The sequence below is a fragment of the Rhinopithecus roxellana genome, chromosome 18, assembly GCF_007565055.1.
Source record: "Rhinopithecus roxellana isolate Shanxi Qingling chromosome 18, ASM756505v1, whole genome shotgun sequence".
Lineage (NCBI taxonomy): Eukaryota > Metazoa > Chordata > Mammalia > Primates > Cercopithecidae > Rhinopithecus > Rhinopithecus roxellana.
Window position 1 is genome coordinate 9,930,199 of NC_044566.1, and position 72,089 is coordinate 10,002,287.

At 39.0% G+C, this 72,089-nt stretch overlaps 1 protein-coding gene across 1 annotated transcript; it reads left to right on the top strand.

The window, feature by feature from the left end:
* Window positions 1-6,558: 6,558 nt before the first annotated feature.
* SLC10A2 (solute carrier family 10 member 2) lies at window positions 6,559-30,125 on the top strand. Its single transcript, XM_010353074.2, has 6 exons — window positions 6,559-7,532; window positions 15,362-15,480; window positions 21,057-21,145; window positions 22,353-22,528; window positions 24,324-24,481; window positions 27,865-30,125. Exons 1-6 carry the CDS (start codon window positions 7,156-7,158, stop codon window positions 27,990-27,992), a joined length of 1,047 nt encoding a protein of 348 aa, XP_010351376.1. The 5' UTR covers window positions 6,559-7,155; the 3' UTR covers window positions 27,993-30,125.
* The last annotated feature ends 41,964 nt before the right edge of the window (window positions 30,126-72,089 follow it).

Here is a 72,089-nt window from a genome sequence, read left to right on the forward strand (position 1 = left end):
GTATAAAATGCTGAAAAACAAAGACAAAGAGAAAATATTAAAATCAGCCAGAAGGGAGAAAAAGGATAAGTTACTTTCAAAGGAACAACAATAAGCCTTATAGATAATCACTCAATAGACACAATGGAATTCAGAATAAAATGTAGTTATAACTTCAAAGTGCTGAAGGTAAATCACTCCTAAAATATAATTTCATACTTAGTTAAAATATCCTGCAAGAATGGAGATAGCAAATCATAACTGAAAAAACAATTGCTGCTAGAAGCCCCTCCCTAAAGAAAATGCTAAGTGTTGTCTTCAGGAAGAAAAAATCAGACAGTTGTTCAGAAATGAAAAAAAAAAAAATGAGGAGCAACAAAATAAGAAGTATTTGGATAAATGTAATGAATATTAACTTGTAAATGAAAATAATGGGTCTTTTTCTTAATTTAAGCTAGAGAGACATAAAATTCACAGCTTCAATGACATGTGTCCATAAGGGTTCTTACATTAGCTGAGAATGAGACAAAAATACAAAAACAATGGCTTGAAAACGAAAGGAGGCATGGTGTAATGTCTAATGCCACCACTAAAATAATAATAGCAACACTGTTTAAAACTCCCAATCTAACACATAAGACAAACGCAATAATAGAAAATAATAAATTAAAAACAAGGCAAGAAAGAAAAAGGGAATATAAAATATATATTCAAATAGAAAGTATTTGGTAAAACTAAAGATTTAAACCCAGATATAGAATACATCATATTAAATGTAAGTGAAAGGAATTTTCAGAATAAACAAACTCTGCATTGCTATTTAAAAAAAAACATCTTAATTTAAAGAAAAAGAAAGATTACAAACGAAAGGATACAAAAAGACATGCCACACAAGCATGACAAGGAGAAATCTGCTGTAGTCATTGATATGGTTTGGCCCTGTGTCCCCACCCAAATCTCACTTTGAATTATAATAATCACCATGTGTCAAGGGCGGTGCCAGGTGGAGATTATTGAATCATGCAGGCAGTTTCACCCATAATATTCTCGTAATAGTGAATAAGTCTCATGAGATCTGATGGTTTTATAAATGAGAGTTCCTCTGTACATGCTTTCTTGTCTGCCGCCATGTAAGACATCCCTTGCTCTTATGCCATGATTGTGAGACACCCCAGCCATGGGGAACTGTGAGTCCATTAAACCTCTTTCCTTTATAAATTATCCAGTCTCAGATATATCTTTATTAGCAGCAGGAGAACAGACTAGTACAGTCATATTTTTTAAAACTGATAAAATTTACTTTAAGACAAAAAGCATCACCAGAGGTAGATAGATTGGCAGGCATTCCCGGTGTCACTCAACATGTCCAAATTCCCTCTTTTTCTGAGGACACCACCCTAATGGCCACATTATAACTTAACCACCACTTTAAAGACCCTATCTCCAAACATTATTACATTCTGAGGTACCAGGGATTAAGGCTTCCGATTCATGAATTTTGTGGGGACACAATCAACCTCTAATGTGTAATTATAGTAACTCACAAAAAATGCTGATCTGATTAGCTTGAAAATCACAGCAGATAAGTAACAGTCAGTTTTTACTATTTTATATGATATGACAAAAGGCCCCACGCTCCCTGTTGTTTATAGCACAACCTCGTGTTTCTGTGGCTTCCATGGCTCTGCTTCACGTGTCTTCTCATTCTAGGAATAGATGAATGAAGAGCTTTTAGCAGGGATTTGCAATTCCCATGCAAAGGCAAAAGAGTGGGGAAAATGTGGTGCAAACACACAGTGATTTTAGGAGTTTCTGCTTGGAGGTAGCATACTTATCACTATCACTATTGCTTACTTGGCCGAAGCAATCCCATGGCTCAACACTAACGCTTAACAATTGGCTATTCTGGGCAGGTGTGGTGGCTCATGCCTGTAATCCCAGAACATTAGGAAGCCGAGATGGAAGGATTGCTTGAGCCCAGGGGTTTGAGACCACTCTGGGCAACATAGTGAGACTCCCTCCAGCCCAACCCCTGACCCCATCCCACCCACTCCCATCTTTACAAAAAATTTAAAAGTTAGCCAGGCATAGTAATGCATGCCTGTGGTGCCAACTAGTAGAGCGGGTGAGGTGGGAGAACAGCTTGATCCTGGGCAAGGGAGGCTACAGTGAACTGTGATCACACCACTGCACTCCGATCTGGGACGACAGGGCGACTCTGTCCCCCTACCCTGCACAAAAAGACAAAAAAAAAATTGGCTATTCCTTCAACAGGGAAGCGCTGCAAGCCAATTTCAACAGCTGTGGCTATAGAATCCCGTTACAGAGAAGCAGGAAGCAATTAACTGAGAGCAGCAATACAATCAGCCACCGCAAGGTCGCAAGGTCGTGGATTTACAAGAATTTGCTATTCATTCACGTTATAAAAGCAAAGACAAAAACGTGAGTAACAAAATGTTTGTCACGCTTGCAAGGGACAACAGGCGCTGTTAGCAAAATACATCGATTACTTTTCTACTTTAAGATTACGTGTTTCTAGTGAACCAGAGAGCATGCAGAAGCTGCTGTCTACGAAGAGGATTTGCTTGGAGGTTTATCTAGGACTGATTAACCAAAAAGTATTTAATTATAGGTTCAGAGAACTAATGTTTTCAGATACTTAGAAAATGATTGACTGATAACAACAACAAAATGAGTGAGACATAGCATAATGAATAGAGCCAACCCTTGCCAAAATGATGAAGGTGAACTAGCCATCCACCTACACACCTCCTAGCCCTATCCCCCAACTTCTCCTCCCATCTCTGCTCCCAGTCTTATTCTCTCCTGACTTCTGCTCAAGTTTAGTGTCATTTTCTGCCTTCTCTAGACCTGGGCACAGACTGCTCCCCGATCTCTTCTCATCAAATGTGTCAGGTTGACTTTTGTTTTTGTTGTTTACATTGAAGTATTGGTGCTTGCGACCCTTCCTAGTCTCTGATCTTCCATACTTCCAAGGTAACAACTAGCCTAACTTCTAACACCATAGATTCACTTTTCTGTTTTTGTATGTGTTCAGTAGTTTCTGGTTTCTTTCACTCCACATTAGATTTGTGGTAGTAGATTACTCATCCAGCTGATATATAGAAGTCCATCGTGTGAATATACCATAATATATTTACCTATTCTACCTATCCTGGACATTTGGATAGTTTCCAGTTTGGCACTATTATGAATGGAGTTACTGTGAACATTCTAGTTCATGTCTCTTGGGGAACTTCATTTATAGATTTCTTTAGATTGAAACCTAGGACTGGAATGACTGGGTTGGAGGGCATATGGACATTTAGCTATAATCATTTTCCAAAGTGGTGGGACCATGCTACAGACATTTAATAAGGATTTGCATTCATTCCTAAAAACCTGAATAGTCTGCACAGTATTTTCAAAAGAAGCAGATCAAGAACTCAGTTCTGATTCCAAGCCTAGTACCTTTTCCATCCAGTAGATTCCAGGTTCTTCTATCCTACTTTCTTCTCCTCAATACTGTGCTGCCTTTTTCCTCTAAAGACTCAAGAACGAATAGCTAGTCATTCACGGGGCATTCTCCCCAGGGTACTTTTTGTCTTAAAGAGGGTCAGTGGTAACTCCAAAGAGCTCTAATTGTGGGACTTCCAGGTTCTATAAAAGATCAATCTGTAGGAAGGAACTAGAGAGGAGAGAGAGGGAGATAACTTCAGTCACAGGAAAGTACTTAACACAATCACTCAGATCCCAGAGGATCACTGATCTGAATAGAGCCATTTCTGATGAAACACAATAGAAGATAGGAAGCTCATCTTTTATCACGTGAACTTCAGGGCAAACATGCTAGAAAGCTATTAAACCCTGGCCTCCTCAAATTGACACACAGGAACCAAAGGGAAGTCTCAGATGTCAAATTAAACCACAATTCCCATGTCTGCACCCAGGTGACCAGAAGCAGGAATCGGCTCCTGGTTTCCTGAGGGTGGCCTGCATGTGAGCCCATGATGTGACAAAATATAGCAGACAAGACTGAGAAGGATGACACTGAAAATGAAGCTCCAACCTCCTGACTTGCCCCTCTCAGGTGGCATCTGTTCCCAATTCCGTATTGCAATTACAGAGAATTCTTTTTATACATTTAGATACTTTCAGTGTCTGGATTTGAATATAGCTGAAGTTAAGGGTACTAATTAATTGTGAATCATTGCAATACTTGAATATAAAACCTCTCGAGCCTAATGTGCAAATGTATGTAAAAACATTGTGAAAATTAGAAATGCATTGGCACTTTTTTTTAAGCAGAACTGTAGCACCCTGTCTAGTCGAACAGACTGCTCATTTGCAAGTTGTCTATATGCAAAGCATTCTGCCCCTGGGAGCCTAAAATCTCCTTAGCAAGTCATCTGAAATTTGAGAAGAGCTTTGTTCTGAACCTGCTTTCTGCTCTCTTCACTTTTCTTCCCTGCTTCCAGCACTGTGGGCAAAAAGCCTAAGGTTGGATTACACCTGGCCAACCCAGCAACAGCCATGGCCCAAAACAGGAGGCCTGCCCTGGGAAACCCTTTTGAGTTCAAAGGAGGGTGTCTAAATATGCCTGTCTTGAGCCCTGTGCATTGGGCCTTGCACTGCAGCCTTCCAACTTTAAAAGAAATTTCAGAATCCAAATCCTTCCCATCTGCAGGGCTCAAATTTTCTTTTGCAGATCAGACCTGGTGAAGAGGCTATTTGCTGTTCAATCCTAGGCTAGCTTTCTGCCTTTCACCTAATGTTTGAGGTTAAGAGAAAGCAGAAAAGAGAGACTGTAAACTGATCAACACTGCATGGGCATCTGCCTCACCCAGCTTTGGGAGTCGGGGGAAGAGCCAGCCACAGGTGCTCAGGTGCAGGTGCCCAGGTGTGAGCGGCCAGGTGCAGATGCTCAGGTGTGGCAGCAGGGAGTGCACTTGGCCCATCTGCCCTGCGGAGGGCCAGCTCCCGACAGAAGCAGGCCAGAGGTCAGTCTCAGGAAATGCTTGGAGCGGCCAGCAGGGTAGGGCCAAGTCATGATACACCTAGGAGTGGGAGGGGAGGCCTCTTTGGGAATTACCTGGTTTATCATTTAGCTGTTGGGGTGGGGAAGAGGTGGGAAAGACAGAAGGCTCTCCCAGGAATTGGCAGGCAGCCAGGACAGAAGTAATGGCAGCCCACTTGTGCTAGAAAGGCAGGCAGGACTTGATAGCTCAGAGATTCTCTCCTGGGCCGGGAACCACATCAACAAGTACAAATCGCTGTTGCCCTGGAAGGAAATGGCTCAGGTTTTTCCCAGTAGCTCAATGCCTAGGCACCCCCACCAGTGGTTTGGACATTTCACTCTATTAGCTCTTCTGCTCAGTGGCCCATTCTGCTAGCCACAGCTCACATTTACTCAAGTTATGAAAAAGGTTAATTTTCCCATACTGAGTTTCTCTGCAAAAGCTGCTTTCAATTGTGACCAGTAAGTTCTGTTGTTACCAATATGGGTACAACTGTTGTCACCCTGATATCCTGAGGCCATGATACTAGAAGTGTGACCGCAGATCAGTGTCATTGCCATCAACTACAAGTTTGCTAGAAAGAAAACTCGCCCTAGACTTCCAGAATCAGAATCTGCATTTTAACAAGACCCCCCAGGGAATCCTGTTCACACTGAGTTTTGAGAAGCTCTGTTCTAAGATATTACTCCAATCCCCAGCAAGCCAAACCGATCATTTTCTTTGCATAATCAGAACGCTCGGTTCCAATATTCCAGATACCAGCCATAGGAAAGCACGTCGTTCTCTTATTTCCCTTTAACCTTATCTAAAGCACTCAATTTCCTCAACCCTTAAGTCCTCATCTGTAAAATGGGAGAGATAATCCCGCTTAATTTAAGATGATTAAGTTGAATATTAAATTAGAATTTGTCCTACAAATTGTGAATCATGATTGGAATATTCAATTTTATTATTACTCTGTGTCCTGACTCAATAACTGGGTTATACACTCCTGAAAACAGGACAATCTCTTCTCTACCTCTTTATCTTCCCTATGTACTGAAATACAACATTCTGCCCATAATGAGGTCGACTATTTGACATTTACAAAAATCTCCCTTGGAATCCCCCTGCCAAAAAAAAAAAAAAAAGAAAAGATAGAATTTCAATTTATGACTCCAAGCACAAAGAGATCCTGTCACTTTGACCTAATTCTCTGAGGTTCATCCCTCTAAATAACTGTATTGTCTCCGTCTATAAAGCACTCTGTTACTATGACAACGCACACATAATTGCATGTGTAAGTGGTTGAGGGTGGCTGTACAAGTCAGACTCCTTTCCACCAGAACACATTCTCTCTTCCCAAATGTTACTCTCTCAGATTTGCACCAAGACCCTAGAAGTTTCTTAAACTTCCATATGCTTTATGGACACTATAGAGCAATTCCAGGAAACACTGATACAGTAGCAAAACTATTGGGAGAGGAAATTGGATGGAGATCTGGGTCCCAGTTCAGAGTCTGACGCCTAATTTGCAACATAATTTGGCACAGGGCACTCAACTATTTGGGACCTTAAACCCTTCTATTGAAAGGGAAATTAGAGAACAATATGTGTTCCTATGGCTCAGTCCTTCTAAGATTCTGTACTATTCAGAGTTGATTTTAAGTGTCACTTAACTGAAATTATCCAACAAACCTTCATGTCATTAAACATTAGCACGGCTCTTTTTATATGGCATGGTTCCTATGGCTCAATCCCTATAAGATTCTGTACTATTTGGAGTTGATTTTAAGTGTCACTTAACTGAAATTATCCAACAAACCTTCGTGGCATTAAACATTAACGCAGCTCTTTTCATATGGCATGGTTCATTATCATGCCAATAAATGATTAATCGTAACTCTCTGTCTTGACCAATAATTTTGCTGGGCTTTCATGATTCACAACGTGCTCTGTGTTGTAATGTTACCTCTTGAAACTGACATCCTAGCATTTATTGTTTTTTATTACTTCCCTAAGGTGGCTTTCAAAAGAGACACCAAGTGACATATTTTTAGAAGGCGTTTAAAAGTTTGATGGGGTAGAAGTAAACGTTGCTTATCTCAACTGGCAGCAGAGCCAGGGCCCAGGGACCAGCACTTCTGTGGACTTGGCCTTTTGAGCAGCAGACCCAGCAATGAATGATCCGAACAGCTGTGTGGACAATGCAACAGTTTGCTCTGGTGCATCCTGTGTGGTACCTGACAGCAATTTCAATAACACCCTAAGTGTGGTCCTAAGTGTGGTGCTGACCATCCTGTTGGCCTTGGTGATGTTCTCCATGGGATGCAACGTGGAAATCAAGAAATTTCTAGGGCACATAAAGCGGCCGTGGGGCATTTGTGTTGGCTTCCTCTGTCAGTTTGGAATCATGCCCCTCGCAGGATTCATCCTGTCTGTGGCCTTTGACATCCTCCCCATCCAGGCCGTGGTGGTGCTCATTATGGGATGCTGCCCTGGAGGAACTTCCTCCAATATCTTGGCCTATTGGGTCGATGGCGATATGGACCTGAGGTAAGATTATCTACACCTCTAACTACTCAATCACCTTGGAGTAATCCTTCCAGAAGCCTATGGCATACTGAATGTTCAACTGATTTGCTACCCATCTAAAGTATGACTAAGGAATTAAACAGGACAGAATAAATGCATTCACATGCCTTCTAGCACAGCTGTTTAGCTATTAGAATTGGGGGATTTATATTTTGTGTTTGTGTTTTTACATCTAACTCAGTTAACAGGGAGTTGCATAATTGCTGTTGATCTCTAGGAAAAGATTAAAAGCTTTTTTTAAAAAAGTAATCTTTTCCAAACCACAAGCTGCAGCTGAGGAGGTTTATTCTGTTGGTAACAGAAAAAAAAAAAAAAAAGCAAAATGCACTTTCTTTGTAATGATGAGGAGCTCTGGGTGCAATCAGAAAATAAAACTGTTTGTCAAACATTAGAACCTCTAGTGAGACAGTGATCAACTCCATCAAATATAGCCAGTTCTTTGGGCAAACATTTTCCTGGTATAAAACCTAAGGAAGAGTTCATATATTTGTTTCACCTCTACTGGCATTAAAAGTGGGGGAAAAGCCTACAGCAGCTTTTTTTTTTAAATTATGCTTACCTTACTATGAAATAAACAGAAAATGGTTTCTCCACTTCCCACAAAGTAATCTAAATTGCAATGTTTGCCCAATTCATCCTGTGCCAGTCTGAACTAGCACTGGAAAAGAAAAAAAAAAACTAATAGAAATAAGATGAAGCATTAATGTGACGAGACTGAGAAATTTAATGCTGAAAGTTGAAGAGACAAATGTCTTTTTTCTTAGCTCACGGTTCCTCATTTCCCTTAAAAGGTATGCATTTCCTTCTGCAAACCATCCAGGTGCTAACACAACGTGTGCTTATTAAATACTGTACAGTAGGCGATTAGCTCTGTTCATCCCCAGCTACTACAGGCAGAGGAGAGAAGCACAAAGTGTAGAAATGTAACCACTGAATTGGATAGAGTACCCAGTGAGCAATTAGGAACCTGCTGTCTCATTTCAACTGGTGCTGGTTTCTCCAGAAGCTTTAAAAAAGTCATACAAACCCTATACCTTCACATGGCTTAGTCTTTTAATATGATATCCACAGTGCAATTGCTTTTTTTTTTTTTTTTTTTTTTTTAAGGAAAGCCTTATAAAACAACAAAGGATGGCAAGTGCTATTCAGATTTAGTTGATCTGTGAACCACAATATAGCAATAAGGTCTTTTTAGACTTCGATGTAGTTTGACCTGGACACAGGTACACAGAAGTGAGAATTGTAAATGCCAGCAACTATTACACTGAGAAAACTGAGCTACATGGAACATTGGGCCTTGACCTCCAATAAACAGCTTTCTCATACTATTTGTAACTTTTAATGCAGAGGAGTTTTGTACCTCAATATAATGCCACACATGGAACCCTTTTATAAGACAGAAAAAAATGTGTGTGATGCTGGACTATTAGGTCATTGAAATGAATTCTCTTCTGTGAGCTAAAAACAGTAAGATCTAACCTAAAAGCTCCAAGTTACATTTTTCTGTGGTTTTAAGGAAATCTTATTTCTCCTGAAACAGGAGATGATTATGTAATCCTGTCTACCTATCATAACAATTCCTATAAATTATTTTTTTAATAAGAACTAAAAGTAGAATATGAAGCCTTGGTAGAAACCTCCAGCTAAATCTGTGCAAATGAATTCTTCCAGCAAGTCAGAATAAGCCCTATAACGCAACATGGATCAACCTCACCTATCCAGAGCTCAACAAGACCCAATAAAAGACACTGCACACCCAAAATAAATTTCAATTAATCTCATAAATGCTGCTTATGCAGGACCTACATAACTATTTTTATTCTAAAGCTCTGTTGTGCTATTTTCCAGAAATGAGGAGCGAGGAAGGAAGCAGAGTGTTAGGAAGGGCGAAAGAGCAGATCAAAATACCTACAAAGCAAAGCAGACACTGACAACACACAGCCATCTCTCTACTGCTTATTCTCTATCACTTAATCTCTCTATCACATATTCTGTCTTAATTATCAATTATTCTCTCTGGTTTCTGTAGCACTTATTTAGTCTCTAGTCTCTGTATCACTTATTCTACAAACACAAGAAGTTGTCACTGTATTTTAGAATAACCGATAATCATGTTTGTCAGGATGGGTATTAATCATTGAGAAGAGGTTAAATTATACTGCTGTGTAGATGATAATATTATGCATTGTGTGTTAGGAAAACAATATTCCAATATTTCTTTAATACAAATTAATTAAAAGAGTAGAACCTGAGTTACTGGGTAACAGTTTTCCAAAACTTTTTATTCTTCTGGATTAAGAATTGGATAACCAAAGTCTTCTGATAATTTATTTAGATACAATCCTATCTAACATTCGTATTTCCAATTGTGTACGCTTAGAATTTTACCTTCTCTATCTCCACTTGAACTCTAGCAATGGCATGAAGACATGACTATTTATGTTAACAGGCAGCTCCACTAATTGAGCTAATGCCACACAATGCCAGCAAAACCATTCCACCTGGTTTTAACTCTTTTGGTTATGGTTCTTGGGAGAAGAAACCAAAACATTTTCCTCTCACCCTATCATCTCTTATGAACCTGGAAAGCCACTGCATTTTGCAATCTCTACTGACTTTGAAAAATAAAAAATAATAGACAATAAACCTTGATCATTGGAATTCAGCAAGTACTATTTCAGCTCCTTTTCTGACCACTCCCAGCCTGGAAAGTTGTTTGTGAATCTGATTGGTACACATATATTTTCACCTAAGTTGCAGCTGTGCCATGGACATCACATGCACAAAAAGCATCAGGGAGAAGAGAAGGTAACATTTCAGGTGAATCTGCTGGTGGCTAAAACCCATAGTTGAGGGGACACAGAAACCTCTTATCTCCTTTGTGTCTGCTCTCTACCCAGACGCAGGCAAATATCCGGTGTCTTCATCCTTCTTAATGGCCTCAGCCACACCATGCAAGGACTTCTCATTTCCTTTCTTTGGCTTCCTCTTTGGGGAATCCATTCTTATGCATCCTTCTCCCAGTTGCCCCCAATTCCTTCCCTGCCACCTACTTTCTACATTCCTTTTTATTATTTTATAGACTTTCCTACCACATCCTTTGTTCTTTGGTCAAATGCTGTTAGATTTTTCAGCTTCCAGTGCAGCATTCACTGATATTTTAGATACTCAAGAAACCTGACCCTCTGGCTAATCACAAATTCACAGCAATCAATCCTTCCTATGTCAATCAATCCTTCCTAAATGTCTCCTGTCTACTCTGGGAGACCTAACCCAAAACCGTTTGGCTTTTTCCTTTATTTTCCCTCAAAGTAACCAAAAATTGTTTCTCTCCAGTAGCATTTATTTTACTAGCTAATATTTACTAAAAACTAGTATATGCCATACACAGTGCTAAGTACTCAAAATACGTTGATGTATTTCATCCTCCCAAGAATCCTCTAAAGTTAGTACTATTATTTTCTGCATTTGGCAGATAATAAAGTTAAGATTCATAACCTTGACCAAGGTCATTGAGTCAATGTGTGCCTGAGTCAGAACTGGAATCACCCAGATCTACCCACTACCCCTATGCAGGCTCATAAGCTTTCTCTACGCTCTTTCCATCACTTTTCATTTCTCCAATTTCTAGCACTGCCTATATACACTATGTTAGATCCTTCACACTAGGTATTTTACTTCTAATATGATTATAGTCTTTTACATTGCTTAACACTGATTTCGCTGAATTCCTCAACATTCACTAAATTTACATTTATTCTTTCTTTTATTTCCATACACACAAAAGAAAATCTCCCTGGCAGTTAATAGAACTGAAGTCAAAATTAAGGCCAAGTCTTTTTTTTTTAGTTCTCTTATACTTACTCTTTTCTCTCATTCTAATATAAGTTCAAGGTAGTATATGTATTTTTTATATCCATGCCTTTTATAGAACTTCAGATTTTTTTTGTGTAAGATGATATTTTCTTTTGCTAATTTAGGCTCCTATATTATTTCTTAAAATTCGTTATCTGTGAATTGTTTCGAATCTCATTTTGAGCGATTTGATTTTGTTCTTGTATTCATTCAAATAGCATCAACTTCCAGCCACCTATTCGTCTGTTCATCTGCAAGGTCTCTTCATCAAGGCTGCTCACAAGTCTAAACCTTTCCTTCTCCAAATCCTCTTTTGTCCCTCCTCACAATCCTTAAGAAACTGCTCTCAACAAACTCAAAATTATGATACAACATCATAGATTGTCGTAGCAATATTCAGAATTAAAGGTTTGTCAAGGATCTTCGAAAGAAAAACAAAGACAGAAAAAGACTTCCTTCTTTAATATTTTCTTACATTTTAAAACAAAAATTCTCAGAATTCTCTTCACTGGGATCCAGTTAATAAACCCTCCTCACTTCCCCACCAGAATCCCACCACGCTCTAGAAAAAAATATTGGATGCACAGAAACAAAAGTGATTTTATTATAGGGACAACTTTAAATCCATTCTAATATATTTTTAAAAATAAAAGATAAAAAAGAGAACACTGAAAGAAGGGAGGAAGGAAGAGAGAAAAAAAATCACCTTCAAACTACAGTACTTTCGTTATAAGTAGGACAAAGTACTGTTTTTTTTTGTTTTTTTTTTTGAGACGGAGTCTCGCTCTGTCGCCCAGGCTGGAGTGCAGTGGCCGGATCTCAGCTCACTGCAAGCTCCGCCTCCCGGGTTCACGCCATTGTCCTGCCTCAGCCTCCCGAGTAGCTGGGACTACAGGCGCCCGCCACCGCGCCCGGCTAGTTGTTTGTATTTTTTTAGTAGAGACGGGGTTTCACCGTATTAGCCAGGATGGTCTCGATCTCCTGACCTCGTGATCCGCCCCTCTCGGCCTCCCAAAATGCCGGGATTACAGGCTTGAGCCACCGCGCCCGGCCCAAAGTACTGTTAATAACAAATTAACTTGTTTGTCTGGTGTACAATTCTGCCTTAGCATCTATTTTACACCTAAATTAAGTTAACCTATAACCAGAATAGATTGAACTGCTTAGAGTTTTAAATACATCCACAGCATTTGTTACTGTTATAATATTTTAGCTCTACTAAAACAAGTATTTTTATCTAAATTATTTAAACCTATTTTAAATGAGGTCTTTCTGGTTAAAAATAAATATATTGTTAGAGAAGTTAAGCTCTGATGAACTTTGTCCCACCCTGTATTTTGCCAAACTGTGCAAATTTATCTCCAAGCCTTGAAACAAAATTTCTCATTGTTAGCTCCTTTCTTAGTATAGTGTGGTGGTGTTGTTGTTGTTTTGGGGGGCAGGTAATATAAATATTTAGCATTTTCTTTCAAGTATACACATAATACCCTTAAGAAATTACTACTCTTGACAACCTCAATGACGACCTGTTGGGAGAAGGGCCTTTCAGAGAAATTTCTCATTTCTCTAAGTTTCCTGATTCTATTTGGTGGAACACAAAATACCACAAACATGGTAACATAAATGATCACAGCAGAGAGATGCAGGGTGCAGAGGCTCCTGCCTGTAATCCCAGAACTTTGGAAGGCCTAGGCAAGCGGATGACCTGAGCCCAGGAGTTTGAGACCAGGCTGAACAACACGGTGAAACCCCATGTCTACAAAAAATTTAAAAATTAGCGTGGCATGGTGACTCGTGCCTGTAATCCCAGCTACTCGGGAGGCTGAGGTGCAAAGATCACTTGAGCCCAGGCTTCAGTGAGCCAAGATAGTGACCCTGTACTCTAGCCTGGGTGACAGAGATAGACCCTATTAAAAAAAAAAAAAAAAAAAAAAAAATGGTAGTAGCAACCAGCTCTTAATAGAGTGCTTTGCATTGTTCTAAGTGCTGGACACCGTTGGCTCATCCTATCCTTACAGTCATTTTAAATAAGGAAACTGGTAAAGAGAAGTCAACTAAATTACTCAAATTAACACACTAAGTGGCACGGCACCGCCTGCTTTCAGCCCAGACACTGTGTGGCTTTAGAGCTCAGGCTTTAAAGGCAGAGAATGTATGCTGTGTACAGATCACTTCGAAGAGGACCAGGAATACTCACTCCCCAGAAATCTTTCTTTGACCCACTGTCTTAGTGCTAGAGATAGTATGATTTGGCATTAATTTCTCCATGTAGAAAGCCTACTCAGCCAGACCCTCTTACTGAAATAAAACACTCTGAGCAGGGATGACACCAGACACTAGCTCTTCTGAACACACATTTGCTAAATTGTCAGTGACTTACTCAGTGTTAAGAATTTAGGTCTACCCTGTCTGCTTGCATGCTTTCTTTTGATTTTTGAGTCAGTTTCCTCTTCTTTTCTCAAGCTAGGGTCACTTGGGCTGTAATTTTTCTGCTTTATGGCAACACACCGAGGCCTCCTCCCTCGGACATGCATTCTACTCCAGGGGCACAGGGAGGCCTGTTCCATCTCAGCATGGTCAGACACGTGCAGCCCTGACGGTGTCGGCTGCTTTAAATGTGTTTGCTTTTCTTTGATTGAATGTTTGAAGGATGGCACACCCAGCGAACCTTATACATTGTTTAATGATGACTTTTTAACCCATCGTTTAATACTGTTTCTGACCCTTAAGAATAAAAGGGGAGGGAAGGATGGCACAAGGCAAAGTAGAAAGACACCAAATATGACCCATTGTGCTCAAGGCCAGGCCCTGAATACACTCCAGCACATGTGTATTTCTGTTCAGCACACCAGATGATGCTATAGGTTGAGACAGATTCTTGCAGGACTTCCTTATCATGAATTGAAAATAAAAATTGTCTCCAATTCTGGAGGTTGTTTGTCTACTCTGTTGGTAGTTTCCTTTGCTGTGCAGAAGCTCTTTAGTTTAATTATATTCCAACAAAACAATGAACAAACCCATTAAAAAGTGGGCAAAGGACAGGAACGGACGCTTTTCAAAAGAAGTCACACATGCAGCCAACAATCATATGAAAAAAAGTTCATCATCACTGACCATTAGAGAAATGGAAATCAAAACCACAATGAGATGCCATATCACACGAGTCAGAATGGCTATTATTAAAAAGGCAAAAATTAACAGATGCTGGCAAGGTTACCGAGAAAAAGGAACACTTATCTTCTGTTGGTGGGAGTGTAAATTAGTTCATCAATTGTGGAAAGCACTGTGGCAATTCCTCAAAGAGCTAAAAACAGAAATACCACTCAACCCATCAATCCCATTACTGGGTATATACCCAAAAGAATACAAATCGTTCTGTTATAAAGACACACGCACACATATGTCCATTGCAGCACTATTTACAATAGTATACGCATAGAATCAACCTAAATGCCCATCAATGGTAGACTGGATAAAGAAAATGTGGTACATACACACCATGGAATACTATGCAGCCATAAAAATGGACGAGATCATGTCTTTTGCAGGAACATGGATGGAGCTGGAGGCCATTATCCTTAGCAAAGTAACACAAGGACAGAAAACCAAATACAGCATGCTCTGACTTACAAGTGGGAGCTAAATGATGAGAACACATGGACACACAGAGGGGCACAACACACACTGGGGCCTATTAGAGGGTAAAGGATGGGAGGAGGGAGAGGGTCAGAAAACATAACTAATGGGTACTAGGCTTAATACCTAGGCGATGAAATAATCTGTATGACAAACCCCATGACACAAGTTTACCGATATAACAAACGTGCACACCTACCCCTAAACTTAAAATAAAAGTTAAATTAAAAAATAAAACTAAAACAGTGTCTTCCCTAGAACACATAGGTGGATATATCAATCTGCCCGTTGCCTTTCAGCGTCAGCATGACCACATGCTCCACACTTCTTGCCCTCGGAATGATGCCTCTGTGCCTCCTTATCTATACCAAAATGTGGGTCGACTCTGGGAGCATCGTAATTCCCTATGATAACATAGGTAAGTCGTCCCTCTGCAAGACTGTTGACTGTTACCCTCAAATTCTCCGCTTACCCCCTGCTAGGCTCTCAGGCCAGGCTCACACCCGACTGTTATTGCCCTAGCAGGAGTTTCTGCCCGATTTCATTATAAAGTCACCCCTGCGTTTGAAGAGTGTTGGCAGAATGTAAATTCCAAACCTTGACCTTATGGGATAACCTGTTTTTTCTTCAATTTGAGTCACCAGGGAGAGAAGCCTCCTCCCCAGCCCTGTCAGTCTGGACTGAGGAGGCTTAAGCTTTGGGGACGTGGGAGCCTCCACCTATTCCTTAACCCACAGTGGCACTAGTTCATGGTCATAGGATTTTGCATCCAGACACTTGAATTGAAGAAATTTTTTTTTTCCTTTGAGATTGAGTCTCGCTCTGCCACCCAGGCTGGAGTGCAGTGGCATGATCTCGGCTCACTGCAACCTCCACCCCCTGGGTTCAAGTAATTCTCCTGCCTTAGCCTCCCTAGTAGCTGGGATTACAAGCATGCACTACCACGCCTGGCTAATTTTTGTATTTTTAGTGGGGATGGGTTTTTGCCATGTTGGCCAGGCTGGTCTCGAACTCCTGACCTCAAGTGATCCACCCACCTCAGCCTCCCAAAGTGGGATTACAGACATGAGCCACCGCACCCAGCCTGAAGAAATTTTTTAAAATCACATAATGGTTTCAAAGTAGAGCACTGAGTAAACAGTCCAGAGTGTCACAATAGAAAACCACTAGATGAAACACACTGTTTCTAACACTGGACTGTGAGCCACACCTTGATGCAAAAGTTGATTTAATGGCAAAGTCTGTATTTCATGCTCCAGGAGTCAAATTTACTAGTAATGACTATGTCTCATTTCACCCCCATCCCAAAAAACTTATTTTCTGTTTCTGGGGAAACAAATTATAGTGGGAGATTAAGTTATTGTTGTAACTTAGGGACGAGGGTCAAGAGAAGAACAAGAGAATTCCTGGTATACCAGGAATAGGCATTTCCCATAGAACTATCATGAATAAAAGACAAGATGTAGCCAAATAGTACATCAGTAACAATCACCAGGTACACTACACGCTAAATACCTGGATTTTTTTCCCCCACTGATCTTGGAAACAAATCCCAATGAGCTGCCACAAAAAGGTGTGGGTTTCCCATTAAAGAAAGCATCCAAGCAAAGGCTAAATGGTGAGCCACCTGGATGCTTGTAAGAGGGACTCCTATTGGGATGAGAAGCTGAGCTGAAATGCCTTCCATTTCCAAGAAAGACTGCTTCCATGATTTAGTGTGATTGAGGAAATATACAACTGAATTAGAACAAACTTTGTGAATACTAATTGGGGATGATCTGTATTACAATGTTTGTAGCCTTTTCTCTCTCTCCTACTCTTACCATTACCATTAGACCATAAAAAAGAATTGTCCTCCTTGATATGCCCTATTCAGTGTGGTTTTTTGATACACAAGATTCTTCTGACCCCTGGAGAGAACCTTCGTATCATATATAACCTCCTGACAACAGACTTTAGGGTGACCCTCCATGACCACCTGCCTTGGCCTTCACGCTGCTTGACTCTCTAGCCTCTCTCTCAGTCGACGCCTTCCACAGAGCTAAAAACCATAGTTAACGTGAGTGGAACTATTATATCCCTCTCAAAGAACCTGCCTGCTGAGTGAGGAATTTTGATTCCATATTACTCACTATAATAATTTAATAATTTAAGCCATAAAATATTTTCCTCTTGATATACATTCCCTTCTGGAAAATGGCTCATGGAAATACTGAATAATTCTAACTACAGTGTGAAAGACTTATACCATATTCTGTAATGTGAATAAATTTTGAAATAAGGAGAAAATGAAAAATCAATTAGCACCTCAATGGAGGAAAAGGTCATCATAAAAGAGGTCAAGAGTGAAAAGAAAAGAAAAATAGGAAGAGAGAAAAGAAAAGGGAAAAAGAAAGAAGTTTCAAAAACAAAGATATTGTTATATGTAAAATGTTTATTCAGAAACAGAATGCTTGTTCCTTGGTACTGCAAGGAAAAATCAGCATTCAGACCAGAAGTTTTCACAGCAAGGCAATTTTACTTTCTGCAGAAAGAGTGCTCCTCACAGATGAAACAATGGCAAGAGCACACCTGAACAATGGAGGGAAGCAATTTGTATGCTTTACGCAGCTTGTCCCAACTACTGTGTCCTCTCTCCATTGGCTGGAGCCAGACCTCACAATCTAAGCTAAAACTCGACTGGCTAATAATTCAAAACTTTTCTAAATAGGTATAGGCAATGGAGAACAAAGGAAAAGAGGAAGTCGCTTGTGAAAGGACTTAGAAAAGTAATAATATTTCCAAATAGGGAAGGGGCATATGCTGTGAGCTGGAACATGCCTGTGAGCATGTTCAGCACAAATAACTTGGTTAAAGTACAAGGACACAGAATGTACTTATTCCTTTATATCTAACAGCTACATAGAATAGGGCTTAACAAAGAGTTATTAGCACAAAGCAAGGAGGCTTAAAGGAAGCTAGTCTTTAAAAGAAATTATTTCTAATGTTCATTATTATTATTATTATTATTATCATTTTCCTTTAACAAGAAGGGAAACTTGGAAGAGGAAACTTTTTACTTTCTACAGATATTAACCCTGTGCCCAGGCCTCCAAGCTCACCTTTTTGCTGTTGGTTTTTCTAGTTATTTAACATAGAAAATAAATGAACTGACTGCTTCACAAGATGTTATCACTGCTTTCTAAATTGTGGCTCAGGGTAATTATTTGCCCAGGGTCACTAGGAAGCTGGAATAGCCCGCAGTCTATTCTCTACACAGCTCTATGGGCAGACATATTTGGTATAACTTCATGCTCCAGTGATCTAGTAAACACCTGCGAGCCTCCTCAGATGCTGACATCTGGATGGGGAGGAAGTAGACCGTGCAGTTGGTACCACTAAAATAAAACTACTGCTGCAAATTGTTGTACTTACTCCTCTCTACTCCACATTTGTAAGTGTCTTGTGCCAAGAAGTTTATAGCCATTTCATCATTTAATTATCACAACAGCACTGTGAGGCAGACATAACTCCGCCCATTTTACAAATAAGGAAACCAAAGCTTAGAGGGGTTCGACGTCTTACACAGTTCCCACAGTTTGGGAATACAGAAATGTTCAGCTCCAAATCTATCTGACTCCCAGTCCCACCACATGAATCCGTTCACCACCACTCTCTTTCATTCTCATTCTTCTTTCTACCTTTCCTTCCTCTGATATCTACTGTGTAAACCTGATTAAAGACCAAGTTATGGATTCAATGTGTAACCAGGAGTGGATGCTTTTTCATCTACATAGACAGGCATTTTACAGAGAGAGCATCAGGATATGAGGCATACATAAAACAAACAGAGCCTGGGGAAATAAAAGAACAAGATTACTGGCCCACTGGAGACCAAAGTTAAAACATCCACCTCTACAAGCAGGAGTCACACACTGTGGGTGTAAAGAAAAACAGAGTCCCTTTCCCAGTCAACCCCAGGACCCTGAAAAACCTCACCTGGCCTCATCTGGTCAGGAAAGGAAAAGCAATTCTGCCATGGATTTCGGCAGGTGGTGCTGCTTTTGTGTTATCCCATTGGCTTGGGCTGCCTCAAAGAGATGAAGACTCTTAGCAGGAGGGGCCAAACAGAATCAGCACATTAAAATATAGGACGAAAACCTAACCACACTAACATTCCAAGCACAGGACTTGCACATAGATTTAAACTACCACATCACAAACAAGTCATATATCCAGATGGTTTTAAGACCTACAAACTTCAAAAATTTAGGCAATGGTCTAAAGACCCAGGACAGGGTGTTTCCTCCTTGTATTCACCTGTCCTCTTATTGCTATAAAGAATTACCTGAGATGGGGTAATTTATAAAGGAAAGAAGTTTAGTTGGCTCACAGTTCCACAGACTGTACAGGAAGCACGGCAGGGGAGGCCGCAGGAAACTTACAATCGTGGCAGAAGGTGAAGGGGAAGCAGGCACTCTCTACATGGCTGGAGCAGAAGAAAGAGAGTAAAGAGGGATGTGTGCACACTTGTAGACAACCAGATCACATGAGAACTCACTATCACAAGAACAATAAGGGGGAAGTTTGCCGCCACAATTCAATCACCTCCCACCAGGCCCCTCCTCCAACAGACCCCTCCTCTAGTTGTAATCCTCCAGCTGGGGATAATAATTCAACATGAGATATGGGTAGGGACAGAGAGCCAAACCATATCACTCCCAAAACAGCAGGATGCAAGGATACCCAAGAGTGGGTTTTCTGGGGCATCTCAGCAGTGCGTGTGTCAATGCTTCTCTTTCACATCCTTTTTTCCATTATTCCCTCCTTACTCCCCCGCATTTATCTTTTTTCCTACTCTTAGTACCCTTAGTCATTATTTAATTCTGCTGACTAATTTCTGTGCAAAAGTCATCACTGCCCCTTATATTGCCAGGAGGGCTAGAAGACTACAAGGAAATTATGTTTTCATCATTATTGCATTCACTTTAAATTAATATCTATTGCTTTGGATTCTAGAATCTGTTTTCCAGTCCTAGCTCACTCTACCTAGTTCAATCAATACTATGCAACATCCACTCTCAGAATGTCACTGTTCAATATCACCTTCTTATACTGCTTTAAAAGGATGTTTGAAAAAGAAACAACCTATGAAAAGTTAGAAGTTGTTGGTGCTAAATTATATGAAATCAGCCATTGGACAAATGAGTGTTAAATAACATGGAGAAACAAACCATATGATGCAAGAACAGCAGTAAATTTAACGTAGTGAAATTGAAGTATGACTCTTTTATCTGGCCGGATGAGCATGTTACTGCAAAGAACTATAATTACATGAGAGGTCGTCAAATATATTATCTCATGGAAAATTTAAAGCATGCTTTCTCAACTTATATTCTCACCTCTCTGCTGTAAATTTGAATAACTAAAGCTATTTTTAACCAGAAGTCATGAGATATCAGAATACCTGGTGATCTTGAGCTAATTTTGGACATTTTCTTTCATTTTACAATATTTTAAATTTACTTTTTATTTCTACTACCATGAACTAGCAAACAAATGTAAAATATCATCTTTGTATGCCATACACACACACACACACACACATATACATACACACACACACACACACAAACCTTGGTGAGCTATTCTTCCTAGAGCTATAAAGATCCAAAGACTAAAGAAGCCAAGATTCTGACAAACTGAAATTAACATATACTGGCAATATAAGAAACTCTAAAAAATTAATGCAGAATTTAGTGAAAGAATTTACAGCATTGATATTATCAATTATCTACCAATAATATTAAATTATTTACTGGAGTGGGTGAAGAAGTAGAGTGAATGTGTGTGTGTGTGTGTGTGTGTGTGTGTGTAATTCTGTATACTGTTTTGTGTATTCAAGAAGGAAGACTGAAATACTACTTAGGCCTTCTTCAGGCTGTTTGTTCTTCTGTGTTTCTCTTTCCTGTGTCACCTGTTCTGCTGATGACATTGCCCTTCTGTCATCTTTAGGTACGTCTCTGGTTGCTCTTGTTGTTCCTGTTTCCATTGGAATGTTTGTTAATCACAAATGGCCCCAAAAAGCAAAGATCATACTTAAAGTAAGTATCCTAGTTCACACCGTTAAGTGTTCCACGATGACAATCAGACGATAAGGTTTTCCATCCAGGAAATGCTTTTATTCTCATTATATGATTACTGTTGAGTGGAGGCCTGAAGTCACCAGCCATGCAGTCTTCTCTTTTAGAATGCCCTTCTTTATATGGGTGTAGAGGAGAGAGCTGGGATCTCACTGTGTTGCTAATGCTGTTCTTGAACTCCTGTGCTCAAGTGATCCTCCCAAAGTGCTGGGATTACAGGTATGAGACACTGCACCCAGCCTAGCATGCCTTTCTTTATTGCAGTCACAGGAAAAATTTCTACCCATTCTTTAAGACACTCAACTGAACTATCACCTCCTGATTTTACTCTATTCTGTCCTCACCACATATTACTGTTATCTCTGTTATGTGAATTTGTGTTATACAATATATCTAAATGGCTTTCTTAGAAAATAGAACTTATCTTTCTTATGTCTGTATCCATATGGCCATTTCATTGCTGGCAATCAGTAAATGCTGTTTATATAGTAACCATTCACTCCCCTTCACTAACTATATTCTAGCTAGATGATCTGGATGTGGTTGTAGATAATATAGATAAATTCTGCTGCTCAGGGGGCAAAGTAAGTCCATTGTATTCCTTACTTCTCTTGACAAAAAAATATGTTTATAATCTCCAAATTTTGTTTTAAATGTGAAAAGGAGAAAAAAAATAACAACAGTGCTTTTCATTTGCTTATACCTTTTTAAAAGTTGTATAGAGTTCTATACCCATTTTCTCATTATCATAACAATCATAAAAGGAAGCTGGGGCGAGATTTTATCTGAACTACAGTTCAGAAAGTTCCTGATTTACTGAAGGAAACAGAATAGGAGTAGTTGAATCCAGAGGCCAAGTCTCCCAGGTTCTCATAGAAATGGGTTGTCTTTTTGTTCTGACAAGGATAATTTGCAAGCCAGAAAATATTCAGGCTAATTGCAAACGGATGCTACTTGTCCTGTTGTGTAATTAAAGCTTAAAGCATGGGACAAGCACCAGGATTTCCAGTGGCCTGATTGCAGCCTCCGGGCTAGAAGCACATAGAAAGACAACTTTACCATCACTTTCCCCAAGGGCAAGGAGACTGCTGAGGTTTCGTCTCTAACAAACATACTTGGATTTGCTTTGACTCATGATTGCTGGGTTCACTTGTTCCCTCTTTTTCAGATCGGGTCCATTGCGGGCGCCATCCTTATTGTGCTCATAGCTGTAGTTGGAGGAATATTGTACCAAAGTGCCTGGATCATCGCTCCCAAATTGTGGATTATAGGGACAATATTTCCTGTGGCAGGTTACTCCCTGGGGTTTGTTCTAGCTAGAATCGCTGGTCTATCCTGGCACAGGTATGGCACTTTAGTAAATCACATTGGGAATTTTAATCTGTAATAGCTGTTGTATTCCTTTGCTAGAATTGCCATAAGACAGAACCACAAACTCAGTGACTTAAACAAGAGACTGTTATTGTCTCGCAGTTTCAGAGACTAGAAGTGAAAATGAAGGTGTCACTGGATTGATTCTTTCTGAGGGTTATGATGGAGGGATCCCTTATTGGCCTCCCTCGTGGTTTGCAGAGAGCCGTCTTCTTCCTGTGCCTTCCCTCAGTGCACGTCTCTGTGGCCAGACTCCCCTTTTGATAAGGACATCAGTCCCTGGATGAGGGCCCCCTCTAATGAACTCAACTAATTATATCTGCAATGACCCTGTTTCCACATAAGGTCACATCCTGAAGTGCGGAGTGTTAGGACTTCAACATATGAATTTGGCAGAGAGGGAGACATAATCAACCCCAAACAGCTGCAAACACTGAAGACAGGATCAAAATCCTGAGCCTTTCATCAATCACATTCATCCTATTTCTGAATATGTCATTCTAAATAGGCCCATTCATTCCAAAGTCACGCAAGTCCCCAGAAAGAAAATACTGACCGCCTCTTTTTTGCTCAAAGTATTCTGGACCATTCCACTTTCCGTGCAGATGGGGCTCTTCCACTGCTAAGCATTCTTATTCTCTGAGTGGAGTGACATTAATGAAAGCAGTTGGGCTGCCCTGGAACAGACAAGCGTTCCTCCAGCTGGCAGCAGGGTGAGCTCATCCTCCAAAGGCGCCAAATATTAGAAGGGTTTTGCACTTCTGGATTTGACACTGGGCAAGAACAATTCTTTTTGACTAATCCATCGAATCCACAGGCAGAGAGAACACAGGTGTAGGGACAGATGCACGTATGAAGTTGGGAAAGAAAGGAGTGGCAACGGGCAGCGAGAAGGGTGCAGTGTTTGAGTCAGGCAGACCTGGGCTTGCCTGCCAATCCTACCACACAGCACGCGGGGGGACCTCAGGCCCAGCACTCTCTCTTTCTCTGAGTTTTATCATCTGTAGAGTGGGGAAAATAATTTCTACCTTATAGACTTTTTGTCAAGATTTAAACATTTTTTTTTGAGACAGGGTCTCACTCTGTCACTCAGGATGGAGTCCAGTGACACAATCATAGCTCTCTGAAGCCTCAGCTCGAGTGATTCTCCTGCCTCAGCCTCCGGAGAAGCTGGGACTACAAGCGCACACCACCTTGCCTGGCTAATTTTTTTGTTTTGTCTTGTTTTTTTAGAAACAGGGTCTCATTATGCAGCCCAGGGTGATCTTGAACTCCTGGACACTTGGGCTCAAGAAATCCTCCCACTTCAGCCTCCCAAAGTGCTGGGATTACTGGTGTGAGCCACCTGTAGCCCAGCCTAAACAAAACAAATTAAACAATAAAACGGCCACAACAAATACCGTATCTTGAGCATTTTCTGAGCTGCTGCCCTGTGCTCTACACGTTACCAAAATCATAATTGAAAAGGGTGAAATGAAACCTCTTGGCCACTTACTGAACACTGTGGTAAAGGAGCCAACTCTTCATATGTACATATTAAATATATTTATTTATATTATATACAATAGGTGATATGATGTATAATATACATTAATAAGTATTATATTTATTCCATAGAAAGTTATATATTGAATAAGCCTATCTTAAATATATGCATTAAAAGCAGAGACAAGATGCACATTTAGGTACTTATTATTATATCTGCTTGTAATGTTTCACAATAACAAAACAACAACTAAAACATATGCTCTCTTAACGTCTTCTTTAGGTGCCGAACGGTTGCTTTTGAAACAGGGATGCAGAACACGCAGCTATGTTCCACCATCGTTCAGCTTTCCTTCACTCCTGAGGAACTCAATGTCGTATTCACCTTCCCGCTCATCTACAGCATTTTCCAGATTGCCTTTGCTGCAATATTTGTAGGATGTAAGGAATCATGCCAATCCCATTTCATGATGATCTGTGAAAAATCCTGGAGTTGCTAAAACAACATTTTTTAAAAACTCCCCATTCCTGGTGGTGAATTGTACAAATATATGAGAGGAAAAAGCCACCGTCATGTTATCATGACTTTCCAATTGCTGATGAAAAGATGGTAGTTTTACCAAAAGATTCTAGCAAAGATTATTTTTAAGTGAAAAGTAATAGAGGTCAATTCTCTCCATTGACTTTCTTTTCCTGAGTAATTAGGAAGGCAGAGGAACCTGTCCGGACCATTTTATTGTGCACCATTTTATCGTGCACTCAGGAACTCAGGATTTGGAATCTTTTACAAAACATTCTCTTGATATGCTTTATAAATATAGGATATTTATCAGAAAACTGGTATGCAAAGAAAATTTAACAGGCTAACTTACAAGGCAGATATGTGTGTGTGCATATGTGTATACACACACACACACACACACACACATATATATATATATATTTAAATACCCATATAATTGAAGTGGTTGAAGCAAAAATATTCTTCATGTAAAGTACTAGGTGTAGTTTAAGTAATTCTTACTTCTCCTGCCCTGTGACATGAAGCTCCCAGGGGTCTCCCATCAGGCCCCACCACCCACTGGCCTTCACCTAGTTGAAAATTCTTTCTACATTTTCCTTTCCAAGGGCTGATAATATCTAACCTCTATTTTTACATTCTATTTTTTTTATTAAAAAGCTAGTTTTTAAAGCCTCATGACATTTTAATGGGGAATATAAAGTGAAAGCACACAACAAAACTAATGTAAATGTTAAGTCACTAAATGTCCAGAGATCCAGTTTGGTTTTGTGTGGTTTTGCTTTACTTTACCTTTTTTTTTTTTTTTTTTTTTTTTTTTTTTTTGGAGACGGAGTCTTGTTCCGTCATCCAGGCTGGAGTGCAGTGGAGTGCATCATTTCATAATGATCTTCTTTGAAGATCTTGGCTCACTGCAACCTCCGCCTAGAAGGTTCAGACCATTCTCCCACCTCAGCCTCTTGAGTAGCTAGGACTACAGGCGCCCGCCACCACGCCCGGCTAATTTTGTGTTTGTATTTTTAGTAGAGACGGGGATCCGAGGCAGGCGGATTGGGAGGTCAGGAGATCAAGACCATCCTGGCTAACATGGTGAAACCCCGTCTCTACTAAAAATATGGTTTTGCTTTACTTTTCTCTTTTTTTTTCTTTTTCTTTTTTTTTTTTTTTTTTTTTTTGAGATGGAGTCTCACTCTGTGGCCCGGGCTGGAGTGCAGTGGCCAGATCTCAGCTCACTGCAAGCTCCGCCTCCCGGGTTCATGCCATTCTCCTGCCTCAGCCTCCCGAGTAGCTGGGACTACAGGCGCCCGCCACCGCGCCCGGCTAGTTTTTTGTATTTTTTAGTAGAGACGGGGTTTCACCATGTTAGCCAGGATGGTCTCAATCTCCTGACCTCGTGATCCGCCCGCCTCGGCCTCCCAAAGTGCTGGGATTACAGGCTTGAGCCACCGCGCCCGACTTTTCTACTTAACTTCATCAGCTCTTCAACCTGCCCTCGGATGTGGATCTCCTCTGCACTACTGTCTTGAATGTCATTCTCAAAGCAAAGGCTTCCTTTCTGGATTAGAATACTCTGGATCCACTGAAAACATTCCACAGATTTATCGCCGCTCCAGGAAGCAGGAGTCCAGGCCTAATTACCTTGTTTTCTGTATAATAACGTTGTTTGATTGTACAGAGCTCTGCCAATTTGGCACACAGTGGGATTTTTCCAAACAATTACTGAATGGTGTCTAATAGATAAGCCAAAGAAAGTGGACTGGTTGATAGAACAATTAAGTAAATGCACTAGTTGAAAACTAACTCCAGAGATTGATTAATAAAAAATCAAGTTGAAGGAATGAGGAAAAGGGAGCACTCAACTCGGTCTTGAAATTTCCCACAGTTATATCAGTAACTATAAAAATAAGGGAGGAATCTTTGTTAAGTGTATACAATGCCTGGAAACATATTTTGGTGATAAGACTAGGATTCTAAATATTTTTTGGATAAAGAAGAGGAAAAAAAGAAAAGGGAAAAAAGGAAGGATGGGGGAGGGAAGGAGGGAGGAAGGCAGGGAGAGAAGGAGGGGAAAGAAAAAGGGACAAATAAGAGGTATAGTTTGGTTAAATGAAATCATTGGCATAAGTTTAAGCCGAGGGACTCTCAGCTCAAAACAGTTTATAATAAGTGGTGGATCTTCAAATTGACCACAAGCTCAATTAAATTCAATAGTGTGGTTCAGTGGCTTCGAAAATAATATGTTACCAGAAGTTCAGGGACCAATCTAAAGGAGATATTGATCTTGGGTTAATAAGATCTTTGAAGCAAGTCATTGTCTCTCTCAGCTGTGTATCATAATGAAAGTTAACATTTATTGAGCATTTACTATTCTTCACAGACCATGCTAGGCATTTAATTTTATCTCATTTAATGTTCACAATTGCCCTATGAGGTAGATAATATTATTATGGCCATTTTATATGTGAGGCATTAGAATTTGAGGAACCCTATAACTAGTATTTTCTGTCCTCCTCTTGCCTTTGTGACCAGTTGAGAAGCAGAAGAAAAATCAGATATTCAGATAACAAAATAGCCCTTTTACTATGGATAAAACTTAATTGAAAAACATGACTTGAATCTGCAACCAAATGGGCTTGTTGAAACCACCCTTTCCTCCACTGCCTCACACATGTGCAGACATGTACTCACACATACATAGACACCACAGGTCTTGCCTCACAGGGCAGAGCCTACCCTGATGAGCTGCCCTTAAAAATAAGCCAAGAAATGCTTGCTACCAGAGACCAGGAGCTAAACAGAAAAGAGGAAGGCTGATCACCCATCAGCCGAGTCTTCTCTCCAGGAATGAAGATTGAATGAAGGCAGGGAGGGAACTGGAATGCTGTTCTAGTTCAAGTCCTTCTACAGCAGACCATCGAACCAAAGTCCCGGAGGTTGCACTGCACCATGTGTATATTTATTAAGAACTAGCACATTAACTGGGATATGGTGGTACACAATAAATCCTCGCTATTGTTCTCATCATTGTCGAGTACCACGTGCAGGGCTGAATGCCTGAAGAAGGCTTGTGGCTGCCCTGAGCAAATGTCTCATAAAGATTTACGCTAGGTCTTCCTGAAGTGCAGTCATCCCTCTCACCATGAGTAACCATAGAACTAAGAATGGTGATTCCTTTCTCTAAGCAGCCTCCAGTCTACAGAAAATGTGATCTGCCATGTGAATCATAGGTTATAATCTCTATGCAAAGGAATTTTGCAGTTTATTGTTATAAAATTTACTGACCCTCCTGTGTATTGTTTTCTAGTTTATGTGGCATACAAGAAATATCATGGAAAAAACAAGGCAGAAATTCCAGAGAGCAAAGAAAATGAAACGGAGCCGGAGTCATCGTTTTATAAGATAAATGGAGGATTTAAACCTGATGAAAAGTAGACATCAAGTGGACAAAAAAGACGAGTTCTAAATTACATTCTTAAACCATAACGACATTTAATTATTTGTTTTGGTAGGACAGTTGGCAGAAAAGAGTTAAAGTGGAAATCTGAATTTCATTTGAATTCATGTATTGGTTTCAGTACCAAGTGACTGGTGGCCCAATTCTTTAAAGGGACAAATATTGTTTCATATATATATAAGTATGTTTTATATATGTATGTATACTCATATAGATATATTATCATTGAAATATTCCCCCATAATATTCTCAAGCAAAACCTGACATAGGGAACACCGAGAATGAGAACTTCGTCACACCAAAACTGAATTCTTACACAGAATCTCCTAGCCCAGAGATGAGGACCTGACTTTCTGTATGTTAAAGTAGATGTAATGAATTATTATTGTTATAGTGGTCAAGATTTTCTTCAGTGTTTATGATTATAAAAATTGACACGAACATCATTCACTGACATTTTAATCATTATTTTGAAAGCTTTGCAACCCATTTATTTATATAACTATGTAATATAACATGGGCAAATATCTGACTTCTGTATTTTTAAAAAATTGCCTTCTCCAGTGACAGTCAAAAAGCAGAACTGAGAGGAAATTATTACGAAATAGAATTCAATAACCATATTGGATGCAGGCTCTTAACTCAGCAGGAATATTGCACATCTGTTGCTCTACCTCAGGGGTCCAGCGATACCCACTAGATCTTTCAAGGAAAAACACAATTCTTTCAAATGGTTTGTATTTGGCAAAGAGCTCTTCAAACCTGGAAGAGGGACTTCCTCAAGGTTTTCCTGTGTGCAGCGGGTCCACATAGCTAATATGACAACTATTCAGTTCACAGTGACTACCCACAGTAAGCAACATGGTCAGGGAGGTGGCAGGAGGTGCAAAGACAGAAGTATTGGGAGAAACAGCATGACTCTACTGGAGGAATTAATTCAATGGGTGATAGTATAAAATACATAGAAAACACAAGTAACAGAAACCCGGTTGAAATGCTTAATTAGAGCCAATTAGATGTGCAGGAGTAAGTAGCATAAGAAGAATCAAGTCTGGGAGTGATCCGAAAATGAGTATTCAACAGTATTTGAAACAGAGAACATGTCCCAGGGCCCTAAAGTCAGAAGGGCCCCATCAGCCAGGCAAGTTGTTTGGATGCTGTAAGTAGGTGTAGCCAAGGGAAGCCATGAGCATCTGATGACAGCAGGGGTTTCTAGTTGCCAGGGGAAAATAATTTGTTAAGTGTTGAGCTTTCAATTATAAGATCAAATGTAATTTCCTTTCCCTCTTTCTGCAGCAATCAGAGTACACAATCTTAACCACTCAGTCCTTAATAGTTTGGTTTCATTTTGCATCGGATATTTTCACTGCCTCATAGAGTCCATTTCAAGTGTTTTGGCTAAAAGGGCTTTTTGCATTTGCATGTTCTGAGTTCAGATCCTGCTGGCACACCCATGCATTATGGAAACAGGAACTTAACTTAGCTCTTCCAGTAGAGGGATGAGGGATTCTGCTTTTAAAATTCATAGCATTTATCTTTTTATACTAGGTTTCCATTTACAGTTGAATAAATACTTCATGTTTTTCCATCATTAGACAAATACAAAATGCACTAAATAATTCTAAGAGATAGTGGAGGAGAGGGGGTACAGATTTCCTTCTTAGAGAGTGTCAAAGAATATGCTCCCAATGATGGAAAGGAAGATTTTCAGTCTAGCGGCTAAGTACCTCCTACACATTTCTCATCCCATCAGAAAATAGACAGGTGAACTAAAGGGACCCCGAGAACTCATATTGTAATTTCAACATACCCAAAATCAAGGTCCCGGATGCCAGCAACTGCAGCAAGCAGGTTTCTCCTCCCTGTTGATCCAGACAGGTGAATGAGACAGAACTTGGCTTTCTTACATGATGCGGTATCTTGTGACTTGTGTCTTTTTCCCTACCATGCTAGTGGGAAGAAAAATAGCTGAGCTTTCTAAAACGATAGCTCTCTATTTTTAAAAGAATTTGAAAAGTCGATTAAATTATGTATTTTATTGCCTCTGTGAGTATCATATTAAATGAATATTTTATTTTAAAGGCTTAAATAAATGAAAATGATTTTTGTAATGTTTGGTCTAGTTGAATCTTTGTGACTTGTGTCAAGATTTTCTCACTGCTCAGTTCTAGAGATACAAATAAGGTGGAGTTTCTCAGATATTAAATAGTTCTTTGAAAAGTGCCTGAAAGAAACTCTTAATTAAACACTCTCGTAATTCGGTCTCCCACTGATACTGACTGGGATTTTCCTCCAGAAATCATCTGGGGGAACATTAATTAAAGACTCTTAAAAATAGTTTGACAGTGATAGCTGATTTAAAATAATAATGAAAGTATTTTATGAACTTACATATGAAGTCACCATCTTCTACAAAATTGTGATGTATATACATATACATACATGTGTGTGTATATATATATATACAATGATAGCCTATTTAAAATAATAAAAGTATTTCATGAACTTATAAATAAAGCTTTCACCTCCTACAAAATGGTGGTAGATAATATGCGTATATATTATATATATGTCATATATATAATATACACATACACAAAGAATTATGGAGCTCTTGCATTAAAATCTCTCATAAATGAGACTTGAAGAAATTCAGGTTATCAACCTCATTTGACTCCTCCTCAAAGACATCATTCTCTTTTCCATCTAGGAAACTCTCACTCTCTTCCAGCAGGAAACAATTTATCTCCTTGGAATATTTGGTATCCCATTGCTTCTCAATCCTTCACCTTTTCAAAAACCACATAAGTTTAGAACAACAGTCTTCAAATTGCAAACTTCAAACTGTGGTATGGTTACCTCTGGGAGTTCATGCAATTGTTCAAAGGGTATGCAGGCATAGATAGGGAGTAAGTTTCCATTTCTTCAACTTCCAGATGTATGCCTTCCCGAAACTGCCCTGCCTGAAATGCCCAGTGTCTGAGTTGTCCTGGGTTCTCCATTTCCACCTCCTCTTTCACGGCCAGGCCTTATTCTCAGGCCTAATCTTACTATGGTACATTGGTCAAGGGTAGGAACATTTTTTTTAACACCAAACAAACAACTCAAAATATTGATACCTGAGAAAAGCTTATTTTTCCCAATTGTATAGATATGTACTCAATGACTTAGAAATGAAGTATTTGGGCCCGTGTTGGAATATTTGTATAGGAATGTATATCATGATTTAGAAATGAAGTATTTGGGCTTGTGTTCAAACATTGTGAATATATAAATACTATAAAGTGGTCTAGGAGTGAAGACAATTTTCCCTTAACATGCCAGCACTTCCATCCCAATATTTACCCACAAAAGCCATCACCCTTGAGAGTAATACTCTGAGAGCAAATAAAGTAGCATTGGTTAGAGACATTGGAAGAGGACACAGGGGTTTTTTTCCTCCAAGAGATACCAAACTATGACAAATGTTTGAGCCTATCTATTTATGTTAAGTTGGAATTCAGATGTGAAATGGTCAACACAGAGGCCCATGTTGATATATTGTTAAGATTGAAAAGAGAAGTCAAACAATTTTTTTCTGACAAAAAGTCTGATGTAATTGACTGGTTTCTCTGCTAACTAAGAAATATAAAAGACATTTCTTGTAAATTACATGAGCTCAATCTACAGCTCTAAGGTTTAAAAAATATATTTAAAACATACGAAAGCACATTATAATATAATTGACCTAAAATACATAAAGAACTCTTGAAACTCAATGATAAGAAGTCAAGGAACCCAACTGAAAAATGAGCAGAAGAATTTGAATAGACACTTCAGCAAAAAATGGTACTAAAAGCAAACAAGCACATGGCAATGGGAGGTACATTCATGAGAAGATACTCAACATGACTTAATATTAGATAAATCCAAATTAAAGCCACAATAAGGTACCACTGCACGCTCAGCAAAATAACTAAAAAGAAAAAAGTGCTGATAATAACAAGTGTTCACAAGAATGTAGATTGCTGAGTGGTACAACCACTTTCAAAAACATGTTGCAGCTTCTTAGAAACATACACTGACCATGAAACCCAGCAGTCTCCCTCCTAGGTATTTACTCAAGGTAACCAGAAGTAAAATGGTGACAGAAAGCCAATCAGGCATCAAGCATCTGGGGAGGCAATTACAGCAAAAAGACATGACACACCATTTGGGAGTGACAGAAATGTTCTATATTATAAATTTGGTGGTGGATCCACAACTTTATATACTTGTCAAAATTCACAGAACTGTACATTTAAAATTAGTGAATCTTTTTTTTTTTTTTTTTTTTTTTTTTTTTTGAGACGGAGTCTTGCTCTGTCACCCGGGCTGGAGTGCAGTGGCCGGATCTCAGCTCACTGCAAGCTCCGCCTCCTGGGTTCACGCCATTCTCCTGCCTCAGCCTCCCGAGTAGCTGGGACTACAGGCGCCCGCCACCTCGCCCGGCTAGTTTTTTGTATTTTTTAGTAGAGACGGGGTTTCACCGTGTTAGCCAGGATGGTCTCGATCTCCTGACCTCGTGATCCGCCCGTCTCGGCCTCCCAAAGTGCTGGGATTACAGGCTTGAGCCACCGCGCCCGGCCAAAATTAGTGAATCTTATTCTATGTAAACATTATTATAATAAAGCTGATCAAATATTTTATTGCCCAAGATGTAGCAGGAAATTTATCTTCCCAACCCTTTTTTGAGAATAAAGTTAAATTTGCAGACTCTAAGTGGAAGAAGAAGAGTCTAGAGCTCTTCAATACATCTAGGAAAGCCTTTGGTGACACAGTTTCCAGAAATTGAGACAGCAAATGACTTCAGTTCAAGAAACATTTTGAAAGATGGGTAATTCCAATTATTTACTTTCAAGAAAACTGAAAGAGGATCCCATCAAGTTGTTAATCCTTATATTTTAAAAAAGTTTTGATGATAGACCACTATGTGATATTGTTTTTGCGTGTAACTTGGAAATTTGAGGGACAATATATACCAAAAATCCTCTCGTTATCATCTTCCTCTTTATGTGTACAAGGTTTATAAGCACTGAAATCCATAAAAAAGAGGCACAAAATGGTGGTTGAACTCTGTCTCAGTCTAACAATAACAGGATAGTGTATATTGCATTGCAGGTTTCTGTCTAAGTTATTTATATATGTGAACTCATTTAGTCCTCACAGTAACTCTACAGGATATGTAATATTTCTCCCACTTTTATAATTGAGGGAACTTAGGCACAGAATTGTTAAATAAATTTCCCAATGTCTCTCAGCTTTCAACGGGCGCAACTTGAACTCCAAAGTTTAGCTGTATATTCTGTACTGTTGACCACAGCACTAAACTATATAATATTTATCCAAAAACACACGAAGTGTCAAAATTTTCATAAATACATTACATTAGAATAAAATTCTATAATGGAAAATGGATTAACATAAATTCAAGTCAAAAGAAAAACAATGTAAAATTCTCAAAAATGAAGGCAGAGCTTCTCATTTTTAAAAAACAGGTAATAAATATCATATCTATGAGGTGTGTAGATTTCAATGGATATATTTAAAAGTGATGTATCACTTTAGTTTTAAATTTCCATTTTTACCAAATTGTATTTTCAGCTTTTGTCAGAAATTGAACTTGTAATTATTTAACCTTATAATAACAAATGTTAAACATCAGCTAAGAATGTACAAAGTATACATCAGCTTTAAAAATTGTTTTGGAGTTATGTAACCAAGTTTCTTCTATTTTCTAAATTCCAGTGGTTTGACCTTCTATTAATTTGCTAAGTAGTACATGTAAAACCTGTTCAGTGTTATAAAGCTGGTAGGGAAAAATTAATTCTAAGAAATGATCATTGCCTTTGCTGGGAATAAGGACATACCAACAAATACACCAATAAGTAATAAGAGAGACAGTATCATCATTTAAAATTAAAAATAGTAGTTTAGGATGTTTAAATACAAAGATTACTTGCATGTCAAACCGGCAGGGTTTTCAGCTGCTTGATTGATTTATACAATATAAGTGAATTCTTAAGTCATTGTGGTTACTGTTCTCAAATCAGAAGAATTTTAAAAGAATAGCTTTGAAAAATAACAAATACGATTCTGTCCTTTGGCTACTAGGACATAATGACTCTTTTATGCCTCGTGGCATAAGAAACATAAGGCTAAGCCTTCTAAGCTGTATTGCTAATGTCAATCCTTTAAAGGAGTCAGTGAAGATAATACAGACATTCATTAAGAACAAAATGAGACAGAGAAGGAAAGGGTTATGAAATCATGTTAAGTGAAGAAAGCAAACTGGTAGTTAATTATATTTATATTGCAATCCATGCAAATGATAGGAAATAAAAAGGAGGGGAAACATTAATGGTTTTTTTTTTTTTAAGGAAATGAGACCTTGAGGTTGCTTTTCCAATATTTTTCTTTACTATCATATGATATATGCGACAATAAAATCAAGAGAAAGAAATCTTAAAAGTGGCTTCAAGGGTTAACATGGCTCCCCTGGGGTCAATGTATGGGTCTGTTGAGTATGGAAGGAGTGGAGAGAAATGACTGTCTCCATTGGTCTTGCAGTTTTTGCCATCTGTACCTTCTTCCTTCCCACTGGCCCCAGGAATCTCTGCCCCTCACCAGTAAGGCATAGGCTTTTGAAGTGTGGCAGACATTATTGTCTGGTTAACCCAGCACTCATTTCCAACCCCCTCTCTGATTCCCACCTCAACTAAAAACACACATGTCACCTTCATTTGCAGCTAGGTAGCCATGTGACACATTTTTAGACAATTACATAGAAGCAGAAATCTCTTCAGGAAGATTCTAGCAAAGCCTTTGGTAATTTTTTGTTGATGTTGCTATCGAGGTAATAGAGACACCTGCCATTGACCCTTCTCCCACCTCCTCCTGCCTTAAAGACAAAGGGTTGCCTGGTGCTGCAACTGCGACTATAGAACAGCACGAAACCAGCTCTAGCAGTGTTGAGCCACTGAAGCAAAGCCAACAGCTGCCAGCCTGTAGACTTGACACCTAAGCAAAACAAACACCTACTTACTTAATCTGTTGTTACCCAGATATGTTATCACTTGCAGGTAGGAGGATTCCTAATTTACAGACCTGTTGATCCCTGTCACTGGAGTTGCCTTAGGTATAAGATACCCACAAAAATGCCTGAGGAGTCAATGAACAACAGAAAACTTAAAAGGCTAAGAGGAATATCAAGGCAGTCTCTCCCTACAGCATTTGGCTTGGGGCACAACAAGGTGGAAAGTTCCGTAAAGATTATGACTATAACATTTGATTTGCCATATCTCTCATTATCACAAAGGAAACTTATTGCATACTTATATTCATATTAGCCCTGAATCCAAATATTTAAAATGTTGCTCATTTCCAAACCAAAAGAATCTTCCCCACAGACTTAAATTTAAAAGTAATAAACACAGAAGTTGCAGAGGTAGAGAATAAAAATTATTTGTTAAATTTCCAAATAGCTACTGCCAAGCTATGTGTTAAAAATATTTCATTTGTACACAGTGCAATTATAATGATTTTTATTAATTCTCCAGCAGACCATACACATTTCTTTAAAGGATAATTACACTATTTATTTGCAGTAATAAAAATAAAGTCCTGCCATATAGCAATTAGGTGGGGGTAGAGGGCAGAAAGCAAAATAAAAATTATGTAATTCTAATGTGTAGTAATAGTTTTTGAAGCTTTTGAATGTATATTTATTACATTGGGCTTCCAACTGCACAGAGTCATCACTCATACCATCCTAAGACTTTTGAGTAAATATGCATTAGGTGAGTTTTAAGCACTCATTATTAACTCAGTCAAGCAGAACAAATTCATTAACTGTAAGCTTACCTAGTTTATCAAGTGAATCTAGACTAAGTTCTTGAGAATGTGCTTAAACTTTAAATATTTATTCATTAGACCTTGCTAGAATCCTAGAGTAATATATTCATTATGCCGGGGACTTTTAATGTGCTGTGTCAAATTATGTTCTCCCAAATGCTGAAGTGATATAATATAATTAACTTTATAACCTGGGTGTTAATTCTTATGATATAAAGGACCATGAATGAATCACCAGCATTGCAGGGTTTGCTGCCTTTGGTCACGAAATCCCCGTACGTTGTCTCTTCCAACATTTTCAGCTCTCGTCTCTCTGCTCATACTAGGAAATTTGGTTTCTTTCTTCTTCTCCTAACAAATCTACTGTTGAACCGAAAAATTCCCTCAAGCCAAAATTCCCTCAAGCCAAACACTGATACCTCCCCCAGGCCACTCAATAAGGTCCTGTGCTTAAAGTTGCTCCTAAATCCAGCCTCCCTTCAAAAGAATCTCTCATCTCCCTAGGGCCAAGGAGGTGAGAATAAAATCACCTGTCCAGCACGAACTGCTATCTCTACAGGATTCACTTTATCTTACATGCCACACACCACCATAATTGTTAAGATACTGTCAATTATTTTTCATATTTGGTTATCTCATCACTCTCCACCCTTTCTAAACTCCCATCATTTTTATTTTCTGCACTATCATTTGGCACTTTGCAAAGTCTTATTTTGTTAGTTTTCTTTCACCTTCTCCAAACCTCATAAATAGTTATGGTTTGATGACTATTCAGCAAATTAATGATTATTTTAATGACCTATATCAGAGACTTATCACATAGGTCTTTAAAAGTTTCAAAATGTCTTTCTTTTCCATGCCACCTAGCAAAGGCATTCTTATTCTCGTCTTTCAAAATATCAATAGCCCTGCAACAAATTATCTCATAACTCACAAAATACACATTGACTCCACACATACATATCAGCAACCCATTTACAGTCACACCTTGCCGTTCATACCAAATGTTTCCTGGCTAAACAAGCAAGCATTTATGTAGGGCCACACTTAACCGTTACCTGAATTATCATCAGTTCCATGGAAAAACTTATGAGAAATGATGACAATTACCCAAGGGCCAGCTGTGTGACTGTGTTTGTGTTTATGTATGTGAGCATGTGAAAGCATGTTTTATGTGTCTAACTAGTATAAACAGGATCCTGATATTTATGCAGATGTTTTCCATAAGATACAACACTATCCTTGCAAAAGCAAGATGTGTATTTGCAAAGGAGAGACCTTCTGATTATCACTCATGTGTGTTGTCCAGCTTACTGAAGCTTCTTCCGTTTATGACACACTTTTCTAACAATGCAGAAAAGGTCCACTCAGCAACTTCATTCCCCAGAGTAACAAACACATCTCCAGTGCCTAGTCCTGCCCTGTCCCTTTACCGACTCCCTCTTTCAAGGACTTGAACATTGTATAGACTTGGAAAGAAGCTATATTATATATGAGGGTGATGGGCGTAAGTCATACACCTCAGGTTCTGTTCATTCCATATTTCATCTTATCTTTATTTTATGGCTCTATTTTATTGTCATTGAGATTACTGAATCATAAACCTAAGAGGAAAAACGTTCCATTTTAAAATATACTTTATACTATTTGGGGGTTACGCTCATAGTATGAATCTTCATATCTATGTCAGTTAGTTAAAATGCCTGTGTATTGTATCACACAATATTATGGTATTTCAACCTCTCTTGCACTCACCCCACCGACAGGTGACCTCCATGAAGTCAGGGACTTTTATACTCAGTCTCAGAAACTTAGTGACAAAAATAATACCTAGCTCATAGTAGACGTGCAACAATATTTGTGAATAAGAAGTCTATCAAAATTAATATTGAAAACCTCAACACATGTGACACTTGGCTGCTCCCATTTCCCTCCCATTTTTCTGCCCCTCATAAGTTTCTCTTCATCTCTCTGTGATCTCTCCTAGCAGTTGTGAACATGTATGATATTTATTTCTTGCCTCTATGATATCAAGCATAGAAAATAGGTAATTTGCCTTATTAAATTTAGATGATTGACTTTAACTTTATACTGTTAATGACTCTAATATCTATTTCCAATCTTGATCTTTAATTTAAGCTTCAGTCCTATATCTCTAACTGCATACAAGACCCTGCTATTTTAAGGTGATACCTGTCCTCTTCACACTAAAATTGAATCCACTTACTTAATTCCATTCTTTCTATCAATAGGATTCTCTCAGTCAGCCCACTGAAAATCTGAAGCTGTCTTCTACTCTTTCCTTTCCTTTATGCCCCATAGCCAAGCAGTTAAAATGATCAGTCTAATCCTAGTTCAAAAAGTCTCTTAAATCCAGTCCTTCCTCTTTGTTTTCATTACTTTATTCCAGTAATAGTTCTCATTTTCTCGTATCTGGACAACGACATCAGCCTCTTGGTTTCTCTTATTCTAGTCTCTCCTTTCTCTAAAACCTTATACACCCAACATTTGACTGCATGTTCAGCGAATATTAGGAGTCAAGGACTATTGGTTCAATGAATAAATGAAATAATTATTTAACGGATAAATGTTGTACCATACAACATGCCTCAGATACTGAATTTATCATAGGGGATGTCTGCCCCCATACATTTCAACCCAGACTTCAAATCTGTTCATAACCTGACTCCAACTTTTGTCTACCATGTCTAAACGACCCCCACTGTCCCAGGTAGTTTACCCGTATCAGTCCAGACTCAAGTTTCTCTAGCTCTGAAGAGCACCTCTCACACTTATCATATATGTAAAATTTGCCCTATTACCTCCGTGAATAGATGTCAAGAATGACTTGTGCTGCTCATTGGCCTCTCATCTTCTCTGAATTCTTCTAAGATTCTCTACATAATAGTAATAAATTTTGACGTTCTAATCTGTAATGTCACTTCACTACTTCTTGCACATAAGTCTTTTTCCCTCAGAGAGATTTACATAATCTAGGAGGCCTGAGACTGCATCTTAAGGTCTTTGCTTGACTGACTCCAATGATTTAAAGGACTGGGTATTTCTTTAATGTCTACATACTTCATTTTGCCTTGGTATACTTCCTGTGAAGAATACAAAGGGAAGCTAACTTTAAAGCAGAACAAAATCTCCACCTAACAGGTTCCTGAAAGGAAAATCACGTTCTACATCAATTTATTAACAAGGAGTATATAACTCAAGAGGACCTTTCTAAGTAGAACTTCCTAAATGTTTTCATTTATAACCATGAAATAGAAAAAGAAGTAAAATATCAGGATAAGAACATCTTACTTTTTTTATTATTGTTTCCTGAAATGCCCAAAATTGACTTGCTAATACTGCATATTAGTAGTCAGTTAAAATGAGAAAAAACATATAGACTTGCTCCTGTTCTTATAAAAGAAATGGCTAGAAAAACATTTCATTCGAAGGTTTTCTATGTACTTAAAAGTAACAAATCTGCATGACCTGTTTTTAAAAGCACAATAATAGTAATAGTAATGCCAAAAGAAAGACAATAAACAGAGCTAGAAATCAGATATCAAAGAAAGTACCATATAATTTTATTAAGAATGTTTGTTCCTGCAACTCAAAAGTTGAAAATATTCTTATCAGACAAGTTTCAAAGATAAGAAGAATGACTGAAGATAAGAGTTTATTTTTGACCCTCCAAGGACTTTACTTTTAGTAAAATATTAAAAATAATAAAAGATATAACGCACATTTTTTCACCTAAGGAAATGCTCTGCTGTTACGGAAATAATTTCCCATCTTTTGCTTCCTCTTTTTCAGATAATTATTTCAGTATTCATCTGGTTTTGGTGCTTAATGGTAAAATAAGAGTTTTTGAGGAAAGATCTCAGGCTAAAACATTAATATGTGAACACAACCAACCCTGAGGCAATTTTGAGAGATGAATTGTGTATCTTCTTTTTCCCCTGCAGTTAGCTTCGCTCTTCCTGCCAGGTGGTCTCTGTTGGTTATTATAAGTTTCTAGTCTTATCTTGTACCACTTCCCCAGAAAACCTATTTTCTAAAAAGGCCAATTTGCTCAGTATGTTACAGTCACTCCTCACACACACTCAACTCCATGCTCTTATGTGAACCATTGTAGTGGCCTGGAACATTCTCCTCTTCCCATCCAGATCTCACTCATCTTTCAAGGCCCCACTCAAGCCGCACTTTTTTCTGCGTAGCCCTCCCTGATCGCATCAGTATCTTCTGAAACTATACAGAGCTGTAACATTCATGAAAATGCTATGTCTTTTCTCCTCAAGTAGATTATCATGTCCTGGTAAATAAAAGCATGTTTTATATTACAGAAAACAACTGATTTGGACCAAAACACATATCTCTCTTGAAAAAAACGATTACCTATTCTTTTAACTCTCTCCTCCGTTTTCCTGTGTAGAGTTCTGTTAAGTTTTCACATCTTGTTTATTGCCCTGTATTTTGATGAGTTCTTGTTTAAACATTTCTTCTTCTTTTGTGTGTGTGTGTTTTGTTTTGTTTTGTTTTTGAGATGGAGTCTCACTCTGTCTCCCAGGCTGGAGTACAGTGGCATAATCTCAGCTCACTGCAACCTCTGCCTCCCTGGTTCAAGCGATTCTCTTGCCTCAGTCCCCCGAGTGGCTAGGATTACAGGCACGCATCAATACACCCAGCTAGTTTTTTTGTATTTTTAGTAGAGACGAGATTTTTCCATGTTGACCAGGCTGGTCTCAAACTCCTGACCTCAGCTGATCCGCTCACCTCGGCCTCCCAAAGTGCTGGGATTATAGGTGTGAGCCACGGTTCCTGGCCTGTTTAAACATTTCTTATCTTCCTGACAAGAATATGATCCTCAAAAGAGTAGGGATATGTCTTATACTGGATGACTCAACCATCAAGACTAGCACCATCATAGGTAGTCTGCTCTCCATATCAATGGGTTCCATGTCTGTAGATTCAACAACTGTAGATTGAAAGTATATGGGAAAAAAAATTCTAGAAAGTTCCAAAAAGCAAAACTTGAATTTGCTGCATGCCAAGTACTACTTTGAATCCACACAAATGAAATCATATGTAGGCTTTGTAGTAGGTGTTTTCAGTAATCTAGAGGTGATTTAAAGTATACAGGAGGATGTACATAGGTTATTTGCAAATACTACACCATTTTATATAACGGACTTCAGTATCCTTGGATTTTGGTATCCGTGGAAGGTTCTGGAACCAATCTTGTATAGACACCTCATGTATTGATAGATAGATATACAACTGTATATGTAATAAGACATAATTGGGAACTCAACAGTAGTTTAGACAGTTGGAAAATCCTGGAATCAAACCATAGCTTTGCCATTTACTAGCTGTAGTGATGTAACCTTGGTTTTGCTATTTACCCTCCACCAGCCTCACTTGCTGCATCTGTAAAATGTGGTTGCTCTCTGCTATCGTCAGTATTGTCGATGTGGTTGTGGTGGTGTTGGCAGTCTCCTTTCACTCAATAACTGGAAGAACATCCATGTCTGTGACAAGAGACAATTTTTTATTTATGAAATCTTTCCAGGCGTGGTGGCTCACACCTGTAATCCCAGCACTTTGGGAGACCAAGGCAGGCAGATCACCTGAGGTCAGTAGATCGAGACCAGCCTGGCCAACATAGTGAAACCCTGTCTCTATTAACAATACAAAAATTGGCTGGGCGTGCTAGTGCATGCCTGTAATCCCAGCTACTCGTGAGGCTGAGGCAGGAGAATGGCTGGAAACCAGGAGGGAGGCAATGAGCCGAGATCATATCACAGCCAGGCGTGGTGGTGTAATCCCAGCACTTTGGGAGGCCAAGACGGGCAGATCACTTGAGGTCAGGAGTTCAAGACCAGCCTGGCCAACATAACAAAACCCCATCTCTACTAAAAATACAACAATTAGCCAGGCATGGTGGCACATGCTTGTAATCCCAGCTACTTGGGAGGCTGAGGCAGAAGAATCACTTGAACCTGGGAGGTGGAGGTTGCAATGAGCCGAGATCGCGCCACCACACTCCCATCTGGGTGATGGAGCGAGACTCCATCAAAAAAAAGAGAAAAATCTTAACTATGTCATTAAACTCTCTTCAGAAAATTTATTGACACTTATGGTATTTTTCTGAAGTTTTTCTTTCAAACTCCTAGAACATGTATGGGAAGGCAATAAACACAAAGGAAAGGAAATATTAATAATATATATATTCACTCTTAAAAATCCAAACAAATGATACCACAAAAGTATTTGCTGTCAAATATCACTCTGTAATCTTTGATGGGTGTTCAACCTGTTATGAACACCCATATATGTCAGATGTGGGGATGATTTTATGGTTCGTTGCAGCCTTGGTAGAAGTCGTTAACCCCATGACAGTTGCTCCAGTGAGAAAGTTCAAGACTACCTTCAGTCATTTCAAATATGACAACACTGACTTGCTTTTTGCTATTTTGAATCTATTCTGCAGCATAGAAGTATACCAAAAAGGCATCTGAGCAGCCATGTGGCAGTCTTCTGATGTGCTAATATTTGCATGCCTGCATGACTCTGATTCTCACATGCCAAAACAATTCAAGAAGCAGATGTAGGTTAAAAATTGTCATTTTTTTTCTTTCTAAGTCATTGCACACAACTTTTATGCATCATTTGTTTTCCATAATGCAAACTTTAGTATCTTGTTTACTACCATTCAGACGGACTATTCCCATTTAGTAAAGTTTCTGAGTTTCTGTGAATTGGTCAAGGGTGAGATTTCAACACATAAAGAGTAATGATTATTCAGTTAAAGAGGAATTTATGATCAACAATGAGCATGTGCTATAAATGCTCAGGGAAGTGAAGAGTTGAACTTGCTTGGGACCTGTCATTCATCTGAACATTCCTTGCTTATTGAGCAAATATCACATTCCAGGCACTTCACTGGGCACTGAGAGTAGATCAATTGCTTTTCTTAAGAATACTATATATTTTCTTTCACATTTTTGATGCTTAATTAAGATGATCTAATTAACAACTCAAAGAGGAAAACATTGCCACTCCAGAAGATTGGGCTAAACATAAAGAAAAGGGTGTAAAAATCAATCTCTCAACTATTGTCTAGTTGGCTTCCTCGCCATGGTCTTTAAAACTTTTCAGTAACAGTGCCTCCCTAACATCATTATTTCCTTATCCCCATTTTTCAGGACATTAAATATATTGTCTTACATAAAGTCAATTAGGGCAAAGCTCCTAAGCTGGAAATGCATACTTGATTTAGCCCTTTTAAAACTTTTATTTCTCTATTTTGTTGCCATTCTTCCCATTTTTAGAAAAGGTTCTTTCCACTATATCTCCACTAAATCAAGACTGCTTTTCTCAAACTCAAGCAATAGATTCATTTCTCCCAGGAAATCCTTTTACGCATGGCTCAAGTAACAATGTTCATTCAAATAAAGGACATTCCAATCAATGTCATACAATATCTAGATCATACTAAAATATAAATGTCCTTGGTAAATATTCATTTATTATTCACCTTGCACAGAGCAGCTATATAATTAATATCTGGTGAATGCATACAATTCCCTTTAATTTCTCACATCTTTAGATGAAGTCTTTCCAATATAGCATCATTGTCTATTGCTGTACATTTTAACACTCCAAACAGGAAAATAAATCAATCACAAAGTTGTAAAGACCATTAGCGATATTAAGAAAAATTATGTGAAAAAATGTTGACAAGATGGTGGAATTGAATTTTCCAGCACTCATGCCTCCCACAGAAACATTGATTTGAACAACTATCCATGCATGAAAATACCTTTGCAAGAGGTAAGGAAACCAAGTAAGAGATTACAGCACTTGGGTGTGGCACAGAAATGAGAAAAGGCACATTGAAGAGGGTCAGAAAGACAGTTTCACATTACCCATGTCACCTCTCCCCCAAGTCCAGGCAGCACAGGCTGGAGAGGAGATACCTTCTGCTTGGGGGAAGGAAAGGAAGGAGAGCATAGGACTTTGCCTTGAACTCCAATACCCAGCCCACTGCAGTAAAACCCAGCACTGGGCAGGTGCAGATGGACACAGACTCAGGCTCAGTACCCACAGACTAAACTTCCAGGCCCACCCAGGCACCAGACTGGATCCCATAGGCCCAAACCCCAGGCCTGCAATGTAGACTCAGTCTCTGTACTGCCCCACCACTAAGCCAACCCCAGCCAACCCAGTCTCTAGACCACCTCCAGCACCAGGCTGACCCCCACAGCACCAGGCTTCAGGCATGGCCCAGCACCAGGCTGGCACCCAGAGCCCAAGCACCTGCAGGCCAGGGACCCATCAGTTGAGATACAGGCACCAGGCTTTCTCAGCACCAGACCAGACCCTGTGGCCCTAAGCTCCAGGACAGTACCCATGGACTGAGCCTTTAAGTCTGCACCAGCCACAAATAGGATCTTGCAACCCCAGGTTCTAGGCCAGTCTGATAGACTAGGTATCACAGGGCTGGGCTCCACAGGCCCAGGCTTCAGGTCCACCCATGCACCAGGCCAGTTCCTGTAGCCCTAGTCATCCAGCCAGCACCCTTGGACCCATCCTCCAGGCTGATCCCCGCAAGTTTGGACCACAATCCCAAAAAATACAATCCTTAATGCCATAATCCCAAATGCTGAAATGTAAAAACTCCCTAACATCTAAAATTTTAAACATCAAGCCAGATGTGGTGGCTCACTCCTGTAATCCCAGCACTTTGGGAGGCCAAGGTGGACGGATGGCCTGAGGTCAGAAGTTCAAGACCATCCTGGACAACATAGTGAAACCCCATCTCTACTAAAGCATAAAAATTAGCTGGCTGTGGCAGCACATGCCTCTACTCCCAGATACTCGGGAGCCTGAGGCAGTAGAATCACTTGAACCCAGGAAGTGGAGTGAGCCGAGATCATACCACTGCACTCCAGCCTGGGTGACAGAGTGAGACTCCATCTCAAAAATAAATAAATAAATAAAATTTCAAACATCACAACCACAAGATAGTTGTGTCATTTTAGATGAAATATACCTTGTTTTTGCCTTTGATTGAAAATTAAATATGGTTTAAGGAGCTATGTATGGGTACAAGTTGACAAAGGGTAGCCTTGTGGACTTACTTTTAGAGTCAACTTGACTGAATTAAGGAATATCTAGAAACCTAGTAGAAAATTATCTGGGGTGTGTCTGTGAGAGTGTTTCCAGAGTAGATTAGTGTGTGAGTCTGTGTGAGCCAGGTGGGGAAGATCTGTCCTCAGCTTTGATGGGCACTATCAAATAAGCAAGGGTCCCAGAGAGAAGAAATACAGAAGGTGAACTGGTCTCTCTCTGAGAGCTGGGAAAGACTTTTCTTCTGCTTCCTTGGACGTCAGAACTCCAGGCTTGCCAGCTTTTGGACTCCAGGACTTACACTACCAGACACCTAGGTCCTGAGGCTTTCAGGCTTGGACTGAGAGTAATACCATCAGCTTCCCTGACTCTCAACGTAAAATCATTGAAATTTCCTTCAATAAATGAAGAGATGTCCTTTTTATACATCTGCATTTGTGAAATATAAACTTCTCAAGATCTCAGCTCTTTGGGCAACTGCATATGCAGTAGTAGCCCATTGTGGTTTTTGACTGATCTTGCCAAAAGACTTAGATTGTTTGTCATGGTATTTTAGATCGCTGCAGTTATAAAGCTGGTTGCACACAATTACCAACCATAGTGATGTGTGTTCATACATTTTGCTTTTTGATCTAATTCTTTATGAATATGATTCTCTGCTCCTGTTCTACTCATGCTACTGTCAGCAGCATACTTGAGTGCTTATGATTGCAATAAGCATGTGCAATAAGTCTTTTGCAATAATATGTAAGTTATTATTTTCTATTTTATTCTGTAAAATGGCCTATGAAGTGTTCTGTCATGTTTTTGTGTGTTTGTAAAGTAAATCCCCTTTTAAAATGTAAATAATGTCTTTTAAAGAATTTTTTAATTTTTTTTTCAGAATTATATTTTTGGAATTTTGATCTTTCAAAATTTTAAACATTTGAGATGATGGCATTTGAGATTGTGTCTTTCAAGATTATCATTGACCCACCTGTGGGTAAAGGCACCAGGCACACCTAGCAACATGCAAGCCCCTGTGGCTCAAACTCCAGGCCTGCCCAAGATTTTAGAACAGCCCAGAACTAGGTTGGCCCACAGAGTCCTAGGATTTGAACCTGCTCCAGGCTGGCACCCCTGGCCTCATGCCCTATGCCTGCAGCTTGTGGACACAAGCTCTGGGCTTGCTTAGTCCCAGGTGGGTCCCTGCAGTCTCACCCACCAGGCCGGCGCCTCTAGCCCCATGCTTCAACAGACCCAGCTAGAGTCTGGGAGGCCTTGGTAGACAGACCAGTTCCCATGGACCAAGGCTCCAGATTCCCCTCAGTAGATCCAGGGTCCATGGCCATTCCCATGGACTCAGGTGCCAGACCCACCCCAGTGGACCCAGGTACCAAGCCAATCCCAGCACCTGGCCAGTCTTTCAGACTCAGGCTCAGAACCCAAACCACCAGAGCAGCCTCTATGGACCCAGGCTTCACAGACACAGGCTGCAAGCACATCCTCTCTGTGGACCCAACCAACAGGTGGGTCCAGTGGATCCAAGTCTCAGGCTCAACCTTATGGGCCCAGGCACCAAGGCGAACTTCCAGAGAACTCCAGCAGCAATCCCGTCCGTGGATCATGCCAAATAGCCTGCCCAAAATCTTTGAGTAGGCTGACAGCCAAAGGACTTTCCCAAATAAAGCCAGTCTGCAAAGACTAGGATGCCTCTCTCTTTCTTCAAATGCACAGACATCAGTGTAAGGCAACAAGAAGTATGAAAGACCAAGGATATGTAATAACAGCAAAAGAACACAATAATCTCCCAGTGAATGACCACCCCAAAATGAAGATATATGAACTGCTTGATAAAGAATTCAAAATAATAGTTTTAAGAACGATAAGTGAACTTCAAAAAAATGCAAACCAATGAAATCAGGAAAACAATAAAGGACCAAAATTAGAAATTTAATGGAGAGATTAAAATTATTTTTTAAAAAACAAATTCCAGAGCTGAAAGTTATAATAAAAGAAATGAGAAATGCAGTAGAGGGCATCAACAGCAGAACTGATCAAGCAGAAAACAAAATCTGTCAACTTGTAGACAGCTTATTTAAAAATATAAAGTCAGAGGAGAAAAAATAAAAAGGAATGAAGAAAAATTATGGCATTTATGGGGTAGTATCAAAAGACCAAATGTTTGAGTTTTAGGAGTTTAAGAAGGAGGGAAGAGAGGACAAGTAGTAGAAAGCTTATTTTTACAAAATAAAAGCAGATAAATATAAATATAATTCCAAATATAAATATATAGGAGATTAAAAGTGTCCAATCAGATTCAATCCAAACAAGGCTACATCAATACATATTATAATCAAACTACCCAAAATCAAAGACAACGAGAATATCCTAAAAGCAAAAAGAGAAAAGAAGCAAATCACATATAAGGGAGTTTCAATAAGTCTAGCAGCAGATTTTTAAGCAAAAGCTTTGTAGGCCAAGAGGGAGTCAGATGATATATATGAGGTGCTGAAGGGGGAAAAAAAATAAACTACTAACCAAGATTACTGTATCTAGAAAACTTATCCTTCAGAAATGAAGGAGAGACAATGACTTTCCCAAAAAACAAAAGCTTAGGGAGTTTACCACCACCAGACCTGTCTTACAGGAAATGCTAAAAAGAGTTTTTCAGTCAAAAGAGAAAGAAATTAATTAGTAACAGGAAAATGTATAAAAATATAAAACACACTGGCAAAAGTAAGTAAACAGTCAAAATCAGAATATTGTAATACCATAATAGTAGTGTGTTAATCACTTTTATCTTTAGTATAAAGGCAAAAAGACCAAATTATTAAAAAAGATAATAGTATAATAATTTGTTAAAGGATACACAATGTGAAAAGAAATAGATTGTGACCCGCAAGAGATAAAATGGGGAAGATAGAATAAAAAGGTTGAGTTTTTCAAAGTGATCAAATTTAAGTTGTTATCAGCTTAAAATGGCCTATTATAAGATGTTTTATGTTAGCCCCATGGTAAGCACAAAGCAAAAACCTATCGCAGATACACAAAAGATAAAAAATAAGCAATCAAAGTATATAGGTAGAGAAAATCACCTAATGAAAAAGAAGGACAGGAAGAGAAAAAGAAAGAGAGAGAGAGGATGGAAGAAAGAAGACAGAAAGAAAGAAAGAGAGAAGAGAGAAGAGGAAGAGAGAAAGAGAGAAAAGAGAAAGAAAAGAAAGAGAAGAAAGAAAAAGAAAAGAGAGAAAGAACGAAAAGAAAGAAAGAAATAAGAAAGAAGAAAGCCAAAAAGAAGAAAGAAAGAATAAATAAAGAAAAAAATGAGGAAGTAAGGAGGAGTATTATAAGCACAGAGAAAGAACTGAAAAGAAATAATCATGCAGGGGTAGTATTTACTGGCTTGTAATTAATTAATTAAGGCTTATTTCAGTAAGGAAGGAAGGAAGGAGAAAAGAAAAAAGAAAGTTTATTTTTGTGAGGCCGAGAGTGTGGTGTCTCACACCTGTAATCCCAGCTACTGGGGAGGCTGATGCATGAGAATTGCTTGAATCCGGGATCCAGAGGCTGCAGTGAGCTAAGACTGCACCACTACACTCCAGCCTGGGTGACCGAGTGAGATTTCATCTCAAGGGAAAAAAAAGGAAGAAAGAGAGAGAGAGAAAAAGAAGGAAGGAAAGAAGGAAGGAAGGAAGGAAGGAAGGAAGGAAGGAAGGAAGGAAGGAAGGAAGGAAGGAAGGAAGGAAGGAAGGGGGGAGGGAGGGAGGGAGGGAAGGAAGGAAAGAAAGGAGGGAGGGAGGGAGGGAGGAAGGGGGAGGGAGGGAGAGAGAAAGAAAGAAAAGAAAAAAAAAAGAAAAGAAAAGAAAAGAAAAGAAAGAAAGAAAGAAAAGAAAGAAAGAAAGAAGAAAGAAAGAAAGAAAGAAAGAAAGAAAGAGACACTAGGTCCTCTTCTGCATTCCCCCTTCTTCTCTTCCCTCATCCTCCTCCCTCCCCTCTCCCATCTTCTTCTCCCCCTTCCTCCTCCTCCACCGCCTGCTCCTCCTTCTTCCATCCTTCCGTCCTTCCTTCCTTCCTCTTCTTCCCTCCTTCATTCTTCCTTCCTTCCTTTCCTTCCTTCCTCTTCTTCCTTCCTCTCCCCCCTCCCACCTCCCCCACCTTTCACTTTAATTTGTTCCTGTTTGCAGATAGCATGATCTCATATATAGAAAACTTAAGACTCCACCCAAAAACTATTAGAACCAATAATTCAGTAAAGTTGCACGATACATAATTAACATACAAAAACAGTAGCATTTCTATACACTAACAATAAACTATCTGAAAAAGAAATCAAGAAAACAATTCCAGTCACAATAGCTACCAAAAATTTTTTTTAAAAAATGATTAGAAATAAACTTAATGAAGGAGGCAAAAGACCTATACACTGGAAACTATAAAACATTGATGAAAGAAATACAGAAAGGCAAAAATAAATAAAAAGATATCCTGTGTTCATGGATTGGAAGCATTAATATTGTTAAAATCTCCATACTACCCAAAGTGATCTACAGATTCAATGTAATCCCTATCAAAATTCCAACAGCATTTGTCACACAAGTAGAGAAAACAATTCTAAAGTTCATATGGAACTAGAAAAGACCCTAAATAGCCAAAGCAATCTTGACCAAAAAGAACAACACTGGGGTTTTACACTACCTGACTTCAAAATAAACTTCAAAGCTACAGTAATCAAAACAACATAGTATTGGCATAAAACAGATACATAGACCAATAGAACAGAAGACAGGACTCAAGAAAAAAAAACCATACATTTACAGTGAATTGCTTTTTAGCAAGGTGCCAAGAACACACAATGGAAAAAGTACAGTCTCTTCAATAAATGGCACTGAAACGACTGGATATCCACATGCAGAAGAATGCAAAAACCAACTCAAAATGGCTTAAAGATTTAAATGTGAAACCTTTGTGGAGGACAGTGTGACGATTCCTCAAGGATCTAGAACCAGAAATGCCATTTGACCCAGCAATCCCATTAATGGGTGTATACCCAAAGGATTATAAGTCATTCTACTATAAAGACACATGCACATGTATGTTTATTGCAGCACTGTTCACAATAGCAAAGACTTGGAACCAACCCAAATGCCCATCAATGATAGACTGTATAAAGAAAATGTGGCATATATACACCATGGAATACTATGCAGTCATAAAAAAGGATGAGTTAATGTCCTTTGCAGGGACATGGGTGAAGTTCAAAACCATCATTCTTAGCAAACTAACACAGGAACAGAAAACCAAACACTGCATGTTCTCACTAATAAGTGGGAGTTGAACAATGAGAACAGATGAACACAGGGAGGGGAACATCACACACCAGGGCCTGTCAGGGGTTTTGGGGCTAGGGGAGGGATAGCCTTAGGAGAAATACCTAATGTAGATGATGTGTTGATGGGTGCAGCAAACTACCATGGCACATGTATACCTATGTAACAAACCTGCATGTTCTGTAACTGTATCCCAGAATTTAAAGTATAATTGAAAAAAAAAAAAGAAAGGAACAATGTTATGTCCTTTGCAGGGACATGGATGCAGCTGGAGGCCATCATCCTTAGCAAACTAGGGTATGAACAGAAAATCAAACACTGCATGTTCTCACTTACAAGTGGAAGCTGAGAACACATGGACAGATAGAGGGGAACAACACACACTGTCAGTTGGTTGGGGGGGAAGTAACTACTGCTACTAGTCTTAATACCTGAGTAATGAAATAATCTGTACCAAAACTTCCATGACACGTCTTTACCTATGTAACAAACCTGCACATGTACCCCTGAACTTAATAAAATTATTGGAAAAAGGAAAAAAATTACCAGAACACGTAAGAGAAAAGTTCCATGACATTGATCTGGGCAAGGATTTTTTTTTGGATGCGACCTCCAAAGCAAAACCAACTAAAGCAATAATAGACAAATAAGATTACATCAAATTAAAAAGCTCATGTAAGCCAAAGAAACAATCAACAGAGTGAAGAGACAACCTACGGATGGGAGAAAATATTTGCAAACTCATACATCTGATAATAAGTTAATATCCAAAACATACAAGGAATTCAATTCAGTAGCAAGAAAACAAATAACCCAATTAAAACATGGCTCAAGGACCTGATTAGACATTTCTCTAAAGAATAAATACAAATGGCTAGTAAGTATACAACAAAATGCTCAACATCACTAATCATCAGGAAAATGTAAATTAAAACTATAATAAGATATCATCTCACACCTATTGGAATGGATATTAACAATTAGATGAGAGATAATTGCTGGTGAGGATATGGAGGAAAGGAAACCCTTTCACATTGTTGGTGGTCATTATACAGTCATTATAGAAAGCAGTATGGAGGTTTCTCAAAAATATTAAAAATTGAACTACCATTGGATCTAGCAATCCCAATACTGGGTGTATATCCAAAGAAAACGAAATCAGTAGTATGCCAGAGAGATATTTGCACTCCAGTGTTTATCGCAGCATTATTGGCAAATAGCCAAGATACCAAATCAACCTAAGTGTTCATGAGTGGATCAATGGATAAAGAAAATATGCTAAACATATACAAAGGAATACTATTCAGCCTTAAAAAAGAATGAAGTTCTATCAAGTGAAATAAACCAGGCACAGAAAGACAGATACCACATAATCTCATGTATATGTGGAATCTAAAAAGTCGAACTAATCTAAGTAGAAAGTAGAATTGTGATTAACAGGAGCTGTATACATGGGGTTTGGGGTGAGGCTGGTCAAAGGATACAAAATTCCAGTTCGAGAGGCAGAGTACATTCCTAATCAATTGTACAATGTAGTGACCCTAGTTAATAACAGTACTGTACTTTGAAAATTGCTCAGAGAACAGATTTTAAGTGTTCTCACCACAAAAAAGGGATAAGTATGTGAGGTAATGGATATGTTAATTAGCTCCATTGAGCCTTTCCACAATGTATGCATAATCTAAAACATCATATACAAGATACTACAATTTTTAGTTGTCTATTTTGAAAATAAAATAATTTGTATGAGGTCTGCAGAAACAGAAAAGTAAAGATTCAGTCATTTAACAATACGAACCACTTTAAAGGAATCTTAGATTTTCAGAAGTGAGTCCTGAAGAATATAGACTCAGGCAACAGATATTTAGTTAAGCCATCCTCAGGTTTCTAAGAAAAAAATATCATCTACATGCAAACAAAAAACAATGGTCAAGTCCTGAAATGGTATCTTTTGCTTAGGAATTTCAGTAACTGATAGATCCAGGAAATCTCACAGAGGAAAAACAGATTTCCCAATGAGTCATTCCATGGAAATGGTTCAGTGGAATGGCTGCATTCCTGAGCTTGGCTTCCCAGAGGTCTCCTTGGCCAGAAATGGTGGAGCCCAGCAGAAACTTCTCAAATCATGCCAAGATCCTGGGACTGGCCTGGAATGGAACCATAGAGAAGCTGGAACAGAAGCTGTTTGTTCACTTGCCAACATTTACCTCAGCATGAAACTGCCAAATAAAAAATGCCAACAAATTTTTAAGAGAATTACCCTTAGCTGCACAACAATAAGAAAAGGACTGAGTAAGAATTAAGATGTATATATTTACAATGCCCTTTCCTGAGCTCAGTATACAGACTCTTGACTAACGTTTGACAGCAGGAAGTATCCTTTCATCAATTTTGCATTATAATCAACCTTATGAATCAAGAATAAAACCTTAGGTCATGATAAACAGTTGAGGATATTTCCCACATGGGCACACCCATGCTGAAAAACATAAACGTTTAAAAAAAAAAAAAGAACACCAATTTGTAGGACCTAAGTCTAGAAAATATAAGGATAAATATACATCTTACTTATTAAACTGTATGTGCTTTTCAACTGAAGGCCTTGTTAAAGGAACAGTCAAGTATAATTACTTGGTCATTGGACCAAAAATAAAGTACAATTTTCTATATATATGTGTCTCAGAAAGAGGCCACTTGGGATAGTGGCCCAAAATTGGGTATATAGGAGATTTCAGTAGAGATGCTTTCATTATTGCATTGCGATAAAGATTTACAAGTTAATCAAATGCCATGAAATGTGTCTTGGATAATCTATGCAGCCAACACTGCACTGACGAGTAGATGTTTAAATTTACAGCCTCAAAGCAGTGGAAGTTTGCTGACAGGTACAACACAGAACATCTCAGTAGGAAAACACCCTTGAAAGCAATTATTTATTATGTTCTCAACATCCTCTTTCCCACCTGTGCCTGTAGCCTCAGGAACTGCCAGCCTTTCAGCAATGACACACAATCTATTATCTTAAAATACTGAGGCAGTTGGACAGGAGCTATCTTTGGACTAAAGTACATTATCTGTCTGCTGTGCACCTCTTAACTCATGCCTTGTTATGCCCACATACCCTGCAGCCCCCTTTTAAGCATGTTTGCCTATGCATGTAATGGGAGTGAGTGAACAAGGCTTGGTTTGGGAATTCTCCCAAATAGCTTCATTGGTGATCTTAACCAGTACTATCCAACTCCACCCCTAAATGTGAGTAGACCACAAAGAAAGCAGTATGTCCCTGGTAGTCTAATTACATTGTTATTTAAGCACATTCTGTTCTTTTTCATATTTTGTTTTTATCTTTTACCATTATTAAACTTCATAATGTAACACCATATCTGATATTTTAAATTCTATATATACACCAAAAAAAGGAAAGTTGAAGGAGGAGGTCAGACACATAAAAGTGTGATATCTCCAGTCAGAGCCAAATTCCTAAAGGGTTAGCCCATTAAACAGCCAAGAAAAATAAGACACAATCGGTGCTAACTTCATTTTCAAAAGTTCCCACGTGTAGGTTTTATAAGTGCCTAGAGGGATGAGTTAGCTTCAATTGTGTCTTGTTTAAGTTGGCCGCATAAAGGGCTAACCCTTTTCTAACTTGGCTCTAGTTGTAGATATCACACCTCTAAAGTCTGAACTTGATTCTTAACTTGGCTTTTTCAGTGCACATTAAACGTTTCTGATTTGGTATCACTCTAAAAGAATTTGTAAGTGGGTTCTTTGCACTATGTCTGGATGGACTGGGGTCAGGTGTGACTGGTGGGTTTCCACTATTAAATTATTCCACGCTCGCTCATCCCCACCTAATGGCTACACCCTCTGAGTTCATCTTCTGAGTGGGAGGCCAAACTATCCTGAGATCAGGTACTGGGGAACTTAGATATGCACATTGAAATTGCAATAAAACAAAATTGATATCTTGCTTTGTTGAATAAAAGTATTGTCTTTGCCAAGAGCTTCTGATTGACACTTCTAACTTGAGAAAGAAATAAAGAGAAATTGCCTAATCTAGTAGATAGAATGCAGAAAGTAAGTCATTATTTCTATTTCTCCATTTATTCGATAGACTACAATTTATTACAGAATTATCTAGTTTATGATTTAGCATGAAGAAATACAATTGGAATAAACCTCTAAACTCCCTCATAGAAATTAACTGCATTCATTTCCCCCTAATGCACACACACAAAAAAAGAATTTAATCCTGTAGAGATTCATAAGACACAAGATAACCTAAATTGTCATAGGAAAGAAGAAAATTTGTATAAAGATTCATAAAATGGAGTAAGCAATGAGTAGATGAACTATGAGTCTTAGCGTCAGAAAACTGCATCTGTACACTGAGTTACGAGTTTTATAACCAGTAGTAAGTCACTTAACCTCCATGAACCTCCATTTTCTTGTGTATTAAATAGAAATTATAATAATTTCTACCTCACTGAGAAAATCACACGAGACTACAAACATGAAAGTGCCCTGTAGAGCATAAATTCCAATAACATAATTCACAAATACTATGAAAGAATTAGAGAATGATTAAGTGTTGAATTACAGTGTGACTATAACTGCGAGAGTTCAGAGAAAGGATAGTCCTATGAGTTGGAGATTAGAAAGTGTGCTTTGGAACAGGTGCGATTTGAGGTGGACTTTAAAGGATATGTTCAATTTGAGAATACAAGGAAAGAAGAAAGTCCTCTGAATAAGAGAGATAGGAAAGGAATCAGGAGAGAGAGAAGGCTGGTGAGTAGCAGAAACAGATACATACAGAGAAAAATCACTGCGTATAGAGGAGAGATACTAGTCACGAGAAAACGAGAGATAACAGTACACCAAGGACTAACAGAAAAGGGGTGGGAGTGACTGAAGGAGCCCTGTATGGACTAAACATTTATGTGCCCCTATTAAGCTGAATTCTTAGTACCCAATTCATAAGCTGAATCCTTAGTATTCAATATGATGGTATTTAAAGATGGAGTCTTAGGGAGATAATTAGGGTTAGATAAAGTCATGAGGGTGGGGCTCTGGTTCAATGGGATTAGTACGATTTTAATAAGAGACACTAGTGAGAATGCACTTTCTGTCTCTCTTTCTCTCTCTCTCTCATTACGGGTACACAAAAAAAGAGGTCATGTGAGCACACAGCAAGATGGTGGCCACCTACAATCCTGAAGAAGAGGCCTCAGAATGAAAACAACTCTGCCAGCACCTTGATCTTGTACTTGTCAGCCTCCAGAACTGTAAGAAATAAATCTCTGTTGTTGAAGCCATCCAGTCTATGGGATTTTGTTATGGCAGCTGGAGCTAAGACAAGTCCCAGGTATGGAAAGCCTCAAAAGTCAGACAGAGGGATTGGGCTAATGCGTGGACTATAGGCTCCTGGAAAGGGTGACAAAAGGAAAGGGGTATCTTTGGAATAGTATTGCAGTAATGGTGCACAGAGTGAAATGAAAAGAAATGAGGCTGAAGGCAGAGAAGCAAGTCAGGAAGCTGTTTCTAAAATCTATATATTGTGTGATGAAGTAATGATTGGAAACAGCAAAGTGACTGGAGAGGGAAGGGTGAACCTAATGGACATTTGTAAGACACAACAGTATCCAGTGATTGCGAGTAAAAAAGAGGAAAAAGTCATCCTGACTGCTAATTAGGCTCTGGTCTCATTTGCCTATTTTTAAAAAATGGATGAAGGGCTTAGGGTAAGCAGGTTGAATTGCTCAAAACAGGAAACTCAAAAACTATTATTATAATCATCGTCCTCATTATTAATATAAAGTGCTTAGTCATTACTCGTGGGTTGGCAAATCAAAGGCTTGGAAATGAGAAGAACTATGTTCAGTTTTTGGCTTAATTCCAAGTCATATCTCTAACTTCAAAGTTTCCAAGGAAGCTGCTTCCACATCTAGCAAAATAGGAATAAACCTCTAACTCCCTTGTTGTGGCCAAACACAATCTTATTTCTCTCATAAGTTTATTTGTGAGATAGTGAAACAGCATTTGTGAATAGTTGGAGCCCTGCAAAAATATTGCCATGCAAATATAAAAATGACTATGCCAAATAACTATTATTAATAATTATTCATGGCCAGTGGAACAACTAACCTTCAGAAAATTTTTTTGATGAGGAGCATCAGAAATTAGGACTCAGCCTCTCATTACTGGGCATACATTAGTTATTCAAAGAATACACTGAAAATGTAGATATTTAAATTTAAATTTAAACATTTAAGATTTTTCTGCTTAATTAAATCATCTTAGTAGATATTATCTCAATATCTAAAGGAACTTCTTTCCTTCTAGAGTCTGTTTATACATATCGAGATAAAAATACACAAGAGATGTGGGCAGAAACATATATTATATTCATCAGACCACAGAAATTAGTTTAGGCAGTTCTTTGTTACTAAAAGTGGTTTGATGAACTGTTTCTGTGTGTGTGTGTGTGTGTGTGTGTGTGTGTTCATGTGTTGTGTATAAATCTAATTTAGAACATTATAACTAAAAATAACTTTAAAGATCTGGTGTAATTCTCTTATTTGACAGATTCAACCACTGCAACCCAAGTTTATATACTCACATTTCACCAAAGAAAAGAACTGAGGTAGAGAGTTAAAGTAATTTAGCAAGGTCATCAATGGGGCAAGTGGCAGAGCTCAGACTTACATGTGTGTCTGAAATTCCAAACTTGTCCTTTTTAATGCCAAAGCCCATGATCGTTACATCATGTCATGCTACCTGCCTGTCCTCTGTCCAAATGCAACATTAGGAACACAGAGTCATTTTAGGAGAGCTGGGTGAGGCCACCCTGGTCCTCAAAATACCTAACATGCCTAAGGATAATCCACTCTCCAAGAGGACCTGTTGATTTGGGGAAGAGCCAAACTCATCCCTAACCACATCTTCTCAGATCAGATTTTTCATGCAGTTACTGAGTTGAGCTCAAAATCAAATCTGAAAATGAAGCCCAGAGACAATGCATCACCCCTGTTTCTTTCCACTTGTCCTTCCTACCTGACTTTCCCCAGAAGGTGAGACTGGGAGATAAGGAAGGCTTGCCTTCCGGGCCCTCTGACCTCTGCTACTTCCCCTCCTAAGTTACCGAGAGCTCTTCCTGCAGCCATTGGTTCACCTGGACCCCTGTAGCGTCCCATGCATGCAGCTGCCCACTGCACCCAAATCCAGAGCCTGGGTTTCTGACACCGTGTTTCTCAAGTTTCAGGTGTGATGATCTAATTGTTGCAAAGACAAGATTTACCAAAGTGTGCTCTTCTTAACTCACAAACAAAACACTTTTCATATTCAAGTAAGTTTTGAAAACTGTTGACTATATTCTTTTCTTGGAAATTCACTCCACACGTAATAAAGCCTTTGGGAAATTTCTAGTTAAAATAAGAAGAAAGAGATGGAGAAGAAGAGTGAGAAGGAAAGGAAGAAAGAGCTACAGGGAGGGAGAGGAAGAGAAAGAGGAGGAGGATGGGGGAAAGGAAGAGAAAGAGGAGGAGGGGGAAAGGAAGACAAAGAGGAGGAAGAGGAAAAAAGAGAAGAGGAGGAGAAGAGGCAGGGAAAGAATCCTTTGTTTCTATTTAACCCAGGGTTTGCCAAGATTGTCTGGCCACAGACCCCCTTTGTTTACTTAATATGTCTCAGAAATAATATTCTGTAAAATGCATTTTAGAAAAATTTGCATTAAGGTCTTTATGCCTGTAATTGGATTAATGTGCTGCTCATCCTTGCTAATGTACTTGTAATTTAACTTGAACTTCCTAGAAATATACCTTAACCCAAGGGAACAATCCCTGGAGGGAGAATCTTACACAAATGGCAGTCCCTTGAAGGAGGCAAATAGCAGAGTTTTTCCTGCCCCATGCAATGTCATAAGGAAATGCAGTCCGCCTGGCACAGATGCCACCAGCCCCTCCATGCCTGCTCCTACTGTGAACACCTACTGGGGACCCAGGAGTCTCTGTGGCAGGGCTTTTTTCAAAATCACATTTTTATACATAAAAGCATACGGATATAAAATCCCTGAGGAGAAAATTGAAATGATACAATTTTATCACCCAATTTTTTTTCCGCAGCGTTTATTGAAAAAGGCATTATCACATGGAATCCCTTTGAATTGCATTTTGATTTTGTAATGTTATTTATTCATGGTTTTCTGATGTCAAGGTGTTGTGGGAGCTTAAAATTCTATTTTAGATCCACTTAATTGTGTTTGAAAAGATCTATGAAAACAGTTCCTGCCGTGTGACTTGTCAGTGTTATCCGTGCCCTGGGTAAGGACTCCAGCAGCTTCCTGCAGGGGTCCCGCCAACAGGCTGCGTTTTTTCTCACCATCACAGTCCTCTCCATAACTAGCTCAAACCAAGCCTCATAAACCCGACTGACACACCTCACAAAGGCCCATCTCCCCTCATCTACACTCAGCTCACCCTATTGAAAGGATATTGCTCCAGTGGTTAATGATATTGCTCCAATGGTTAATCAATGCTGGATTAACCAGAGCCTCTCCTAGCCTATACTTTTGCTTCTCCTTCTCCTAAATTTGTCATCCTCCTCGGTAGCCTCTCCAATGCTCCCTCTCCTATTGCATCTACTACAGCAGCATCAGCAGATGAGCCAGAAAATAAATAGAGGCAAAATTCCTTCTAAAGCAGCCTCATTTGCAATGACAATGGGAGGGAAAATGGACAATGGCCCAGTGAGGCTTCCACAAGCTCATAATTGTGTCTATTTGCTTCCTTCTCAGTCATCTAACATTCATTCATTTGTCGAAAAGAAAACTTGAGGGCCTGCTTTGCTTATAACAAGGTATGATGGTTAATTTTATGTGTCAACATGACTCGGCTAAGGGATGCCAGGGCAGCTGGTAAAACATGATGTCTGGGTGTGTCTGTGAGGGTGTTTCCGGAAGAGATTAGCATTTGAATCAGTAGACTAAGGAAGATCCACTCTCGCCCATGTGGGTTGGCACCATCCAATCTGCTGAGGGCCTGAATAGATGAAAAATGTGGAAAAGGGTCAGATTAACTCTCTGAGCTTCCCTTCCCTCAGACATCACTTCTTCTCCTTCTTCTCCTTCCCTCAGACATCACTACTTCCCTCAGACATCACTACTCCTGGTTCTTGGGCCTTGGGACTCAGACTGGGACTTTCACCATCAGGCCCCCTGGTTCTCATGTCTTCACACTCAAGACTTCAGACTTAGACTAAATTACACCACCAGCTTTTCTGGTTCTCCAGCTGGCAGGTGGCAGATGATGGGACTTCCTGGTCTCCATAAGCATGTGAGCCAATTCTCACAATACATTTCTTCATATATATATATATATATATCTCCTATTGACTCTGTTTCTCTGAAAAATTCACATTATCACACAAGGAGATATGAAGAATCACAATAATCACAATCTGTAGTTATTTTTCACCCAGACTTTCAATGTAGTTGGGTACAAAACCTTATCACAAGAAAAAAACAAAAAGTATAATGACACAGTGGCAAAACAACAGTGCCTGTGGTATATTGCTTGGATTTTATAGAATGCATTCAGTTTTCTAAAAAGCATTCTTTAACTCCTACTATGTGCCAGGTAAACGTGCTTGCGGCTAGCGGTGAATGAATGAAAGAAGATCCCTTGCTTTCAAGGAGTCCACTTATTGTCTAGCAAGGGAGAAGGAAAAATTAATAAGCCCCTACAGGATAGTGAGACAAATGTTTTAAAAGGAGCATTTCAAAAGTGCTGTAGAAAAACAGAAATTCCAGCCATGTGGGGGTCTAGAAAAGCTTCCCTAGGAAAGACATCATGAAGTGAATTTTGAAGTGAAGAAAAAGTCTGATATGGCCATAAAAGGGATAAGAGCATTTAAGTGAGGAAGAGCAGGAGGAATGTGAAAAGGTTCATAGGTAAGAGACAACGTGCCGAGTTTGGAGCACTGAGGCTCATTTGCTGTGGGTGGGGCATGTGTTGCACATGAAGGTGTCAGGAAACAATGATAGGAGAGGAGGTGGCAGTCCAACCGTGGGGGGTCTAATATGTCCTACCAAGAAATATGGACTTTATCCTTAGGTAAAGCAGAGTCATCATCGCATTTTGGACAAAGAAATCATGTAATGTAATTTGAATATTACAAAAATCACTGAGCCAGAAATACAGAATGAATTCAGGCAAGAGCTAGTCCAGGAGCAGAGGGAATCTGAACCAAGACCGAAATGGTGAGAAATCAAGGGTGATTTCCAAATGTCTGGCTTCAGAGAGTGAGGCAGTGAGGATTCCATTTACTAAAATATGTTTGAGGAGGACTGAGTTTATTGCTTGAGTTTGAGCTGAACAGATTCAGGTTTTCTATAGTGGAAGTGTCCTTTAGGTATGAGTATAGGCTAGACATAAACGTGAGTACTTTCTGTATGTATGGTGGCAGCGGAGGCCGTGGAAACACTAAGTTTTCCAAATGCTGTGAGATTATCCAAAGGAAATCCCACAGAGGGAGGGGAGCAGAAAGATGCTAGATCTCTAGGCAACTCCAACATTCACTGGGCAGATAGAAGAAGAATACAGCAGCTGTTGAGAAGCCATCCAGAAAAAAAGCCAGAGAATCAAGGTAAAAATGGTGTCATGGAAGTGACCCGTCCCATTGTGAGCCTTAGGAAAAGGAAGGGATTCTTCCCTCTGTGTAGGAACTGAGGCCTTTGATTTTTGCAGGCCTTGCTGAGGGACAAGGGCATAACATCAGAGATCCACCGCTACCTTTTTTATGTCCTGACTGTTGATATATTCTTTGCTCTGCTTTTTTGCTGGTTTGGTAGCAAACCGATGTGAAAGCAATCTGATTCATCTCCCTAATCTATCTTCAAACTGAAGAAGACTTCTGTGATCTTTCTGGCCTACTTAATTACTACCTCTTGTTTACCAATAAGGAAAAGGAGGCTCAGAGAGGCTGAGACTTGCCCCCTCACACAGGTAATAAGAATTAGCACCAGTATTAAACTCTCACCTGGCTTCAAATTGAATCATTTTCCACTATATTCTACTGGTTCTAATAACATTCCTCATTTGCACCCTTTTTTAAAAATAGTTTCAAATTCTTTCTTCCAAATTGATCCAAATTAAAACTGGAGACGGTTTTTGAAATTTGACCTTTCAGCCCTCACATAAATGGGAACCTCATTGCACACTCTGGAAAGCAGCCTATGAAAAATCCAGCTCAGTAAAGATTTTTAGTTATTCTTGCTGTGTAAATGCTGTGTTTCTGTCCTATTTTCCCTTCTGCTATTTGAAAAAGACTAAAAAGAAAGAATAGATGAATGAATGCATGACTGAAAACTTCAAATTTCAATCATGCCTTACAATAGCATTGATCAAAAATATTCATCACGTTTTATTTGAAAGTAACCTGAGGGAGAAAAATAAGTCCAAGTGAACATACATAAACATTCTACAAATAATATGCAAATAGAATTGTTATGACCATATAATATATCCAGGAAAAAGTCCCAAGAAAACCATAAAAGACAATTAGTCTCAAGATCAGTGTCATATTTTGTGAGTCAGACCACTATGTAATCTTGAGTAAAATATACTGTGAGAATGGGGTGCTGTGTAAGATGGGGTCAGATTAAAGAGGCTATTTTTGTTTAATCTAGGAGAATATTTTTTAAAGCATCAGAATGTATCTCCAGCGACTGAAATTATTATGCTGCAAAAAGGAAAGAAATTGGGTCAAAACTCATTATCAAGCGGCATTTCCACAAGCAGCAGGGGAATATGCTGTTTCCTATCAGACATTACATCCAGAGTCTGGGTAGGTTTCTTTCCTGAATCTGAGCCTAAAAAACTACTTCATTTCCTCACCTTTCCCAGCATTTACAAGTATCCAAGTTTCAACAGTGGTCATGAGCAGTAGACAAACTACTCCAATTCCCTGTACTGTAAAACTTATTTTAAAAAGCAACCTGTAAATTCAACAGCTTGCTTCAGTTTCTTCCGTCAACCAATAATGGCCAACTATCTCCATCCTTAGGAACAGACAGAGAAAAACTATTACAGCCAAAAATTACTTTCTTTTTTTAACTAGAATAAATTATTTTTGGCACAATTTTGCATCCATTTCTTCCCCTCTGGAGGAGTTTTGGAATTTAGGGCTCTAGACTTGAATGATCAACTTTGGATTTTGCTTTAGGGCCATGATTCTAAGTGACTGAGAGCATTCATTGTGGTGTTCTTTGTTCCACTGCCATCTTTCTTCAGAAAGCTCCAATCAATCCTGTTTGGTGTTTCATCTCTTGAATTCTCACAGAAACCCTAGAAAGTAGAACTAGCATTATGATTAATCTACTTTTTAAAATGTGAAAATGTTTCTATCGTGTGCATAATTCCATGTAGTGAAGTAAGATGCCTACCTATTTATTTATCATTTTGCTATCCAATGAGAGTCATAGTTTACATCTGATATTCAAGCTCTATGAGGGCAGATACTTTGTACTGTTTACTGGATGAATGGATGGATAAATGAATGAATAAATATACCATAATCTTAGTATATCTTATTCTTCCATTTACTTCTGACAAAGGTAGGTGAATGAAAAATGGATGATGGATGCGCAGATGAATAGATGGATAGAGAAGTAAGTGGATAGAGGATATTTGAATGGAAAGAAGGATAGGTGGGTGGGTGGTGGATGAATAAAGGAATAGATGCATGGATAGCTCAGTGTATGCATAAATGGATGAATGGCACTGATAATTCTGACCAAAGATGTCATTTTATGCCATGGGTGAGTCCATAAGAATCTCAAGTGACATCCACTAGGAGCTCAAGCAAATAGAAAATCCACAGAGACAAAAGGAAGAACTAAGTTGGATTAGAAATGAGTAGTTTTGCTGGGGGGAAAACAAAAGCTTCAGGCAAATAAAACATACTTGAGTCATGAAGTTTGGGATTAAATCAAATGCAGGGTTCTGTATTGCTCTAGTTCTGCAAAGATTCCCCCAGAGTTTGCTGCAGGATAATGAAGAGGAAACCAAGAGACAAGCCAAGGGCATTGGCTCCAACCATCCTTCCATCCCCCAGTTGAACTAGAACAGCTCCACTGGTATCGCTTTTACATATTGTGGATTCTTATAAGATTTTACTTAAAAGGACATTCTCACTTTGACAAAAAGTAAACTAACATGATGAAGAAATGAATGAATGAATGAAAACTTCAGCAAATTTTAGGAGACCTTAGAATAACACTGATCAATAGTATTGGTCACCGTTTAACTTCAAAGTAACCTGGAAAAAATCAACCCAGGTGAACATGTACTAATGTTCTACACATAATATGCAAATAGAATTACCATGCCATCGCCAGGTAACATATTCATAAAATGGAAATAATTGTTAAAGCATCCTCTAAACTAGGAGTAATAATGTCCTGCTTATTTTATAGGATTGTCCTAAGGCAAACGAGCTACTGTAAGAGAAAAAGGCTTTGAAACTCACAAAGAGCTTCATAAGTATATGGCATTATCAAAATTATAAGAAATAAATAAAGATCTGAGATTTAAGAAAAAGTTAATTTGTCTTAATTCTGCATTTTCTTTTGCCTTTTTTTCCTTTCTCATTCATCCACTCAGCCCTAGGTCTTTCCAGACTCCATTTTTTACAAAATCATTATCTTGGTAATTTTTTTTTATTATACTTTATGTTCTAGGGTACATGTACACAACGTGCAGGTTTGTTACATATGTATACATGTGCCATGTTGGTGTGCTGCACCCATTAACTCGTCATTTACATTAGGTATATCTCCTAATGCTATCCCTCCCCACTCCCCCGACCCCACAACAGGCCCCGGTGTGTGATGTTCCCCTTCCTGTGTCCAAGTGTTCTCATTGTTCAATTCCCACCTATGAGTGAGAACATGCGGCGTTTGGTTTTCTGTTCTTGTGATAGGTTGCCGAGAATGATGGTTTCCAGCTGCATCCATGTCCCTACACAGGACATGAACTCATCCTTTTTTATGGCTGCATAGTATTCCATGGTGTATATGTGCCACATTTTCTTAATCCAGTCTGTCATTGATGAACATTTGGGTTGGTTCCATATCTTGGTAATATTTTACCCTTCCTTCATTTCATCCCTTTTACTTCTAAGAGAAATAGATATAATAATAAATATAAAACTAGTAAATATAAAAACATGATTAGAAGAATTTGGCTGCAAGTATGAGGGTTGCGGAACACAAAACAGCATCAAAAAGGATTTTGATTTTTTTTTTTTTTTTTTTTTTTTTTTTTTTTTTTTTTTTTTTTTTGTGAGACGGAGTCTCGCTCTGCCGCCCAGGCTGGAGTACAGTGGCCGGATCTCAGCTCACTGCAAGCTCTGCCTCCCGGGTTCACGCCATTCTCCTGCCTCAGCCTCCCGAGTAGCTGGGACTACAGGCGCCCGCCACGTCGCCCGGCTAGTTTTTTGTATTTTTAGTAGAGACGGGGTTTCACCATGTTAGCCAGGATGGTCTCGATCTCCTGACCTCGTGATCTGCCCATCTCGGCCTCCCAAAGTGCTGGGATTACAGGCTTGAGCCAAGGATTTTGATTTTGATTTCCAAGGCCAATCTGTTGGGCAGAGCGAGGTGAGGGGAGTCCCTGAAAATATCTTATGTCTCAATTACCTGGGTCATCTCGGGGTTCTTAAGACCCTTGGGAAAAAGCTACTGGATCTTTGCCATACAAGGCTCACCTTCAGTCAGAGTTGAACCAGGATTCCAACAGCCTCAGCCTGCGCAACAGCAATTTGAGCCCTCTGGGCAACTAAGAGCCAATAATTTTCTAAAGTATATTTCAGACCAGCAATTTTGAGATATGTTTTCCATATTGCAATACTATCTTGGTTATCTATTGCTATGTAACAAATCACCCCAATACCTAGTATCTCCAAACGATAGTTATCATTTACTACCTCTCACAATTCAGTGGTCAGACAAGGAGTCTTCTGATGGTCTCTCTTAGCGTCTTTCATGAGATTGTAATCAAGTGTTGCCTGGGCCTGGAGTCATCTGGAAGCTCAACTGGGAAGTTGAGAGACAGCCCCACTCTTGTCCCTCATAGGCTCAGTGCTGACCACAGGGTTTCTTGAGGAAGATAGCTAACCTTCTTACATAGCGGCTTGGGGGTCCCAAAAAGCGACTATTTCAAGAGGAAGGACGCAGAATCTGCCGGTTTCTTAAAAGCTAGGAACAGAGCTGGCACGGGATTACTCCTGTTGCATTCCATGGGTAACATGAGCCACAGACCAGCCCAGAAGTAATGTGGAAGGAGGCTACACAAAGATTTGAACACCCTAAGACATAGCTCATTAGGGGGCACCTTTGGAGACATCATACACGATTATTGTGAAAAGTGCTCCCATTAATCAAAAACATTAAGAGAGATAGGGATTTTAACATCACATACATTATCATTCCTCATAGTAATAGGGATTAGAATTATCTGTCTAGAGGGTATGGTTCCATTGACATGCCTTAGGTACCTACCATATACATAGTGGCTATGGCCACAGAAGATTAGGTTTTAGGTGCGTCTCTGTGTATAGATTATAACAGTATACACTGTGACTACAAGGATGTAATCTCAAGCTGGTGTACCAACCTTGGAATGTAACTGGTTGCTGAGAAATGAAAATGAAAACATGTGTGTGTGCGATCTAATGCCATTAATGAACATATAAATTAATTCCCTTGTTTCATTTTATTCCAGGCATTTTACTTACCTTAGATCATCTGAGTTCCTCAATAATTCCTGTGTCACCATGTAAGAAGTTACACATGTTTGTGACTCCCGGACAACTACAGGGATATGCCCCATCCTTGATTATCTTATTATTTTCATTTAAGGTTACCCAATCCAAAATTGGCAAAGGATGCAAAGTGCTCTAAATAGTATTCTTATCAAAAAGAATATAAAGACAGAATAAAATTACGGAAGCTCATTTGATAAGAATCACTGATAAAATTATAACTATGGAGCTTCACATAATAACAGCTGAAACACCCTCTAACATAAAAAGCTTCAGAGTAGTCATAGACTTAAGCTCCTGCCCTCCATCCACAGCTGTGCCCTAATGTTATCCTGCTTTCTTGGTTGTGATACTGTAATCATACATTAAAGCCTGTGACAAGTCACTGATTTCTTAATATATCTCAGAAGTTGAGAAAAACTAGTTATTATGAAGACTCCCTCATTAACAACAGCATCCTTAACATCCTTAACAACCACAATGAATGAAACAATGAATGAGGAAAGGCATAATCTGGGTAAAATAACCCGTACTGTTTATACCACATGTTATTTGTTACATTTTAACCTACAAGTCCCGTTATCATCTAAACCACTTAATGGATAATTTAGCATATTATGACTTGCTACAGCTTAGTGTTTTGTAAAGCCATTTACTGTCCTTTGTTCTTCTATGACATTGCTGATGGCATTTCATCAAAATATTGCTTATAGCAAACCCAAAAAGTATAGCCAAATCACTTTTTAAGAATGTTATATTCAAGATTATAATTTTTGAAATGACAGAATTTGTTACTTAAAGAGAAGAAAGAAAAGAAAAGGTATCTTTTCTTTCTTTACTGCCGTTTTGAGGTGACATCTACAAGAACAACTTTAAAATGACTGCTGGGGAGTCATGTGGTCCATCCTTTATTTCTTCCACAATCACTTGAGTGCTTGCTCTGTGTCAGGCACCATGACAGACGGTTCCTTGGCTCCTGCTTTCAAATATTTTATAACCTACTCAGGAGACAGACAGACAGGCAGTAAAATATATCATGGTTGATGCCATGGTGAGATTAACAAGTGTAATGGAGGCATAAAAGAAGATACCTCAGTCCGCTCCAGGAGGTTAAAATGCAATTAATAGAAGTCAGGCTTGAAGTAACATTGAAGGATGAGTAGTTTTCTGTTCTCATTAGCAGGGAAAAAGCATGTTGAAGAGAATGGTATGTGCACATGGACAAAAGTACAGACATGGAGAAATGCTCGTGTGTTTAGGGACAACAAAGACTTAAGTGCTGAAGGAGAGAAAAGTCCAAGTGGCCAAAGATGAAGAGAGACAGAGGGGCAGGGCCAGATGATGAAGATCCTTGTTTTCCTTGCAGAGGAATTTGGACTTTATTCTGGAGGCTAAGGAACTGCAAGCAGAGGTGCATTGTTACCATATTTGCTTGTGAGGAACTGAGAGGCCAGTCTAACAAAAACTGCCCCTAAATCATCAGAGCCTGCAGGCATGGTTTTTCTCCACAGAGATGCCTGTTACCCATAACTTCAATAGCCACATTGTCAGCACAGTCACCTTAACTAAAAACACTGGGCCAAACAGTTTGAGGAAAAATCTATCCCAGTATTACTCTAATATTATTAGCACTGGACATCTGTAGGGTATACAAAAGAATAAAGGAAATATTTTTGTTTGAGCAATTATGAAATAATCGAAGTTTCTGGGATACGCATTGCATATAGATGTGGTTTACCTTTCTATTGTGCCAGTTTTGCTCAAAATTGGTGACAAAAATAAGCATGTAGATATTTTTCAAAATGGATGAGGTATTTTAAGATTTTTTTTAAATGCGACTTCTCAACATTGCATTTTAACCTGCAATTCAAACTTTTCTTCCAAATACTCACCCTTCACCCACTCGAAACAGTCATTCTTCTGTACAGTTATGAGCACGTCAATGGAAATGTCTGAAAATTAGTGCCCCCATAAATTATGTGTGGAGAAGGATAATCCCCTTATGAAGAAACATGGTCCAGGGGTACATACATATTTTGTAATTTGCTATAATTCAACGTTAGACCGTATGTAAGTTAACACCAAATGTTTAAAGGCAGAAATGGTAGCACACTGGATTTTCTCCTCTGCTGCGTAGCCTCTTTCAACAGCCCTGTGTATTTCACAAGGTTATTTTAAGGATTAAATGAGGAAATGAAAGCACTTTGTAAACTGTAAAGTGCTAACCTGATGTAATGTTTCATTAACAAATGAATTCACAAATGACTAGGACAAGGTGCCTTTTGAACAACTGTTTTCGTTCTTCCATTAATTAGAAAAGGTCTACCGTGGTCTACCAAGCAAAAGCAAGGGCTGTGGCACTCCCTGATGTCATGGCACAGATATACAGATTCCAATAGTCTACATCAGACAGTAGCAATCAGGCTGTGCATACAGCCCCGTCTGGTTCTCATATTGTCTGAACGAGGTGCTGAAGTGGAGGATTTTTACTTCACTGAATCTGAACAAATCCTCTTGAGCTTTCGCCAAATGATTAAAGATGGTGCAAACTGTCTTCAGCCTGGTCCCCATTCTTTGATGTCCTCTGTCAGCAAACCATAAGGCATCACCTACGACAAAAACTCACATGGGAGGCGTCGGAACAGTAAACCCAGAGTTTGTGAGTGATTTTTCTCAATTGCCACTGGTCCATTCAGCTGAGTTTTACGTGAGACATTCAGAGGTGAACCAAACATAAACCAGACCTACCCAGTTTGTAATGTTCTCAGCTGTGTGTTTGTGGGAAATATATTTCTTGGAGGCTTGCCACTTCTTTGTTGAATGCCATGGCTGGAGTTTCTGCTTAATAGTGGTGGTGGGAAGGGGGGTTGCTGGTGACAGAAATGCTAAGGCCAAACACAGAAGCCTAGCTAAGAAAAACAAACTTTCTCTCAAGGAGACGCAAAATTAGCTCCATGTGTTAAAAGAGGAAAGTTATTAAATTATTTAGCCGGGCATCTTATGTCAAATGCAAAATATTTGACTTCAACCTCCTTCTAAGACCATGGCATGTTCTTATTAATAGATGTATAGAAAAGATAGAAAAGTGGTGATAAATGATGCTTGAAGTAAGAGACACACTGACATTTTTTAAAGGATTAATCTTGGTTTTGGGGTATCTAGTGTTTTTTTTACCGGGGTTATCCAAACCTAATCCAGCGATGTAAAAACGTATTCTTACACTGACCCTGAAATCTATCGGATCATCATGGTACATGTGCCACAACCTAGTACACATGGACAAAAAAAAGGGACTTTTCTTATTTATTTTATTTTTACTATAATTTCCAATAAAAGATGAATCCCAGGCAGTAGCTGAGGGAGCCAATGTGGTTCTTATAAGCACGAAATATGGTTGGGACATCTAACGATGTTGAAAATGTTACTTGTATTTTAGTTATACTGCATCAAGATTGAGGTCATGAAATGCAATTGTTGGAAACAACATATCCTGCAATTTAACTAGATTTAAGATGATGCCAACCATCTGGGGATTTGTCCAAACTGAGCTCTTGCTTTGGACTGACATGTACATATGAGCAGTTCTGGGACTTGGTTTCACACAGTGGTTTCTTGACATTATTTTGGACATATGAACTAAATTGGGGATCTTTCTTAATTCATATCTCTTATTTGTACTGGTTTTCATATGTATGTTTGCCTGGTCTTGATCAAGATGAATATTTGTGGTCATACTATGACTGCCTTAAAACCCTGCTCTTGTGTTGAGTGTACACAGCTAGTATGACATCAGTATTCAGTTGAGGTTTTCACAAGGCTGATAGGTTGAGATTAAACTTCTCAAGAAGTGACTGTTGGTGTTTATGTTTGGTCTAAACAAATTGGCAGCCTAAGAGAACAAGGAAATTCCTTAATCTGCATGCTCAGTAAGACCATATCTGCCTCAAAGATGCTCTTAATCAGGTTTTACTATTATTATTGCTATTGAACATAGAATGTCTAAGATTTTGAGGACATTCTATCTTACAAAGCAGTGCGCACATATTTAATGCTTACAAAAGTTCTGTAAATGGATGTTATCTTCATGTTACAGACAAGAATACTGGAGCTCATGGAGCTGACGTGACTTCCCTAAGAACACACAGTAAATAACAAAAGTGGGACTAAAACACAGATTTTCTGATTCCGATGTCAGGCTTTTCCTACCACACCCATCTTTCTCTTTTTATATAAGCATGTGTCATTTTTCTGCAGGTTACAGAAGTACTGGAATATAGGAATGGACTTTAAAACTGAAACTTCTATGAAGGCCTTTAATTGCACGAGGTTATTGCTGTAAAGCAGTTGCTGGCCCTGGTCTTTCTCATCACTCAGTTCCCTTTTATTTTGGCTACTTGCCAGTGACAAGACCATCTTATCCCTTTCTTATCACTGTCAGAAGGCCCTGGCCTGGGCAGGGCAGAAGCAGGGGCACAGAGAGAGAAGTGTTGCTGTTTGGGGCCCATGGATTTTTACTCCATCACTTATGTTGCTTCCCACACATTTCATCCCGTAGGCACTTAATATTATACATTCCTCCCTGGAAAGAAAATAAGTTGATTGATTTACACACATGATCATTAATCCAAAACACGAAGTCCAAATTGAACAATAATTTGCCCGCTTATCAGGTTATGATCTTTTAGACTAAAGATCATTGGCCAACATGACTCATACATTAAGAATCCCTTTAGCGCATCATGTCATAAGGAAAGGTGAAGAAAACGATGCTTCCTGTCATTTTATACACTTATCTCTCTAGAAACAGAGATAAATAAGGAGGTATAGGGAGAGCAAGACTCCACTCCCAAATTCTTCACCTAGTTCTGCCCCTTCAAGACTTTCTGCAGTTTGGTAACTTCCAAGCACTCTTCAGTCAGTGTTAGCAGGAGAAGGAAGAATGAATCCCATTGGATCAGAAGCCTTCAGACCCCAGATCTTCTGACACCTGTTCACAGTGGCAGAAAAAGCCAAGTAATGTCCCTCACACAAGCTCAGACACTCTCAAGACCCAGAAATGCTACCCATCACCTGCATCCTCTTAATATCCACCAACCATAGCTCTAGAACTTCTTACGCAGGGAATCTCAGACAATTAAAGAAGAGATACAGACAAATCAATACGTGAGTACTTAGGCAATATTTCAACTTGTTCTTGACACCTGTCTTGAAGTAAACTGTCTCCACGTGACCACCTACAAATTCTATAGCATGCTCATGACCCTACAGGAAATTAGCATACCTCATAACAGATGCGTTAGAAAATATCAACCATGGTACTAGAGAAATGCTGATCGCTATACATTAAAAACTGACTCCTTTGGAAAATGCGAAGTCTACTCCCTGATCAACTGTTCTGGCTGCATTTAATACAATGTTCTTTCTTCAGTGTGTATCAGCACTTAGGTCTGTTCATATTCTTCACCCCAAGGATTTTGGCAGGCTGTTGAACAAAGTGTCCATTTGATACTTAACAACCCTCTTATCTCAGGTATGGTAATTCAGTTTTAAACATCTGCACTATTTCCACATTCACGTTATATCTGCCCATAAACCATAATGAGAAAAAAGCCTTGCCTTAGAAATTCACAAATGCACTAAGCTGGAACACAGTAGTTGCTCAATAAATAATTGTTGAGTGAAAATAAAATGTGCTTATCAGGCAGGATTTAGATCCTAGGGATGATGGAAAAGAAGCATAGAAAAGCCTCTCAACTATCCCAAGTGGTATTTAGGAATCTCCATTCTGCAGGACAGAAAAGAACGGCCAAACACAGGCTGAGCTGAGACAGATGTTTCTGCAAGAACACTCAGCAGACGATGTTTGCCTTAACTTCAGAATTTCCCATTTTTGTTCTGTCTTCTCAGTAAGGCAGGTCTTTCTGGGAAATATTTATGAAATCT

Bases quoted from the DNA above. Each gene is read 5' to 3' on its own strand.
- SLC10A2 (XM_010353074.2), top strand. From the start codon at position 7,156: ATGAATGATCCGAACAGCTGTGTGGACAATGCAACAGTTTGCTCTGGT. The intron at 21,146-22,352 runs GTAAGTATCCTA...CCTCTTTTTCAG, and splicing joins AAGCAAAGATCATACTTAAA to ATCGGGTCCATTGCGGGCGC. The intron at 24,482-27,864 runs GTAAGGAATCAT...ATTGTTTTCTAG, and splicing joins TGCTGCAATATTTGTAGGAT to TTTATGTGGCATACAAGAAA.